The 72,089-nt window shown below is 37.0% G+C and overlaps 1 protein-coding gene and 1 long non-coding RNA gene across 2 annotated transcripts; one reads left to right on the top strand and one right to left on the bottom strand.

Annotated features, from left to right (window-relative positions):
* Positions 1-20,687: 20,687 nt before the first annotated feature.
* On the top strand, positions 20,688-49,486 carry DSG4 (desmoglein 4). The gene is given in 15 exon segments (XM_075993575.1): positions 20,688-20,750; positions 23,059-23,190; positions 24,750-24,905; positions 25,261-25,405; positions 26,154-26,320; positions 26,936-27,070; positions 27,964-28,149; positions 33,314-33,585; positions 34,934-35,073; positions 38,112-38,330; positions 40,389-40,667; positions 43,824-43,963; positions 44,108-44,171; positions 45,646-45,854; positions 48,490-49,486. Coding segments are annotated over 15 exon segments (3,075 nt in total). The 3' UTR covers positions 49,258-49,486.
* Positions 34,417-60,183, bottom strand: LOC142861566 (uncharacterized). Its single transcript, XR_012912792.1, has 3 exons — positions 59,986-60,183; positions 59,374-59,471; positions 34,417-34,469 (listed from the first exon to the last, which is right to left on the bottom strand). It is a non-coding gene; the product is annotated as an uncharacterized LOC142861566 (long non-coding RNA).
* Between the last annotated feature and the right edge of the window lie 11,906 nt (positions 60,184-72,089).

Raw genomic sequence — 72,089 nt, 5'->3', positions numbered from 1 at the left:
ATCTTCAGTGGGGTGGGTGGACGGCCAGACATGTATTCACAGCAACTAGTCTATGTCAAAACTTTGACAAGCCTTGTTTACCTTTGTCCATCCCCTGAGGCCCAGGCTACTGAAAACTCTTTTGCTTGCGTCAGCTCTAGAAACTACTTGTACTGCATTTGAAACATAAATAGTTTGAAACATACATAGTTGAATTTGAAACATACATAGTTGTATGTATTTGAAACATACATACAAAGTTGTATGTATTTGAAACATACAAACATACATACATACATGTAGTTGAAACAAACATAGTTTAGGACCATAAAAAATTTTTAAATTCCTTTTCCCCTAACACCTGCTTTCAAGAAATAGAGCTGCCCTTCGATACTTAAATAATACCCACTAGTAACCCTATACTATGATATTCAATGAAAAACTTTGCCCTAACATCATTTCCATTCTGTCTTTGCCTGTGTAGAGAATTAACATTTCTTTTTGTCAGAAAGAACTTGTATGGGCACGTATTAAATTACCTGCCTCCCTGTGGCATTACTTGGAAAAATCCGAGCATGTTCTACATGGATGTGACCTGGGCAATAAAAATGTCCTGCCATTTTGGACAAATATTATGGAAGCATAAGAATAATAATTAAATATCAAGAGCATCCCTAACATTCAATGTATACTTTCATCTGAGCAAATGAAATGCCACTGGTTTGACATTGAAAATAAATACTTACTAAAAATAAAAAGCTAACTACAAATATTCTGCTTGTAGAACCAACCTCTAAACTCAATAGTTTAGTAAACTCTAAAGTATGGAAAAGTTTTTTAAAGCTAATAACATTCACCCATCAACTATTTTGCCTTAACATAGGTAACTAATACTGAAAAGTAGCTGTGTATTTATATACGTTGACTATGAATCAGGAGATGAAATTCTTGCCCTATCATAGACACTAATAAACTGTACAGCCTCTCTGAACTATCACTATAACATGGGTAAGAGAGAAGGAAGAGGAAAGATTGGATTATACAACCTTTATGTATGGAATCTTCCTTTCTTTTTTTGAGATAGAGTCTCACTCTGTAGCCCGGGCTAGAGTGCCATGGCATCAGCCTAGCTCACAGCAACCTCAAACTCCTAGGGTCAAGTGATCCTTCTGCCTCAGCCTCCAGAGTAGCTGGGGCTATAGGCATGCACCACCATGCCCAGCTAATTTTTTCTGTATATATTTTTTTAGTTGTCCAGCTAATTTCTTTCTATGTTTTTTAGTAGAGATGGGGTCTCACTCTTGCTCAGGCTGATCTTTAACTCCTGAGCTCAATAAATCCTCCTGCTTTGGCCTCCCAGAGTGCTAGGATTACAGGCACCAGCCACTGCACCTGGCCAATCTTTATGGAATCTTTAAGCATTAATATTCTATGCTTTGTTTCTATCATGACTGCTACTCCTCAAGAAAAGCAAAAGTAGCTGTTCTTTGTCCATCTAAACTCACAGCCATGGCCAAGCTTTTTCTCTGGGGATTCTGCTTTAAGATAGCCCTACAAGTCTCACAAGGAGTAATGAGATGAGATGGGGGTTCAAGTGATCTCTTCTTAGTTATTGTGGAATCTTTTAAATCTGCTCATATAATCATCTCTGGATTGAAGTTCTTGATATTCTTGATATCATTGAAACCATGAGTTTTCAAATGAGGAAAGCTAAAGAAATCTATCTAAATGATCTAGTACCTATTTCTATTGCTTGCTGTTTCTTTCCTTTAAAATTCTCCCTATAAATAGCATTCAGGCAGATAGAAAATCTTTTATTTCAGAAGAAATCAGCCACTCACGGTGTAAACAAAAAGTGACAAAATTTTGTAAAATATCTCCATCAGAGACAACAATAGAGAAGAATGTTGCTTTCCCCTTGTGGAAAACCATGTCACATAAGGATCTAGATTTTTTTTCATTAATTCCCTTGGACAAATTAAATTATTCTCATTCAACATTACCTGAAATAATATAAAAATTAATTTCTTTAGCTGGTCAAACAATGTCCAACTTTCCATATGATATATGTTAGTTAATACACTATTATTGGTTGCCTCTGAGCCTCTTTGGGCATAGTGATGGAAATAAAATCATCGTGACAGACACTGACTTCTCCCTGATCCCTTAGTTCTTTCTTAAGCTCTGACTGATCCATTGTTTATAATTATAAACCCACTACAGCATTCCTGTTGGCTTTCCCCATTCTCTACTGTTCTGCAGGGATTCCTACTACAATCAAAGGTCTCCTACATTTATTTTTGATAAATGTAGTACTGGAAGTACTGAAGCTTCTATGTACTCTCCACCACCCTCTCAAATTCCCATAATGATGCAGATACCAACAAGAATTTCACATGCAGGGGCCATGGTAAACGGGCTGGCATATAGAAAGAGGTGTCAGCCATATTTTCTTAAACCTGAAATTCCATTGATTTGAAACACTTTGTATTCTCCTCCTGTGTTTGTATGAATCAGATCTTAAACAGTATCACACATTAAATTTCCATTAAACACAAACTATGTCCACAGACACTTGTGATACGTCTCTAGAAATAGAAATATATACACCCAGTTGTTGGCCAAGGAACATTCTCACTCCTTAATACAAATTCTTGCTGTCCTACTTTATTCCAAAATAAACCAAATGCTTTTGTAAATGGATCAAAATAAGGCCAAAATAAGGTTACAGCCATGAAAAGATCTTGGTAGGCTGGGTTGGAGAGAATCACTTCATACCACCCTGTCTTTTGAAAATGATATCTCACCACTTGTAAATTCCCACATATTGAGCAGTAAGGGGAAATTTCCACTGTGTCCCAAGAGTCCTAAGCTCACTAAGTACTACTGATAGAGAATATATCTCACAAGTAAAACCAATTTAATGCTGTTCAGACCTACATATAAAAGAAAAATTTTCTTTAGTATATATAATTGTCATAATTCAAACCTCTGGACAAAAAAAATTCATGAAAATGAAGACTGATGAAAGCTCAGTTACATATAAAAAAGTTACACGAGAATTTTTTAGTGATTATTTAATCATAATGCTTTTCCTAACTCTTGGTTTAAAGACCTATTTAGCATATAACGAGTAGTGGGTTAATAAATTACCCAGCGAAATGTAGGTTGTATTAGCATTCCAAACAAACTGCCACCAAATGCCATGCCCATCTAAAATACTTGTTCTCCAATTAGAAGACACTGAAATTAATTACTAATTCGTGCCAATTTCAAGTCAATTTCTTTTGTCCCTGGAGAGACATTTGCTGAAATATCTCAGGTAAGGCCTCTCACTGGAAATGCTTTCTTTAAGATTGTTTCTGGGTAAAATCCACAACTTGGAATAGCCTTGGGACTATCTGAAGATGTAATTTTAAAAATGATACCAAACACAGAAACTCAAATCAAAAACACAATACCCTTTACTATAGCCCCAAAGAAAATTAAATATCTAGGAGTATACTTAACAAAAGATACAAAAGATTTATACAAGGAGAACTACCAAACACTAAAAAAAGAAATTTCAGATGATTTAAATAGATGGAAAAATCTACCTTGCTCATGGATTGGTAGAATCAATACCATTAAAATGTCAATATTACCTAAAGTGATCTACAGAATCAATGCAATCCCCATCAAAATACCACCAGCATTCTTTATAGATCTAGAAAAAATAATTCTTCACTTTGTATGAAACCAGAAAAAACCTCATATAGCCAAAGCAATCTTAAGTAAAAAGAACAAACTGGGAGGCATCAGTCTTCCTGACTTCAAGCTGTACTATAAAGCAATAATAGGTGAATCAGCCTGGTAATGGCACAAGAACAGAAGCATAGATATCTGGAATAGATCTGAGATACCACAGACGAAACCATCAGTGTATGGTAACCTAATCTTTGATAAAGCAGACAAAAATATACAATGAGGAAAAGAATCTCTCTTCAATAAATGGTACTGGGAATACTGGTTAGCTACCTGCAGAAGAGTGAATCAGGATCCTTGCCTCTTACCTCTCACAAAAATTCACTCAAGATGGATAACAGACTTAAACCTAAGGCATGAAACCTTAAGAATCCTAGAAGAAGATGTTGGGAAAACCCTATCAGACATTGGTCTAGGCAAAGAATTTTTGAGGAAGACCCCCAAGGCAATCACCACCACATCAAAAATAAACAAATGGGATCTGATCAAATTAAAAAGTTTCTACACAGCCAAGGAAACTATCATTAGAGCTAATAGAAAACCCACAGAGTGGGAGAAAATATTTGCTCTCCACACTTCTGATAAAGATCTAATAACAAGAATCTATCTAGAACTTAAAAGAATTAACAAGAAAAAAAATCAAACAACCCCATCATGAAATGGGCAACAGAAATGAACAGAAATTTTTCAAAAGAAGACAGAATAATGGCCTGAAAACATATAAAAAAATTCTCAACATCTCTAATCATCAGAGAAATGCAAATCAAAACCACAATGAGATACCACCTAACCCCAGTGAGATTGGCCTGTATCAAGAAATCCCAAAACACCAAATACTGGCGAGGATATGGAGAGACAGGCACACTCTTACACTGCTGGTGGGACTGTAAATTAGTGCAACCTTTGTGGAAAAGAATTTGGAGATACCTCAAACAGCTAGAAATAGAAATACCATTCGACCCAGCAATTGCATTGTTGGGCATCTACCCAAAAGAGCATAAGACATTCTATTATAAAGACATCTGCACCCGAATGTTTATGGCAGCACAATTCACTATTGCAAGGATGTGGAAATATCCCAAGTGCCTGTCAATTCATGAGTGGATAATTAAAATTTGGTATATGCTCACAATGGAATATTACTCAATTCTAAGAAATGATAGTGAGCTAGCACTGTTTATGCTATCCTGGATTAAGCTTAAGCCTATTATCCAAAGTGAGGAGACACAAGATCTGGAAAATGGGCTCCACGTCTACTCACCATCAAATTGGTACTGACTGATTAAAACTATGGTGCTCAAATGGTGGTAGTGTTCACCAGGAATTGGGGGGCGGGGGAGACCCACGTCTTAGGGATGTGGCGAGCATTGTGGGGGGAAGGGAATACCTCTAACCCTTCTCAGGGAGAGGCAAAGACATACAATGTAACCAAAATGTCAAAAAAAAAACTTTTATCAGGTGCTGGGCAGGTGGGGGGGGAAGGGAGTATACTTACATAATGGATGCCATACGCACCACCTGGGGGTTGGACACACTTGGAGCTCTGGCACATTGGGGGTGTGGCAGGGGCAATATATGTAACCCCAACAATATTTGTACCCCCATAATATGATGAAATAAAAGGAAAAAAAATGATACCAAATATATGCTTTATCCAGTCACCTTATATATTTTTGAATTAGACAGATATCCCATTTAAGGTTTGGCTTGCCCAGATATCTTCAAATACTGCCTCTTTGTACCAATTTTTTTCCATTGCTTAAATATAATTTCCTTCTCTCTTTCTCATAAATATCTTCAACATATAATTCATTTCTCTTCATTTAAGGATCCTATACCAGCCCTCTAATTGCCTAAACTGTTTCCTGTTGTTTTCAAAAATGCTAAAACTAAGTTTCTCAAGAGACCAAGTGCTATTTAGAATACTTTGCTTGACTAGAGGCCGCCTTGTTTCTGAATTAGTGATGGGATAGTGAAGGCAAAATGCAGACTCCCTTTGAAATTCTCTAACCAACATGTATGATCAATTGGAAAACATTTAACTGTGTGTTCCTTTTATGTTTGTTAATGTTGCTTCCAGTCTGCAATTTTTTCATGGGGAGGCTATACCCTCTTCTAAACCCAAGGAAAGGGGAGAAATGAAAAGAGGAAAGAGGAAAAGAATATATTCAAAAACGTCTAAATGTTGCTCTGGTCTCTTACCCTTAAATGCTCAGGTTTCTAGCTTCCGCTCCTCCTTAATAAACATGCATGTTGATTTAAAAGTTGTTCTTCACCCACGTTATATGTTTTTTTATAACTGGAAATGTCACAAGTAGTGAGAAAACTGTATTGTGGTTACTTTAAGACAATTTCATAAATATCGTGTCCTAGAGGTTCGACTGAATAATAAAGAAAGAAAGTGCCAAAATGTGGAAACAGACATACTAGTACTAGTTAAATTAGAGTTTCTTCTTGGCCTTGAACTTGTTATTTCAGAACATCTTTAAAATTGAGAGTGCAGTACCATAGAACTTCTTAAAGAAGAACCATAGAACTTCTTAAAGAGAAGTTCTTTAAGTGGAACCACATGAATTAAGAGATGAGAGCTTCATTAGTCTTTCTCCCTATTCCATATGTTAGGCCTGGTGCCTTTTAACAATGTCCTCTGCTAAAAGTGTCATTCCTTGAAGCTGATTCTGTGGTGGACATGTGTGTGTGTGCGTGTGTGCTGTCAGTATATGTAATTTTGCTTTTACAATGTTGGCAGTAAGAAGAAGCCTTCTAATTTTATTCAGTATGATGATAGGTCCTAGCGTTTTAATTATTTTTTATGTTGTGAGTAATTTATTATTCATTGGCTATCTTCCCTGTAAATCTCATCCTCACTCTGTGAGATTTTTCTTTGGTGTCCAACAAAGGGTTTCATTGCAATAAGAATCAAGGTGTGTCTAAGTTCTTACCCAGAGCCCAAACAATGCCAGCCTTCCAGACCAGCCCAGGAGTTCGGGGTGGGGAAACAGAGTCATTATAGAATATCTTCATCCTTCTGCCCAGAGAGCACCAGAGTTATCATCCATGCCCTCCTAAAAGGACGTCTTGAAGCACAGCTTGCTGCAGAGCTGAATTCAGGACCTGGAATACCAAGACTAAAATTAAACCTCACTAGGGTTTGTGTGCAAGACAGACCCAAAGGAATGGATTGGCTTCTTTTCCGAAACGTTTGCCTTTTGATCATCCTAATGGTAAGTAGAACTTAAAAGCCTGGGGAGGCAATGCAGCTTTGAGGTCTTGTCTCCTCTGTCAGCTGTCTGGCTTTCTATTTGGGATTTGTTCCATTTTTAAACTCCTTCCTGCAAAGAGAGTCCTAGAAGTTCAGTCTCTGTTGATTTCAAAGGACACTCTATGCCTCGAGGGACCAAATGCCATAGAGAAGCAGGGTGAGAATCTGGATGAATTAGATTTATGTAGCCTCAGAGACATAATCTAATTTAAACTAAATGTTAGGACAATTCTAAAATTTTAAATTGGGAAAAAAAATGTTTTTTCAATTATCTTATACTTAAATCAGACAGATTACTTTGTGAAAATTCCCAGTGCAAATGGGTTCTAAATTTGAAAGAAAGTAAAGTTGATCAAGCCTAGTTCTTTTAAACAGTTATTTCCCTATGAGCTATTTTTAAAGTGGAGGAATATTAATTATGTCAAGATTATCTTGCAACTAATTATGAAATATTTAAGGCATATGAGACTCTTTTTTTGCCATTCAGAAATGGCTAAATAAAAATGAAAAAAGCCAAGCCACCAAGATAAACTTCTTCTGGAAATACTAAAATATTCCTAAAGTCCAGGAAAGAGATATTTAAGTGATCTATTTCTTTAAAGTAAACATGGCATTTTGGATGTTATATTACTTTCCTCCAACCCTTGGGTGCCCAGGGTATAAGTGATTTCCAGACAGGCACCACACATAGCAAGTGCCCTACCCTTGCAAATGATAAGGCAGATTCTAATTCCAGGTCCACGAAGAAACAATGATTTACTTGGCCATTTCACCAAACTATTGCCAACTCAATTAGAAAAGCTTATTTAAAGAATCAATTAAGCTCGTTTGAATTAGATTAGATTTAAATCTACTGATGATCAGATGACAGAACAATTCAATCAAAACAGTTGAGATAAATATAAAGGGAGGGGATTCTTAGAAAATTGTACATTTTTTTCCAAAACAAATTAGGGCAAATACACTATAGTTGGCCACACCTCAGTCTTCAGGGAGTGTGTGCAGTGGTGCTACAACATAAGCTTGAAAAATGATTCCCATTCTATTGTCAGGCAAGTGGCATTAGACAGACTCCTCTGAATATCAATGCTAAGAGACAAAGGGATGGGAGAGATGGGGCCACATTGTTGTCCAGTAAGAACAAGGAGTGCCACTCTTCTGGAGTTCATGTTCCTAAACTTCAGCTGTGTAAGAACCCAACATTGCCAAAGGGTACACAGCCTAAGCTTGGGATGGAACATGAGAACAGTTGCAGAACATTGCATTCTCTGAGCTTAGGAGACTGATCATTAAACAAGATCATTTTTGAAAAATATTTTTAAACCAAAAAGCACCAGGCATAAGTATAATGCCCTGTTACAATGATCATTATTTACTTGCTAAGTAATATAAAAATTACTAAAGGAAAAGGCAAAAATCTGACTTGGTATTTAATAGAAATAGTAAATTATCAATATATACCTTTTGTTACAGTTTTACTGGCTATTTCCATGCTTTGACTCAGATAAACCTTTTGTTTTCTGTATGGAAAACTGCATGTGTCAAGATTTTAGAGGCAACTTCTGAGCACTAAATTCTGCATGGGCATGTTTTATGATAATATTACTTAATTGAAGAGTTAATTTTTCTTCTCCTTGATCTTGAAAGAGTATCATATGTCAGATTCCCAGGATCTGTCTTTGGTAACATTAATTTGTTTTCCTTGGTAAACCTAGTATTTTGATACTTAATTCTTCCCAGGCCTCATTGGTACTGAAGTATTTGTGTTTCACATTTCATGGTAATTGTGATAGACTTAAATTCTTTATGCATTTCTAATAGGTCCCTTAAGATACCAATTAATGTCTAGAACTGGGAAGTAGAGATTTCTAGTATATTTCATGATTAAAGCAAATGCAAAAAAATATTTAAGGAGAATCAATATGATGTTATAGATATTACAGGAAAATAAGCATGCCTACTAGTCTTTAATTTCCTGAACTCTGCCCCTTTTCCATTAACTAAATCAAAGACTCTGGGGCATCATTGCAGCATATGCTAATGAGGGTGTGGCCACCTCTCAGAGACTTACAGGTACTTTATGTCAGCTACATCTCAACCACAAGGAGCACTTTAAACAAAGTTTTGACTGGCTTACCCAATAAAAGTACCCAAAACTCTAGGTTACAATAGGGCATTTATTTTATCAGATGAGTCCTCTGGCATTTTCTAGAGGATCTAAGGGTGTTCTTGATGTTCTTCTGCTATAAAACACACGAGGAGCTCAACACTGAACCAAGACCCATAAGTCCCAGCTCTGAGTCACAGCTCCCCTTCTAAGTGGCAGCAAAAGCACCCAACTTTTCGGGGCTTCATTGTACCCTATGTGAGAATGCATGGTTAGCATCATGTCACTGAGTTTTTTCCGCTGTAGAAATTCTGCAATTCTATAATAACCTCTACTGAATACCTACACAGTAGAAGTTCCCCTCTAGCTCCAGAATATTGTTTTTTTATAAATTTGACTGGAGAATGTGAAGACTTAGGTGATGCTATGGATTGTATAAATTTTACTAGGAAGAAATCACTTAAGGCAGAACAGTTATTAGCTGGAAGAGGCCTATATTTTTTCAAGTTGGTAAGATCATAAAAAACAGTCATTTGTCAGATAAGGATTTTTGTCTCCACATGGTGACCATTTATGCTGCATGTAAGATGTGAACACTTCCATTAAATGATCTGATTCTTGGAAAGTAAAGAATGTAGGTAGGTAAACATATAGATATTACCTCATTGTAAGTTGAAATCAGGCATCAAAATTTAAAAACACATTTAGACCTAACCTCACCACTATCAATTTAGCTCTCCCACACACAAAAATATGTTACTCTGACACGTGGAAAAGAAATTGGGTTTTACTTATTTTGCCAGGCAAATTTCTAGAAGTATAATGATGGGGGGAAAAAACACCTTATCTGATTTGTTTTTTTATTTGTACTAAACAGAATGGCCTAGACATTAAATGATTGGGTTCGGTACTGCTTATTACAGAAACTACTATTGTCCTCATCACACTAAAGCGTCCATAGAAGCAAATTTCATCTCTATTATTATTTTTTCATAAGTGGCTAAGGAATTACTAAATATATTTTAAACCAAGTGAACCAATTTATATTTTGCCTTCAAATTCCTGCAGCATCCATGGTGAGAATGTCACCTTTAAAAAGTTTTATGTCCCAAGAGCTATCTAGTATTATTACCATACCATGAACTATAACTTTAGTTTTCTCAATAATATCTAGGTGTTGTAGGATAAAAATCCTGCCCTAAAAATATTTGATGGCTCTTGAGATTCTTCGATGCTTTCCTTTTGTTTAAAGATACTTCTTTTTTTTTTTAAGAGAATTTCTGAATACTGAGTATGTAGTCTGATGACTCCTGTCTAGTTCTTAATTATCAAGGGAGTTCCTTACAGAGCAATGAAACCGTTGTTTGAGCTGCAATGATGTTTCCTTCCCTTCCCCAAGCGGGGTTGCAGTTGGAATTCCTCACTCATGGAGAGCAGCTCTGATGACAGAGTGTGTGACAAGAGTGCCTGGACTGAAACCTTCAAATGTTACTTGGATGAGAAATGTTTGCCCTTCCTTTCTATGCAGAAAATTACACGGCTTACAAACTAAAATGCCATCATTGATATACCTTCAATTATAAACAAAAATAGTATAATTAGGCTTGAACTTGGCATCTCAACCATGTCCCTAGAAGGATGGCGACTGCATTACTCAATGATTTTTATAAGTATTATTCAGGAAAGAACTGCTTATTAATAAGTTGGTCCTAGATGTACAAATGAATTCAAAACTAACTTCAAGAAGGTAAGTCACAGAGATGAAAATAGCCTTGTTCGGTAGCTACTACTTTAAATACACTCAGAATGAAAATAATATCTATTCTACTGCAACAAGCACCTACTATATAATGACTTAGATTCCACATAGAAAACCATAATATTCTCTCTAGGAGCAAGTATTGAAAGAGAAAACAAGGTCTAGAAAAATCCCTGCAATTTGGTAAAAGTTAGATGACAATAAAATATTGTATGTCCTGATTCCCCCCTGAAATGTAAACATCATAACAGGTCAGAACTTGTCTCACACGCAGAGAACAGTGTCTGTCATTTATTTTGTCAATGAAAATGTTTCAATGAATGAATGGCTTTAGTATCTCACTTATCTTTCTTACCAAGTCACTTCACTATATATTTCCCACCTACACGTTGATAGGCAACTTTAATGTGGTTAGTGGCCTTCCAAGTGACCTTGAGTGTTTTATATTGAGACAATAATGAGCTTGTTCTCTGGAGCTGTCAGTCATTGCATTGCTAGTCCACCTGACCTTCCACTAACAAAATATTTTATAGTTAAATTTACTTCAACATATTACAAAAATCCTGAAATGCAAATAGAAGTATTCCCATTTTATAAAATTTTAAAACATGTTCAGGAGATAAATGAGTCAGCTCACAACTGGGATTGAACCCAGTACTGTAAGACCAAAATTCTTTCAACTCTGCCAAAATTAACTTTTTTCCCCTTTTCAGCCAACCCCCGCTCCTATACATACTTCATTTATTCTATTTCATCCATTTCAATATCGTTTTTCACTCACTTGTTTGCCCCTCTTTTAACATGTAGCTTTCTCAAGGCAGGAACTATGTCTTACTCTTCATTGTGTTCCTTCCATTAATGTGATTTGTTAGAAGGACACTCAAAGATAAAAGGAAGACAGGAAACTCTCTATCAACCAGGCCCACAGAGACTGCAACACATTTAGGATACCACACATCTCACCAGGTTAGTTTTGCTCCTTCAACTGAACTTGCCTCTAACTCCCTTTTCTAGTGATCTACCACTGTGGCGACCGGTTCAGCCCCTTCCATTCTGTGTGTGTGTCTTTTACCCAGGCTCCCAGGCCAAGCCAGGCAAGAGGCTGTTGCCTGGCCCACATGTGCTCTGAAAAGGCAACTTTCATTAGGCAAGGAATTTCTGCAATTACCTGGGAGCCCAGAACTATGTTTCACAGTTTCATTGAGGTTCATACAGTCACCTACATTGTGCTGCTTAAAAGGATGATGTCATTTCATGTTTCTTCCAAAACACCAATGCACAGGCATTTCCTGGAAGGTGAAGGCTCCTGACAGGGCTCAGGATTTCACAGGGCCTGACAGTAACACTTGCCAATTCCTCCATGGAGACCTGCACACAAAGTGAGGGGATTTGGTGGGCCTGGCTACTGGTACCCACGTCAGTAGAGCCAGCTGAGCAGAAAGCAGACATGTACCATTGGAAGCTTCCATCAACCATGGCTTATTTCTGCTAGATATGAACCCTGGGATCTAGCATTGCAACTGCCCTGGCCTAAAAATGTCAGGGACAGCAAAAGGATGAAAAGGAGCTTACACTCAAGGATTCTTAGAGCTACCTTGGGTTGTTGCTTATCCTTCAGTTGAGCTGGTCTCTACAGAGAGAACAAGAACAAGGTAAAATGAACACAAAGCACTTTATCTTTTTAAATTAAGACAAATCCATAGTTGATCTGGCTACTTTCAAGTCTTTAAAAGTGATTTACTAGTACTTTTCTATGTCAAGGGTGCTATGAACGCGCATTCTAATGCACAGAAGAAAACTCTCCTTTCACTCTTCCTTCCTCTTTACAAATGTACAGAGCATTTGCTGTGCCTATCACTTTCACATTTGTGATTCTATTTGGCATTTGAAAAGGCAGAAGCTAGGGTAGTTTTTCAAAGTCACACTACTGGTAAACAACAGAGGCCCAGCGTGGTGGCTCACGCCTGTAATCCTAGCACTCTGGGAGGCCGAGGAGGGTGGATTGCTTGAGGTCAGGAGTTCGAAACCAGCCTGAGCAAGAGCAAGACCCCATCTCTACTATAAAAAGAAAGAAATTAATTGGCTAACTAATATATATAGAAAAACTTAGCTGGGCATGGTGGTGTGTGCCTGTAGTCCCAGCTACTCGGGAGGCTGAGGCAGAAGGATTGCTTGAGTCCAGGAGTTTGAGGTTGCTGTGAGCTAGGCTGACGCCACGGCACTCACTCTAGCCTGGGCAACAAAGCGAGACTCTGTCTCAAAAAAAAAAAAAAAATCAGAGCCAAGGCTCATAGTCAGTTCTTCTGCCTCCAAGTCTAAAGAATTTATTTCTAAACAACATTGTTTTTTATGAAGCCAAATTACAACATAAGGCTACATATCCATTGTAGAATATAAATTGACTTTGAAAATGTACACTGTTTTAAGAAACTTACACCAGTTTCATTGCTACTATAACAATAGTCTTCAAATTCGGGTGCATATTTTGCTGAAATGCATGAGCACTTCAAAGGGTACAAGTGCACAGTTCTAAAGGATTCACTTTTCCAGATCCTCAGCTTCCGTGTATATATGTATATGAGTCAACCTTAGCATACACCTGAGCCTCACTTATCAAGCTGGTTCTCCTCTCCCAAATTCCCCTTAAAAAAAAAGTCCTACCTCTCATCCATAGTAAATATTACTGTGTTACACTACAGTGGATTATAAAACTATCTGGGGCATTAAACTAAGGGATAATTCAAAATAATGATTTCCTTATTGAGAAAAAAAATTGACTCTAAAACTCTTAACAAATCCTTTTGCAAGTCATATGCTTTTTAATTATTTGTTTTCAACAAAATTTTAAAAGGGCTTAATAGAGTTGTCAGCTAAGTCATTAAAAAATCCTTTTTAATGATAAATTACTCTATAGATTTAGGTCCTATGATTCAGAGTAAATATAAAGAATTTAATGACTCTGCTACTTAAAAGAAATCATCCAGTATCATCTGTTAATGTGAATAAATTTTCTCAATACTTAAACTGAAATAAAAACGAAAAAAAAAGATAAAATTGGTGCTGAAACTTGTTTAATTCTAGTAATATGTAATGTTTACTCAAGAGCTATTTTCTAAAATTTCATCCATCTCTTTGCAATGCATTTCCAATAAAGTTTTACTTTCTATATTTAATGTATTGCATCAAAATGTCCATATCTGCACGTTCATTGCTCAATTGTGCTGCCAATTAGAGTTGTAAAGCAAATCAATCCAGAAGAAATTGGTTTTTAACACTTAGAGCCTTACAATTGTAGAAATTCCAATAAAATAGAATTTCTATTGATATGCATATTTTTGTTACAGAGAAGTATGATAGACTGCTCAATAAGCCCTACAATACATTAAAATACATTTAAAACTTAAAAATATATTCCAGTAGGATGGACCTATAAAAGGGATGTTTCATCAATGGAAACAGGATATAGAAATTCAAAGAGAAATAGGAGGAAAATAAATTACAACTGTTAAAGAATATATTCATCTATAGCTTGGTGCAAAAGTAATTGCCATTTTGGACTGTGAATTTTAAATCATTATAACTAGCCTCAAACACATCTTTATTAATCAAAATAGGAACCATTACAATCAACACATTGTTACCAATGAGAAATAAGTTTGTTTATTCCTGTAGCATAAAAATCCATGCTTTGGGATTTGATAAACTCTTGGAAAGCATTTTCTGCATCCTGCTGGTTGTGGAACATTTACCCCTCAAAAACCTATCAAGGGCTGGGCGTGGTGGCTCATGCCTGTAATCCTAGCACTTTGGGAGGCCGAGGTGGGCGGATTGCTCAAGGTCAGGAGTTCGAAACCAGCCTGAGTGAGACCCCGTCTCTACCAAAAATAGAAAGAAATTAATTGACCAACTAAAAATATATATACAAAAAATTAGCTGGGCATGGTGGTGCATGCCTGTAGTCCCAGCTACTCGGGAGGCTGAGGCAGTAGGATCGCTGAGCCCCGGAGATTGAGGTTGCTGTGAGCTAGGCTGATGCCACGGCACTCACTCTCTAGCCTGGGCAACAAAGTGAGACTCTGTCTCAAAAAAAAAAAAAAAAAAACCTATCAAGATGCTTGAAGAAGTGGTAGTAGGTTGGCGAGAAGTCAGGTGAATATGGCAGATGAGGAAAACTTTGTAGCCCAATCCATTCAACTTCTGAAGTGTTGGTTGTGCGATATGTGGTCGGGGATTGCCGTGGAGAAGAATTGGGCCATTTCTGTTGACCAGTGCCAGTCACAGGCATTGCAGTTTTTGGTGCATCTCATCGATTTGCTGAGCATACTTCTCGGATGTAACAGTTTCCCCGGGATTCAGAGAGCTATAGTGGGTCAGACCAGCAGCAGACCACCAAACAGTGACCATGACCTTTCTGTGTGATGCAAGTCTGGCTTTGGGAAATGCTTTGGAGCTTCTTCTGAAACTTGTTTAATTCTAGTAATATGTAATATTTACTAATGAACTAATTTTTTAAAAATTTCATCCATCTCTTTGCAATGCATTTCCAATAAAGTTTTACTTTCTATATTTAATGTATTGCATCAAAATGTCCATATTTGCACGTTCTTTGCTCGATTGTGCTGCCAATTAGAGTTGTAAAGCAAATCAATCCAGAAGAAATTGGTTTTTAACACTTACAGCCTTACGATTATAGAAATTGTAAGGACCGCTCAGCTGTCCAACCACTGAGCTGGTCATTGCCGGTTACCACATAAAATTTTACCGCATAAAATCCACTTTTCATCTCATGTCACAGTCCAATTAAGAAATGGTTCTTTGTTGTGTACAGTGAGAGAAGACACTTCAAAATAACAATTGTTTTTATTTTGGGTCAGCTCATGAGATACCCACTTATAGAGCCAATTTTCTTCAAATGCCAAACAACCGTAGAATGGTCGACATTGAGGTCTTCAGCAACTTCTTGCATAGTTGTAAAAGGATCAGCTTCAATGATTGCTCTCAGCTGGTTGGTGTCAACTTCTGACAGCTGGACGTTGCACTCCTAATCTTCAAGGCTCCTTTGCAAAACTTCTTAAACTCACCAATGTACTATATATGTTTGTTAGCAGTTCCTGGGCCAAATGCGTTCATTGTTGATGTTGCTGAGTTTTCTCTGCTGCTTTACAACCCATTTTGAAGTCGAATAAGAAAATCACTTGAATTTGCTTTTTGTCTAACATTATTTCCATAGTCCAAAATAAATATAAAATAAACAGCAAGTAATAAGTCATTAGCAAAAAAGCAAGAAATGCACATTAAAATGATGTATAACATAACCACATTTAAGAATGTATTCCAGTATCAAAAAGCAAATTTCAACAATGCTAAAACTGCAATTACTTTTGCACCAACCTAATATTTATTTTTCTAATGGATGACATTGGGCATCAAATGACAATGGCATTTAGATTTTGTTGGTTACATTTAAAAGTGATATAACAGTTTTGTTTTAAAATATCAACATTTATAATATTCTTAAATTCCATCTTTTGCAACCTTTCAACTTTATGATAAAAAGATTTAGCTGTCATTATAAAAAGCTTTGAGGAAGGACATTGTTTTTTCAAAATTTTGTTAGGGTTGCATGAGAAAAAAAATTTGAAGACCTCTGCAAGACAGTATTAGGAGTAGTCACAACAAGCATCAATATTTACCCAGCACCAGGGGTTGCAATTTTATGATACCAAAATTCAAGCCAAATCAGAACAATTTGGTAAAATAATCTCAGGTGATTTAAAAGAAGCTTTAGGTGTTGAGTGAATAGAATAATCAGTAAAATGGTGATTTGGGTCCATTCTCTGGTGCTGTTTTAACACTGCATAGATACAACATTAATCTTGCAGGTTTGTTGTAAGCAGGGCAGAAACCAGAGTGAGTATGCATTCTAGTAAAGAGGGAAAATTACCTGCCTGAATTGAGCAGAGCTCCAGCTAAGATGCACTCACTACTTTCTAGTTAAAATTAGATTATTGGGTTGATTAGAACTCTGGGGCTTGGCAGATTGGCTTATCCTCGCTGAAGTGGGTCGGGTAAGCAACATAATGATGCTATAGTTGTCCTCTGTCAGGCCTCAGCTGATGTCAGGAAGAGAGAAAGGAACAAGTGGAAGAGAATATCAAAGAGGAAAAAGAAAGAGAGAAGTACAGCAGGGAGAAAAGACAGACGAGTGTCTATCTAAAGATGAGGAGAGGGAGATTTCTTATTAAAAATGGGTTCATGGCAGACACACCAAAAGCCCTGACTTAAACATTATACAAGGTATCTAGGTAATAAAACCATCTGTACCTCCTTGATATTTTGAAATTAAATATATAAATAAATAATTAGTTGAAATGGGCTCACACGTTGGGCTCACCAAGCTTCTGGAACCCATCAAAGCAGGGCATCCAGCTAACCTCCCACTGAAAGCCAGTGCCTGAGAACCACATGTCAGGGTTTAGTCTGCAGCAATGAATTGCAGAATGTATGGATTCTCAGTTATCCTAATGCCCCAGTGACCTGGACAGGAAGACAGCCATTAAAGTGATACATAAAGCAATCACCCAAATTCTGCCTCCATATGTGAATTGACATGGAATTTTACCACAATAATTGTTGAGTACAAAAAGAAAATTACAGAATTACATGTATGGTTTCTTTTGAGTAAAAAAAAAAAAATTACAATTTGTATATGTGTTTGTGAAAAAAAAAAGTCTGAAAAAAATTGCCAATCTCCAGATAGTCAGATTCTGTGTGATTTTTTAAACTTTGTCTTATACCTTCCAGATTCACCTGCTTTTCTAACAACAACAAAAAAAAAAATCTAACCCCCACAAAGGCAATACTTATTATAAAATGGCACATCGTAAGCAACTGAATAAGACCATTTTCTATTAAATAATCTTCTTTTCCAGATCTAGCTATTTCAATGATGTCTAATAAAATTACATGTGAGAGAGAAAGTGAGTTAAAAGAAGATATTCTTCCCCACTGCCAAATTTCTCTGTTGTTCCCCCTTCTGGACTCATCTGTCATTCCAAACCCCCCTTCCATAAACTCCAGCCCTTCTTACACCCCTCACACCTGAGGAATCTGCCCTGCCCCATTCACCTGTCCCAGCCTCTCTCTAGCCTCTCAGTTCATTGGCGCTCCCTAGTTTTACTCTCCTCCTTGACTAGCCAAAGTTCACAATAGTATCTTAAGAGATCTGTAAGTCTCCACTCTGCTTGATGACAGTCCCCAACCCTGGAACAGACAGTTCTCATGTTCCTCCTCCTCCCACTCCCAGGTGGACAGGTTCTAATAGAGAAGGCACAAACCAGATGGACTGCACATCCTAGGCTTACTTCCTCACCTCAATTGGTCCACAGACTCTTCATCAATGATGGAATAATAGTTTGTTTTCTCTGTTTCTAATTTTCTGATCTCTGGTATTTCATAATGCAACAATGCTAGCCGGGCCCGCCTCTCTTGGGATTCATGGCACTGGCTTCCTGTCACCTTCCCTACCAGGGACCTTAGAGACCTTTGCCGTCTCCTCTAGCCCTTCCTGTTCCTGCTCACCCCAACTCCCAAAGCTATGTAATAGCCATGTGCATGATTTTCCTCCAATTGCACCTCAAAATGGTTTTCTCTCTTCACTGTATTCTTCTCACCTTCCATTCCAGAAAAAGACATATTCTTTCTCATTACCAGGTCTAACTCTTTTACCTGCACTTCTGACCAGCCATTCCTAGTCTCTCTTAATCACAACTGTAACGACTGCTTGGTTTCTTCCTCCTTCTCCCCTTGCCTTTTTCCTTCTCCCTCTATCACTCCTTCTTCATAAACCCCTTTTCCTCTCCCTGTAGATTGTATATTTGGTCATGGTTTCCCAACCTCAAAAAATATACCTTGATCTAATTAACCCCTCAACTCCCATTATACCTCTCACAATTTCTTTTATCTTCTAACTTGTTGAAAGTGTAATCTACGATTGCTATTTCCACTTCTCAATAACTCCTTCCTCGACTCCTGCAATCTGACTCACAACACCTGCAATAGTTAGCGATGACTGCCTGATTTAAGATCCCACAACTTTCTCAGTTCCCATCCCCCTTGACCTTGCTACAACAACAACAAAAAACCATCAAAAATTCCCTCTTTAGGCCGGGCGTGGTGGCTCACGCCTGTAATCCTAGCACTCTGGGAGGCCGAGGTGGGCGGATTGCTCGAGGTCAGGAGTTCGAAACCAGCCTGAGCAAGAGCGAGACCCCATCTCTACTATAAATAGAAAGAAATTAATTGGTCAACTAATATATATATATACAAAAAAAAAAAAAATTAGCCGGGCATGGTGGCGCATGCCTGTAGTCCCAGCTACTTGGGAAGCTGAGGCAGCAGGATTGCTTGAGCCCAGGAGATTGAGGTTGCTGTGAGCTAGGCTGACGCCATGGCACTCACTCTAGCCAGGGCAACAAAGCGAGACTCTGTCTCCAAAAAAAAAAAAAAAAAAATTCCCTCTTTGTCTAACTTTTTATCTGCATGCTCCACTCATTCTATCTCCTTTCTAGATCCTTCTTCTCTACCTCCTTATCAATTCCCTTCTGCTTTCTAAACTTCACTTCCTTACCACCCCCCGCCACACTTCTTCTCACACTGACAGGATCTGCTCTGCACCCACAGCCCTGGGCCCTTGACCTCTGTTCTCTTAGTCCATTAGAGCCCTCTGCTCTTATACTTCTTCCTTCTGTCCCCTGCACAAACATAAGCATTGCCCACAGGATTCTGTTCTCTGCTTACTTCATTTGTCTTCTTAAACTGTTCCATTTAGTATCCTCATTTCCTTCAACTTTAAATAATACTAATGTTTGGAAAAACTCCACTTTTTCAGATTTTATATCTACCTCAAATATTAGATGTACATTGAAAACAAATAAAACAAACCTAAGTCATCCTGTCCCTGCAGTGATCCTTGCCTGCTGAATTTTCTGTTCCTATTAACAGCACTTCCATTCCCCTAGAAGCCAAGCTTAAGTCACCAGAACCATCTGGCAATTGCTACCCCCGCATCCACAGGCTGTAAGCCTGGCCCCATCAGTCCTCTGGGAATATCGCCACTCTCTCTTTTTTTCTAGAGCCACATCAGCACCTAGGATCACAATCATTCTGTCTTACCCAAGCAATGCTAATTCCTAAACGTCTGGACTTCCAGGGTTTTCTTTGATAATCTTCCCTTCATATCAATAATTTGTTTTAAAGACAATATTTTTGTTACTCTCAGTCTCTATTTGATGAAGTGCAAGCTTCTCTGCCTGGTCTATAAAGCACTTCATGATCTGCTTCCAAACTGACATTCCGAACCTTGTCTCCCATGGCTCCTCACTGTTCCCTCCACCTCCCAGCTAATAATATTATATACCATTTCTGTAACACCCTCTGAAACATAGAGCTTTAACGCTTGTGTTCTTGTTTTAATCTGGCTGAAATATTCCTCCCCATCAATTCAAAACAGATTCACCCTACAGAGCCCATTCAAATCCCCACTCTCCTGGGAAGGCTTCCTGAAATCCACCTGGATAACTTGCATCTTCTGCTTTACCCTCCACTGAGCCCATTGGTGCCTCTGCTGTGGCCGATATCCTAATCAGCCATAGAATTATGTATTCATCTTCCCTAAAAGTTTAAAAGTCTTCAGAGAGCAAAAAAAAATCTGTATTATTCATTTGTATTAGCCATGTTTGTTCCATATTATTAACAAAATATATATTTAAGAAATGAATTAGTGAAAGAATATTGTCAATGTTTTTATGAATTGTGTCCTTTAAATATACAAATTTATGCTAATATTGTACCTTCTTTAACAGGTGGTGCTGGAAGTAAACAGTGAATTTATTGTTGAGGTAATGTATAATAAAAGCATTTTCTTAATTCATATTTCTCAAGCTTATACTTGAGCTTATACTAGTAGCTTATTTATGTTTTCTCAAGCTTATACTAGTAGCTTATTTATGTTTTCTAATCTATAGCAAAGCAAAAGAAGCAAAGTAACACTTTAGAATGGGAAGAGGATTTGCAGATACTTACATGAGCAAAAAGACAATTGATGGTTGGTCAATGAAGGAAAGATACAAAAATTTAAAATTATGTAATCACAACTAAATAAAACAGAGAATCTGGTGCCATTTTTTAGAGTGGAACTCAGGAAATAAAGCTACTGTCTTCTCTTCTATGCTAGCAGGGCTTTATTTTAGTATAGTAGGTAAACTTTCATTATGACCATCTCAAATCATTGGAAAAAATAAAATTACTTTTCTAATCTCTTTTGGCAAAATAGGGAATATAAGCCAGGTGCAGTGGTTTATGCCTGGAATCCTAGCACCTGGGGAGGCTGAGGCAGCAGGATTGCTTGAGACCAGGAGTTTGAGATCAGCCTGAGCAACAGAGACAACCTGTCTCTACAAAAATAGAAAAATTAACCAACTGTGGTGGCTCATGTCTGTAGTCCCAGCTACTCAGGAGGCTGAGACAGGAGGATTGCTTGAGCCCAGGAGTTTGAGATTGCTGTGAGCTATGATGATGCCACTGCACTCTAGCCCAGGCAACAGAGCAAGGATCTAACTCAAAATAAAAAAAAAATAGGGAATATGTGGTACATTTCAGAAAGTTGTATTAAAATGAAGGGAAACAATGTAAATGCACTGGTTTTTGAAAGGATATGTTACAGTCAATGGAACATCTCCTCCCCTGAAGTGGTAATTAAATGAAACTTAGCTTAAGTAAACATATAATCACCTATGTTTCAATAGGCACATTAGGATTTACAAAAATAAATATATGTATGTATATATGAACATATTTGTACATGTAGTAACATGTCTAAACTCTTTGATAATATGAAATTCTTAAGCATTATTAACAGTGGCAATATAGACTACAAAAGGAAAAACATAGCAAAACAGAGATACACATGTACAACATTGAGAAGCCATATAGATGTTCATGGGATTATTGTAAGAACCATCAATTTAGTTAATAAGGGCAGGACGCCTGTAATCTTAGCACTCTGGGAGGCCGAGGTGGGCAGATTGCTCAAGGTCAGGAGTTCGAAACCAGCCTGAGCAAGAGCGAGACCCCGTCTCTACTATAAATAGAAATAAATTAATTGCCCAACTAATATATAGAGAAAAGATCAGCTGGGCATGGTGGCGTATGCCTGTAGTCCCAGTTACTCAGGAGGCTGAGGCAGGAGGATCACTTGAGCCCAGGAGTTTGAGGTTGCTGTGAGCTAGGCTGACGCCACGGCACTCACTCTAGCCTGGACAACAAAGCGAGACTCTGTCTCAAAAAAAAAAAATTAGTTAATAATATTTTTCTAATCCTGCAATAATATATTTGGATGCTTAGCCATAGTGGTATCCTCATCAATCAACAGAAAAAAACAATCTCTTCTCTCTTTTGGGTGAGCCCAACTCACCAGCACAACTTCCATTTTGTATGGGATGTGTTCACACAAAACAGAGGAGATCTTTAAACTCTTCAGACTCTAAAGTCTGGTCAGTGAAGAGGAAGGTAGGCATAGCCCCTATCAGAAAAGAAAAACTACACCATTTATGCAGGATAGCACATTGTGAGTTCCACATGTAGCTAATTAAATTCGTTTCATTAGAATCAAATAGTTGAAAGTAAGATGATTATAAAAGAAATAGCAGTTGAGGTGACCAAACTGTATCTATCCAGAGTTGTGAATTAGTGAAAACTTTCTTTGTCCTCCAGATTCAATATCATTGTTCCTTACAATGTTAAGTAAGTGCCGGGCGCAGTGGCTCACGCCTGTAATCCTAGCACTCTGGGAGGCCGAGGCGCAAGGATTGCTCGAGGTCAGGAGTTCGAAACCAGCCTGAGCAAGAGCAAGACCCCGTCTCTACTATAAATAGAAAGAAATTAATTGGCCAACTAATATATATAGAAAATTAGCCGGGCATGGTGGCGCATGCCTGTAGTCCCAGTTACTCGGGAGGCTGAGGCAGGAGGATCGCTTGAGCCCAGGAGTTTGAGGTTGCTGTGAGCTAGGCTGACGCCACGGCACTCACTCTAGCCTGGGCAACAAAGCGAGACTCTGTCTCAAAAAAAAAAAAAATGTTAAGTAAGTGTGTTTACTTAGTAAAATTGTCCTAACAGTGTAAGAAACATGAACCATTTTGGCTCCAGGTGAAAGAACTAGACATTGAAAATGGCACCACAACATGGCAAACCGTCAGAAGACAGAAGCGGGAATGGATCAAGTTCGCCGCAGCCTGTCGAGAAGGAGAAGACAACTCCAAGAGGAATCCGATTGCCAGAGTAAGTGATCAAACAGACTGATAACAAATGCATTTGCAGGGCAGGAAAGCGCTCAGATATTTCCAGGATTTGCAGGCTTCGCTGCTCCACAATGATTTATGAAGATGCCATGTGGTCATTTGCTCATGTTGCCAAGACTCTGACATGGTGCAGGCAGTGAGTGAGTGACAAGTCATCAAAGAAGAAAGAAACGATTGGCTCTCCAGCACAATTAGGCTTCATTTGCCCCTTTGCGTTCTGCTCATTATTGACCGTATGTGCTATGGAAAATTTATTCACACGGTGATAGTCCAAAGACTAGCCATCCAGAATGTCAAGCAATTACTGCACTTGATTAATTCACTCCAAGAAAAGTAAGGACTGTGCAAAGTTCCCACTACACCTCTACATCTAGCAACTAGGAGAGTCTTAAAAGGCCTTCACAGATAATGGCAACCAATTAGGAAAGAGAGTTAAAGAAAGGATGTGTATTACATTTATCCATGAAGGATGGGATCTATATTAACAGCTTCACCAGCTCCTCCTGGGCATCTTGGCCTTGGGCCATTATTGTAATCAATAGTAGAATGATCTACTGAATTCTTTCCTTACAGCTTCACATTGAAAATACAGTAAGAATCAGCAATGATGTTACAGAGATAACCTCAGCTCAAGAAAAGAGATTTATTCTCTCAGAAGTTTTCAAATTGGAGGGAAGCTTTTAAATTATTACTCCCATTCAACTCAGTGATAGCTTTATGGTGTCATACTCATATTGCATATTCTTTTCTTTTTCTTTGCATTTGGGAGGTTCTTGGGTTTTCTTCTGTATAAAAAAGATCTTTGGATTAGTGTTGATCTAACCAAAGTTGTATTTCCAGCTGTCTTAATTTGATTGTGAATGTTTAGGTGATGAATCTTAATATTTTACTGAATGTTCTCAACTTTAGTAGAAGGTTTCAAAATTTAAACTATCTTGGTTTAAATTTATCAGCAATAGATATACAACTACTAAAACAAAATCTATATGGCAGAATATTTATCATAAAATCTATTTGGCAGAAAGGGGGTGTAGTAGGTTTAAATTTATAAAATTATTACCAATATCTCTAAACATTGTGTTTCTCCTCTGATTTTCTCAATTTATTTACCACTTTGACCAAATCTCAGACCCAAGTCTACGTAGTATACTTATTAATGTGACACAAATTTTTAAAAAAAAAAATAGTAAAGATGTGTTATTTTTTCTTTCAGGCTCTTTATATGCAAAAATATCAGAGAACTGAACAACGTATTGTTAATAATAACAAATCTAGCATCAAGTATGTTTGTGCCATATATAACGATACCTCATACAATCCTTACAATAAACCTATGAGATAGGTGGTGTTATCTCCACTATAAGCTGATCTAGGCAGAGTTAAGTGAATTTTGCAAGTTCATACAGAACTAAGACATGATGCCAGGTTTCAACCTCAAGCCCATCTGGCTATAAAACTCATTTCCTTATCATTCCACTACACTCTGAAGTTTATTATCTGCTCTAAATTAGATCACAATCCTAGCCATTTTTCTCGTAGATTCGATCAGACTGTGAGTCGAACCAGAAGATTACATACCGAATCTCTGGGATAGGGATCGATCGACCACCGTATGGAGTTTTCACCATTAATCCTCGCACTGGGGAAATTAACATCACTTCAGTGGTAGACAGAGAGGTAACTCCACTTTTCCTGGTAAGTCACAGCAGCATATTTTAATTTATTCATTTTAGTCTTCTTCCCTTTTTAAAAAATATTTTCTCAGGACTATGGCTTGCTTTTGATAAAACATAATAGAATGAAACCAAATAAAGGGTTTGAAGAGATGGAAAGAGTGTGAAAATATGTTTATAGTGCAGGAGTCTCTGGTGTGTTGCATGTGCATATAATCAAGTGTCTTGATAGTATTTGAATTATTAGACTATAATGTAGTTTGAATTCACTGGAAAAAATTGTTTCTTTGCATATTGCTGATGTATTTTCAAGCATGTTACTTAAATTCTTTTGGTGGAGAGTTGTTTTTTTCTTTTTTTTCTCCAACTTTCCACAGATCTATTGTCGGGCTCTGAATTCAAGGGGTGAAGATTTAGAAAGGCCTCTTGAACTGAGAGTCAAAGTCATGGACATAAATGATAATGCTCCGGTCTTTACACAAAGTGTGTACACAGCCAGCATTGAAGAAAACAGCGAAGCAAGTAAGTAGAATGATTCTGCATCATATATCTATTTCTCATGGTCAAAAGCTTTGGAAGATTGAAATATAGGCAATTTAAAGACTAGAAAAAGTCACACTTGTGTTTTGAATAAATGCCACAAATTCCAGCTTGAACCTAAGCTAGAAAAAAAATCATGTCTCAAATGCTAAATATCTTCTTATTTGTGGAAGATTCTTGTACATATGTGTGATTTAGCAAGAGCTCCCTCAGAGATTGTGACTGGGCTGATGATTAACATAATCCAAGTGAGTAAACTGAGGAAGAAACCATGAATGTTTAAAAAAAAAAAAAAAGGCTCTGTCCTGGTCTATTCCTCAAAATTCTTGGCTGAATCACACCAGGTAGATGAATGCATGTGCAATTGTAACCATCAGATCTAACACTAAGGGTAATCATTTTTCACACACTATACAAGTTACATTATAGTCTCTCATTTTTTTCATTTCTTTCTATCTTGCTAAATTCCATTTCTGACTCTACTAATTTAACATTTAATCATTTAAGGAGTGCAAGTACATTATAAACAGTAAAGGGTTTTATAGAAGCAAACCATCATTATTTTGTAATCACTGGCATAGCTGAAAGTTATGGTCCTATATTCTCACAAAAAATTCAAACAGAGAGAATTCAGGAGCAGGCTGACCACTCTTTCTTCTTGTATTTAATGATTGGCTGAACTAATTCTAATAAAGTCCCAACCATTCTCCACCTCCTTCTTCATTTCTAGATTCCCTGGTAGTAAAGTTAAGTGCCTCAGATGCAGACGAAGAAAATCATCTGAATTCTAAAATCGCCTACAAGATCATCTCTCAGGAGCCTGCAGGTGTACCAATGTTCATTCTTAACAGATACACGGGAGAAATTCGCACGATGTCCAGTTACCTTGACAGAGAGGTAAAGCCTTCTGTGAACGAATGATAAGAAATAAAGAATTCTATTTTGAAAAGACAAAGGTGAAATAATCCTTGTATGTCCCTACTCCAATATAAAGGAGGAAAGAAAATCCATTTGTGGGCCGGGCTTGATGGCTCACACCTGTAATCCTAGCACTCTGGGAGGCCGAGGCGCAAGGATTGCTCAAGGTCAGGAGTTCAAAACCAGCCTGAGCAAGAGTGAGACCCCCGTCTCTACTATAAATAGAAAGAAATTAGTTGGCCAACTAATATATAGAGAAAAAATTAGCCGGGCATGGTGGCACATGCCTGTAGTCCCAGCTACTAGGGAGGCTGAGGCAGGAGGATCACTTGAGCCCAGGAGTTTGAGGTTGCTGTGAGCTAGGCCGATGCCATGGCACTCACTCTAGCCTGGGCAACAAAGTGAGACTCTGTCTCAAAAAAAAAACAACAACAGCAAAAAAGAAAATCCATTTTTGAATAAAAACTAAAAGCTTAATTATATAGATTTAATTTGATGTGTATATAAAAGAAATGAGAAATAATGGCATTACATGTGTTAGATTGTATTCAAGACAAGACCTAAGTCCTATAATTTTTTTCCATCTCAATTAAGCAACACGGTATGTACAACTTAATCGTGAGGGGCTCAGATCGGGATGGAGCTGCAGATGGACTGTCTTCCGAGTGTGACTGCAGAATCAAGGTTTTAGACGTCAACGATAATTTCCCCACCTTAGAGAAAACTTCAGTAAGTTGTTCTTCTTATAACCCTTTTTCCGTAAATGTCAATAATTGATTTGCTTTCATGCTAATTCATAAGCCTGGTTCTGTTACACGTAGGGATGTACTGAACTTTGTTGTATAAACCTTGGGTTTTCTTATTATAATAATATACCTTCTAATGTATTAGTCTGTTTATCTCCACTCACTACTCCAAACAGGCCTTCTCTGTGAAAGCTGCAAACTCTCCACTCCGTATACTCTACTCACGGAAATGCGGAAATTCATTGATATAACTCTGGGAATAATGTAGCAACATTGATGTATTTTTAGATAACTCATGATTTGCTGAATTATATTAGAGCCCCAAACATTCTCAACTTGCATTTTCATCTTTAGGCATAAACAAGCATAAAATCCAAACTGGTAGAACCAAATCTGGCCCATGGCCTATTTTGGTTAAAAATATGTATTTTTGGACTATAGCTGTGCTCATTCCTTTACATGTTGTTTATGGGGGCTTTAATGCTTCATTCTACAACAGTAGTTGCAACACAGACTCTCTGGCCCATGAAGACTAACATATTTATTACCTGGCCCTTTATAGAAAAAAATCAGATGCTTTGTTTAAAAGAAAAGAATAAAGTAAAGGGAATTAAAAATAATTGTAAAAAAATAAAACAAAGTTCCAATTTGACCTTGATTTCATATACAGCACATGAAAATCAGTTATATTGTTTTATAATCATTTTATTCTTATATTTCTGATTCAATATATGGTATCTAATAATGGTACAATAATCATTGACATAGTCTGTTGTTAATATTTTAAATGATAATTTTAAATGATAATTAAGTATTAGTAAATATATTTCTTCTTTTAAAATGTGTTGATTATAAAATTGATCTATGTCATTGCAGTATTCAGCAAGTATTGAAGAGAATTGTTTAAATTCAGAACTGATACGATTACAAGCAATTGATCTTGATGAAGAAGGCACCGATAACTGGTTGGCAAAATATTTAATTCTCTCTGGCAATGAGGGGAATTGGTTCGATATTCAAACAGACCCAAAAACTAATGAAGGCATTTTGAAAGTTGTCAAGGTACAGTATTGGATCTGTAATATTTTCTTCCAAAAAAGTTTTAAATGACTCTTAGAGGTAGAATCTGCCTTCAAAAAAGCACTGCTTAACCTTATAGCAACAAGTGTCCTAAGTAAACTACTGCATCAGCCTGAGCCTTCCAGCCCAGCAATACAGTATTTATTACCAAGAAAAACAAAAAGGTTATTTTGTTCTCACAGTGCCTGATATCTAGCTGAGAAGATAAAGTCACCACTCCCAAATTAGATAATGTATGAGAGTTAATAGTATAATAAATAATGGCACAGATGTCAGGATATAAACCATTATTAATTGCCAAGAGGGTGAAATATGAAATAATAAGATAAGAGAAGGTGAGATCCTTCTAAGCTAGATTTGTCTGAAAAGGTTTCATGCTGGGAAATAAGATTTAAGCAAGACCTTAGATTGCTACGGAGGGTAATAAAATGAGAAAACACACATAGGTAAGAAAATATGAAGCATGTTCAAGACATGGTGAGTAATTCTGTGGGATTGTAGCAGAGTATTCAAGAAAGGAAGCAAAGAGAAGCCAGAACAGAGAGATAGAATTGGAGTCAGTGCTGAGAACCTTGAATACTAAACTATGGGGTTTGATATTTTTCCTATAGATTAATTTTTCTTAAACTACTTGCTTTGACTTCATGGACAATAATAAAATCTAAAAATTTACAATTAGAAACAAAACCACAAACCAATAAGATTCAAATTAAAATTAATATAATGAAGGAAATTATTTTTTTCTCAAAGGAAGCTGCTACTAACAACATAAACACTTAGAGCTAAGAAAATATATACTTAGACACACATATATATTTAGTTTGGCACACATGTGATCATGATTATTCAATTCTGTTACTACTTTTCTTGATTGAAGTTATTGTGACATTTTTTCAGATAAGGAAGCCGTTTAGCCTTCACCTGATGCAAACATAACATTTATTTTTTAGTCTTTCTCTTTTCCCAAGTGTTTGGAGCAATTTTCAAAGTATGGCTACTTTACCATCAAAACACAATCATGCACACTGAAATTAGGGGGCATATTTACTTATGAGCTGGTCAACCAAATTATGAAAAATATCTATATATAGTTTTTAGGATTTTTCATTCAAATGAAAATACAAAATTTCAAAATTGCTTAAGAGAACACAAAGACTCAAACAATATACTATGGACTTCCTGTTTGAGAAACATGGCTTTGGGCCACAGGTCAGCAAGCTATGATCCACAGGTCAAATCTGAACTTTTATATCCCTTGTTTTATAAATAAGTTTTATTGGAACATAGTCACATTCATTTATGTATTTTCTGTGGCTGTTTCCACACTCCAGTGGCTGAGCTGAATACTTGAGATAGAAACTACATATAACTCCCAAAGCCTAAAATACTATCCAGCCCTTAACCAAAAAAACAGTTTTCAGTCCCTATTTATAGACCAAAGAACAAGAGGTTGTCTACCACTATACCAAAGTCTGACTATTTAGTCAAGTTTTCCTCCCGGGATCAGAATTTATTCAACCTTGTGTCCTGGTTTAAAAATCAAGATCTAGATATGACATGCAATTCTAACCTATCTTCTTACCATCTATCTTAATCACTGACTTTACATATTATCTTACAACATATAACTTTGCTTTGTCTTTGATCTGTCGACCTACTAATATAATAAAAACTTTACACATAAACAACCTGGCCCAAACATCTTTCTACTCCTAACACCTGGTCTAGTTTCCAGAAGATAGTAGAGACTTCCAAAACTTCAAGGATAGTGTTGATGCATTTACCTAAAACTAATGATGTAGATTTCACCCAAATGGGAATCACTGCACTTGACTGCATAATTCATAATTTCTACATAAAATTATAAAAATCAAAAAGAAAACATTTTAACAATGTAGGTAATACACTGTCTACAACTTACATAATGTATCTTCTGTGATCACTAAAAGTTTTTTAAGGCATATGTACTTAATTGCCAAAAAAACTATTGAAATATCAATTTCATAAAAAATTGGTCAAGGTAGTGTTAGATGTTGTACAAACTTTCTACCTATTTTTCCTGAATGAGGACTTCCCAAATCTCTTAAAGATGACAAGAAAAACATATGTTTAAAAACACCAAAATAATAGGGAAAGGCTAATTAAAATGAAATTAGAAACCTTAATATGTGTGTTAGTACATAGCTAAAAGATCTATTTTAGAGAACATTTGGGTAATATTCCCAGGTTTGGCATTTTCAATAGCCAGTGGTCAGCCACTCATCCCAAACGTGTCTGGATAAGGTCGCTAATGTTCTCTTGAACCCTGTTCATTTTCATTCAAACCACCACTTAACATGGTGGAAACTGGCCTTTTGGTAATGGGCCTTTGACTAAGCTTTATTTAAACCTTTTCTTAATCTGAGGACATTACAGATCATTCAACTCAACAAAAATGTATTGAGATTTGCTATACGCTAGAGATATGAAGGTGAATGAGACAGGGTCCCTGTTCTCAAGGAACTTACAGTTTAAAAAGAGAAAATCTCTGAAAAGGTTGAAAATCTCCCTGTTGATAACAACCCCTCATTAATATTTTTTGATACATGTGTATGGAAATACAAGTAGTATAAATATATATGTGTGTATATATACATATTCACTTCAACAATGAGGAAAAAACAAAATACTACCCAACTGGAATTCTAACAAAGAAATATTGGTTCTCTATTGTAATAATAATTCTCTATTTTAATAATAATTCTAATTAAGCAATTACTAAACACCAACTGTGGCATTATATTGTATTTATAGAGGTTTCACACATATTATCTCATTTAATCCTCACAACTCTGGGGGAAAATAGAGTGATTCCATTTGTATATAAAGTGAAACAAAATCAAAGAGGAAAACTGACTTGTCTCAAGTTTACCCAGGTGCCAAATGACAAAGACAAGATCCAACCAGATCTCTCAGATCCCAAAGTCATATTTAGCCACCACTGTTCCTCACCATGTCATCAGGGGCCAGTAAAACAGGTTTTAGGAAAGAACTAGCATCCTGAGATTTTCCCTTCAGTCTGTTCACCACTATAAACTCCTTCCCGGCTGTGTGTGCCCTGCTGGTCTCTTCTAGACACCTTGGTACCAGAAAATACGCCTTCCTGGAGAGAAGAACTGTCTTGCAGATATCTGACCATTCGCTCAGTCCCCTGCCGTAGAAAATCTATCACATACTCCTTTTGGATGGAGACTTCTAATCACCCCACTCTTTCGTACTTAGTTCTAAAATGAACCAGTGTCCTCCTAGAATTAGTAGTGTCATATTAAATTAGACCAAAAAACTGGATGTGGGGCTCCAACAGCTTAGCTTCTATACTAAAATTTACTAAAGCAAAGAATGTGCCAGAAGCCAAATCCATTTCTAGAGTGGTTGTCTTCATCCAGAGCCCTACTAGAACTGTAGATCCCCTCAGGCCGGGCCCCGCCCACACTAGCACTTCTGCATATCCTTGCTAAGTGGTTATTCTTCCTTCAGGCCTGAAACTGCAGAGAGCCCGTTTTTCCAGCCTCTCCCTTCCCTCCAAGAGACTCCAGGGTAAACAGTTGCTTTTATTGCTCTTTACAAACCCCTGACCTCTGGACATGATCAGAAAATCCTTGATAAAGGGCCCCACTTGCAAAGAATGAATGAACAACTTTCTGCCTTTCCTCTATTTGTTTTTTGTAATCTTCCTTCATAAACATGGACCTGGACCAATTTCCTGCCCCTGGATTCTGGGAAGATCCTTAATTGGTACAACTTTAGACACATATTAATATACTTTTGACACACTCTGTTCAGGAGGAAGAGAGCTATTCGGACAAACAAAAGTGCTTTTGTGTGTATATGTAAGAAAACCCCAAGATATTTCTCTATCAGAATAGAGGTCCCCAGATTTTTCGTTTATTTGAAGAGAGCGTGGACTTTTAGAAAATACAAATTGAGGTGTAGGAAAGGGATCCCTTCTGCTTGAAAATTCATTTTTGAGCATATAATTCATATCCTGTGCTAGGAGTCATGTGGACTGGTCCATTGTGTGCTGTCAGTGGGCTAGGGAGTCTATGGGCATCTGTGAACAGATGTACAAAAGCGATCGAAGTCCCAAATCTCAGTTGAAGCATGCTGAGCCATCTCCAAATAAGAACTCAAGGGAATGCCCACAAATATTTGTCTTACCAGCTCTTCTGAAAAACTTAACTCTAAAACCTAGGAAAAGATTCAAAATGTCATGGGATTTGTCTGGGAAGCAGAGATTTATCTCCAAGTCTTGCTAATGCCAAGTCTTGCTGATTTCTTGACTTCTGCTGTTGGTACCTGTGTATACAAGTGGTGCTTACCGTAGCTTCCAGAACACTGCTAAACACACATTGCCCAGTGTCTTCTTCTTTATAACTTGTGACTTTATTCCTTTGTGACTTTTCATGTCACCATATCAATCATTCTGGATGAAGCGATTCTATTTATTTTTTATCCTGGACACCCATTTCAAAGGTGACTTTTCTCTGGGCATGGCATTTACTTATTTGAACATGCCCTGTAAGGGAGTCTTCTTGTCCACCAGACCCAGCACAAATAAATTACACTTTAGGGCTGACTGTAATAATCATAAATTCTTTAGAAGTTGTTTACACCATTTAAAAAAAAATAATTACATGTTTAAAGACATCATGTATATTGACTCCTTTATTCTGCTAATTATACTTTCAAGGGATTCTCAAATATGAGTTCTGTATAGGAAATCTGGATCCAATTTAGTTACTCATTCAATAGCTGTGAACATTTTATTTCTTAAATTTATTTTTGGTTTTTCAATAGCACCTCATTTGGAAAGAAATATCATAAAAATTGTAGCACTTTTTTATAAGAAGTTCAAAGCTCCAAAATTTGATTCCAATTTAAAATCACAGGCTTAAATGCCCCCCATACCTGATTATGCCAAGAGTTAGAGAGAATACCATATCTAAAATACCTAATGCAGTAATAAGTAAAATGTTTTCAATTCAAAATCTAAATCACATAGCTCCTGGACTTTCTTCTAGTGTGTCGTTTGCTTTCCATAGCTTCTTATTCTATCAAAAGAGAGTCCTTTACTGTTTCAGAGATTTTTACTTTCTATCATTTTCAGATGCTGGATTATGAACAAGTGCCTAATGTTCATCTTAGCATCGGAGTTAAAAACGAAGCTGATTTTCACCACTCAGTTGCTTCTCAATTCCAAATGCGCTCAACTCCTGTAAGAATTCAGGTTGTGAATGTGAAAGAAGGACCTACATTTCATCCAAGTTCATTGACTTTTAGTGTGCCAGAAGGAATAAAAGGAGATTCCTTACTGAATTATGTGCTTGGCACATACACAGCCATCGACTTGGACACAGGCAATCCTGCAAAAAACGTCAGGTACTGCAAATACATTGTTCAAATTAGTGTGGCATGGTTCTATGTAGAATTGATTCATGTGGCATGTGCTGGAATATGTGAAAACTCTTATCTTTTAGAGTTTTGCTTTTCTTGTTTGTTTTGTTTGTTTCATTAATAGACTATTGTGGCATTTGAAATCTTCTTAGAATTTTAATAGTGTTTTGGAGGCTGTAGGGCTCTAACTAGTTATGAAAGTAATTGTGTCCAGGGAGCAATTGTAAGATCAAAGAGCCACCTAATTTACTCCCTGAGTCTCTTTGATCTTTTGTGGCCAGTTTGTTCTACCCTGGACACGGGCTAATTAAGCCATATTATAGACAATAAGATACTATAAAAGTTGAGTCACTGCTTGTTTTTTTTTTTTTAAGCTTGTGTTATCAATGACATTGAGACTAATTTCAATCCTCTGTTTAACCTAAGAGGAAAAAACAATGGAAGAAGCTAAAAACAAAGGTGTTTCAGAAGTTCGATAAGCATAAACACAAAATAGGAAAAACAGAAAGGTAGGCATTAGGCACTAGGTACATAGATTATAGACGAATTAGAACTGCATATGATAGTCTGAAAATAAATACAGTGAAATATATAGGTCTTCTCTATGTACTTCCCTTCTCTCTTTCCTTTTCTTCCTATATTTTTGGAGTGAACAAAGTCTATTGAATTATAAATTACTGTGATGTTAACAATTTTAAGTATTAAATCAGCTAATACATTGTTAGACTCAACAAAAATTACAAAATCTGTTCCCCTCCCCCATGGGGTGGAGAAAAAACAATGTCAGATAAGTGAATTGAAAACTTGAAATTGTACCTGATAGAGACCAGATCTTCTTGCAGTTAGGTGAAGCACTTTAAATTCATTATCTAGAAGAGAACACAGTTAGACAAGCTGAACAGAGGATACCACAAGCCCACAAACAGGCCACCAATGAGGTGCTTTGAAGCCAATATGCCTGAAAATCTAAAATAAACATTTCTAAGTATGTGAAAAAGAATAAAAAATATTTATTGGTGAAGATGAATAATGGATATTCTATATTGCTAATGATTTAATAAATAGACCTGAAATTAACTCATGCATTTTATTAACAATTATGCTAAGAACTAGAAGAGTAAGAATGATAAAATTTTAAAATTCTATTGTGAACCTGCACATTAATACATTTACTATTGGTTTTTATTGATATAGATATATTTTATAAACCAAGACAATTATCACTATAAAGCACACAAACACAATATATGTTTACCACATTGTAGCTCTTATGTGATTTAAAAGTACTAACTTTCATAAAAGCATAATGATGAACTTATTTATTTAAAAACAGGTATATCATAGGGCATGATGCAGGCAGCTGGTTAAAAGTCGATTCAAGAACTGCCAAGATACAATTTTCTAGGGAATTTGATCAGAAATCAAAATATATTAGCAATGGGATATACACAGCAGAGATCCTGGCTATAGATGGTAAGAACATTTATTTTCGATATTTTAAGAAATTAGTACTATTATATTAAATATTATAAATATTATTCTAATGTTGATATTTGAGTGACTCAAAATTTATCTTTTAATGGTGTATGAAAAGTTCTAAACACCTTAGATCAAGAACTGAATTCCATTATGCTTATAACCATAATTTACACTTAAGCCATCATTTATTTCACCTATTTCCAAAAAAGAATTGTATGGCTTACAGCATAAAAGCTAAAATATGTATAAATAAAATTAAGTTTCTGTTTATAACCTAATTTCTTGAGTATGGCTAATCCCACCTGTTGAGTATGTTAGGAATGTTTACTTAAAGTACAGACTACAAGCTGAGCACAAAGTTCATTTGGGAATCACCTCAGATGAGTAGGGGGAGGTAGTGTCCCCAAGAATATTGTTATTTTAGAGCCACTAAACTAAACTGCAGTGAGTGTTGCTGTGTGAGTGTTGCCCTGATTAGATACATCGTCCATAGTAGTTGTTATGGACCAAGAAAGCACAAGGTTATTGCAAATACAAGGTCTACATGAAAAGTCATTAAGTGCAGACGCACTGAATTAGCTTGTAATGGAGCCTTCTCACGTGGGAAAATCTATTAAGCATTCCTCTTGGTGAGTAGCAACGGGAGTTTGTTTATCCATCAATAGTTAATGATTCTATGGAGCAGTGCCTAGGAAACCAGCTGCTACAGAACAAAACAAGAGAGAAAGGTCAGGAACCAGGAAGGAAGAGGAAATATAAGTATCCCAGTTACACACCTGATATAAGATATATACTGTAGGTTTGCATTAAATTTATATCAGTATCTAACATTCACAGTAGCCAAACAGAAAGAAATATAAGTGAGCAGCATAAGATTCAAAAAGAAACCATGATAAAGCCAAAGCAATTACAGTCCATACGCCCTGGTCTTCATCCTGTGGCTGTCACTTTTAACATCTGGGGCAGTTATATAAATGACATTGTCTTAATTATGGTCAGTATTCCAGAAGGTCTGTTCCTAAAATGGATTCTAACCATGTTGATCATACCCTATGTTTTCGTATTGGTCATATGTGAAAATCTTTAAAAATCGGAATAAAAAATTAGTCATTTCAAGTGACTAAAGAAAGTACTATCAAAATGTACCAAGAGAAAACTAAAAACGAAGTCCATTGTTTATTACCTAAGCAGAGTGTCTGCACTGGCACAGAGCTATCCAGATTGTTTGGAATAAGTCTGACCCAGGATACACAACCATTGGGTTCACAGACAGCAAACTTTATAGGCTGTACACAATAGATTGGGCTGTGGTTGCCTCATCACAAGGCAATAGGAAAGCTATAGAGGATCAGAGAATGACAAATAAAACAATCTATGGAGTAATCTGATGTTTCTCTAATGACAAAGTGAAATAGACTCTTAAAGTCCAATGCCAAAGGCTGGGCGCGGTGGCTCACGCCTGTAATCCTAGCACTTTGGGAGGCCGAGGCGGGCGGATTGCTCAAGGTCAGGAGTTCCAAACCAGCCTGAGCGAGACCCTGTCTCTACCAAAAATAGAAAGAAATTAATTGACCAACTAAAAATATATATACAAAAAATTAGCCGGGCATGGTGGCGCATGCCTGTAGTCCCAGCTACTCGGGAGGCTGAGGCAGTAGGATCGCTGAGCCCAGGAGATTGAGGTTGCTGTGAGCTAGGCTGACGCCATGGCACTCACTCTAGCCTGGGCAACAAAGTGAGACTCTGTCTCAAAAAAAAAAAAAAAAAAAAAAAGTCCAATGCCAAATAAAGTATAAGAATATACTGAACAAAGTCACGTAGGATATATATAAGCTCTTGATTTATTATCATTTGATTAACTCAATGGCTTTACCACTTAGGCACACAAAAAGCACCTTTAAAAGAAGTTTATTAATTTCTCAGAAAATGACCTAGTAAAGTACCCTAGAGGTGGTAAGTTTATAAATGAGAAAACTAAGATTCTTTGCAAGTTAAAAAAAAAAAAATCTTTACTTATTGTAATGGAACATAGAGTAGAAAAGTAGATTAGAAGCCCAAACTTTTAAATAGTAGTCCTCTGCCCTTTCTAATAAATTGTATTAACCAAAAATTTGTTTCAAATGGATTAGGGGGAAAAATCTAATAGGTTTATATTTGTTTTCAGCAACACCATTCAGAGAGACATACCATCTAATGGATGGAATTAAAATCAATAGTGAAAACATAAAGAAAAAATAGAATTATTTAATTTCACTTGTGGTTATTTCCACAAACACAGAGCTCAATGGGCATCCTGAATGGAGGGTTGTGAGCTGGTCTGGGGGATCTAATTTATGAGGACAGGATGAGAAGAGAAGGTAGCCAACCTTCTGAGGAAGGTTTTTTGCATCTTAGGATGCATCTTAGGATGTATAGAAATTAGCAGAATGAAATGAGGTTGAAAAACCTTTTAGTAAGAGTGAACAGAATGCACAAGAGTCTCTAGTTAGGCCGGGTGTGGTACCTCACGCCTGTAATCCTAGCACTCTGGGAGGCCGAGGCGGCGGATTGCTCGAGATCGGGAGTTTGAAACCAACCTGAGCAAGAGCGAGACCCCGTCTCTACTAAAAATAGAAATAAATTAATTGACCAACTAAAAATATATATACAAAAAATTAGCCTGCCATGGTGGCACATGCCTGTAGTCCCAGCTACTACGGAGGCTGAGGCAGGAGGATCGCTTGAGCCCAGGAGTTTGAGGTTGCTGTGAGCCAGGCTGACGCCACGGCACTCACTCTAGCCTGGGCAACAAAGTGCGACTCTGTCTCAAAAAAAAAAAAGAAATTTGCTCAAAGGTTTCAAAAGAAGCCATATGCCTGGAAGATAGCACGCAAAGGCAAGAGTGACTTTGGGTCGTTGAGGCAGGCAGGAACCTTTCCTGCATCGCAAGTCATTCAAACGATTCCTTTGTGCGGTGCATCATCATGAAATATGAGAAAGAATGTTCTCCTAACATCATTTACCCCAACACCTATGACACTTTGCTCTTGCAGATGGCTCTGGAAAAACGGCGACAGGAACCATATGTATTGAGGTTCCTGATCCCAACGATTACTGTCCAGACATTGTTCCTGACAGAAGAACCATCTGCACTGACTTTCCGTCAGTCCTCATCTCTGTTAACGAACACGCTTACGGGTCTCCCTTTACCTTCTGTGTCGTTGATCAGCCTCCAGGAACAGCTGACATGTGGGACATCAGATCAGTAAATGGTAAGGGAATGTAAACTTAGCTCATTCAGTCCAAAAGCAAGACAATTATCAAATAGTTAGTCAAGTCATTGAGGAATGCCTTCTATATCTGTTTCCATAATTCTTGCCATATTAACATTAAATGGGGAAAAAAATCCTCTCATGTACACACACAGGATAGTTGGAAAATTTTGAACTGAAATAAAAGTCAAAATGTTTCCTCAATACTGTAATTACAAATAGTAGAATATAAATACCCAGTTTAGCCATCATTTTATATAAGTGAGTCACTGAACCAATATTTGATCAGTTTTAAGTAAAAAGAACCCTTGACTAACTCAAGAATTAGGGATGTTACAATTCTCTATTCTGAATAATTTCAGGCAAGTCATATAAATGTCTCGGAAACTCCAGTATCCCATAGATACATTTACACATTTTCTACTCACTTAGGAGCACATAAGATCAATGAAATTGTTTTTAACAAGAGCTATAAGTTCTGACTTATTTGTAAAGGTAAAAAATTATATCCAAATTGCCCCACATTAGTGAAATGGTTAAGCAAACAATGGCACATATTATCAAGGTATGATAATACACAGCTACTAAAATTAGAATCATGCAAAGTATTTAGATACAAAGGCATGCGTAAACCAAAGAATGCAAAGTGAAAAATAGATCCCAAGTTAGTATGTGTATGGGTTCTGATTGTAGCTACATGACAATGAATGTCTAACATTGATAAAAACTGAGAGTAAATTTCAGATAATATTTTATCTCCTCTGGGTTCTTCTTCCTAAAATGTTAAATGTATAACAGAAAACAAATTGCTATGAGAGGACCTCATTTGGGCTAAGATACCTCCCTAATCTCATATTCATTTGGGGCAGTAGAGAAGACGCTATGGGGGGCAGGGAGTATGGGTCAGACAGCCAAGCCTAAGGTGAGAGGAAATGGCCTTTCTGAGGCCACCAACCTCCCCCATTCACAGACCAGAGAAACTCTGAAATGATGGAGGAGGAAAAATGCCACCAATAAAGACTTAGTCAAAGGAGGAAATTAGGCAACTTGTTTCTACCACCAAACCTTTTAGTTCTTTTCAACAAAAACACTTTAATATTTGAAAAATCTAAGCACATTAAAGCAATTCCATTCACATCAAGACAGCTCTGAATTCACCTTCCCCTATGAAACATAATATCCCATTCTTAATAACTGTTAACCACTTTTTTCCTCATTCAGATCCTAGGCATTATAATTCAAAATATAAGAAAAATGTTCTACATGAGATATATTATAAATATTATAGATTTGCTAGTAAAAAAAATATAACTACACTAGAGATAATATTCCTAGAGGCCTGTTTCAATGGTGGCACGGTAGAATAGAATTCACCTAATGTGCTGTGACATTGTCTGACCCAATTCATACTTTGTGCACAAGTTAGATTTTGGTAGACACAGCTGGCTTCTCACGTAACTAACTGAAGTTAATAAACCATAATAATAAAAAATTTATGTGTTACTATTTTTGGTTAAGGTATGGAAACCATATTCATCATCTTTAAATCCCCCTTGATCGATAAATAAATTCCAACCAATGTTTTAGGCAATATTTTTTGTAAAAAACCATAGGCAGTGGTAGCACAAAGAAATAGGAGAATAATAGTTATTGGAATAATTTTAAATGAAAGGGCAAGAATTTTGAATAAGATATAAGTAAGAGTCTTAAAGAGGGTATTTTGTAAGCTGCAATCCTAAATAGAAGAATTCCAATGTTTTCTTTCAAATCAATATTATGCATTCATTGGGTGAATATTTGTTGAGTGAATATTATATGCCAAGTACTGTTGCTCTGAAAATAAGCAACAAGGTCCCTGCCTGCTTTGTAGAAGTAACAACCCAGCAGGAAGCAATATTTATTGAACAATTAACTATAAATGTAAAAAAAAAAAAGATACAAGGTGCTCTATGACTAAAAGAGCATGAAAAAAATCAAGTTCTAAGTCAGTTTTGAGCATTAGGAAGGGTTACCCCCAAGGAATTTTAGGTTATTTCTGTTTCCTCTCTTTCTTTTCAGCTACCTCTGCAATCCTTATGACGGAGCAGGCTTTATCTCAGCAACTTTACCAAATCCCCATCGTAGTGAAGGACAGCTATAACAGAGTGTGTGACTCGTCACAGATCGTGCAGTTATATGCCTGTGATTGTGACACCGACCACGTGTGCTTGGACTCTAGTCTCACCGGAATCCATACAGGGGACATAACTGTCACCGAAGACCAAACCGAGGTTTCAAATGTTGGTCTTGGACCAGCAGCAATCGGCATGATGTCTATGGGCGGCCTAATGCTGCTTAGTAAGTACTGAATTAAATTATTCTTTTCAGGACTTCTTCAAAATAGGACTGTAGCCGGGCCCACTGGAATGGCTAAGTGCATTGAGCCCTTTCTTTCTGGTATCTATAGCACCCTTTGAGTGGCCTTGGAAATACACGATGGGACTGATAAGGGTATGTACTTAATCCATAATGATAACTAAGAAGGTCTAGGGTTAGTGAGGGTCCTACAGATGGGAAACACATGTGAATCACTAAGTATAACATAGAACAGCACAGGCCGGGCACGGTGGCTCACGCCTGTAATCCTACCACTCTGGGAGACCGAGGCGGGCAGATTGCTCGAGGTCAGGAGTTCAAAACCAGCCTGAGCGAGACCCCGTCTCTACTAAAAATAGAAAGAAATTAATCGGACAACTAAAAATATATATTCAAAAAGTTAGCCGGGCATGGTGGTGCATGCCTGTAGTCCCAGCTACTCAGGAGGCTGAGGCAGGAGGATTGCTTGAGCCCAGGAGTTTGAGGTTGCTGTGAGCTAGGCTGACGCCACGGCACTCACTCTAGCCTAGGCAACAAAGTGAGACTCTGACTCAAAAAAATAAAAATAAATAGCATAGAACAGCACAAAATGAATGCTATAATGGAAATTTTATCGAAGTGCTCCAAGTGTAGAGAGGCATAAGTAATTATGTCAAAGTGGGAAAGTTAGGAAAATCTTTGCAGAGGTAATGGATTTGGAGGTGAGTCCTGAAAGCTGAGGATTTTTTAGAAAGAGGATGGAGTGTGGGGATATTGTAAAAGCCACCTAGGACAAAGGAGAGTAACAAACAAACAGGGGAGAGGGATGGAAAGGCACAGCATACTCAGGAAGTGTAGAAGCTAAAAGGTAGGCTGAAGGCCAGCGTGGAGGAATGTTCATGATATACTGAATGTCCACAGGCATGGAAGGGTCAATGAGGACTTGTGAGCTCAGGTGACCTGCTCACTCTAACATAGTAGGAAGCAAGAAGAAGAACCTGGAAGAGGGGATTAGCCTCTGGCTCTAGACCAGTGTATGAACTGAAGCCATGGTCACAAGAATGGCAAGGTCCCCAAGCAAAAATTTCAAAAAAGGGTCCTCCTCTCTCTACACTATTTTCTTTAAACATACAGATCCTCAAAGGGGAGATACTTCATGCAGGTTCTCTTGCAATACTTAGGTTTCATAGAGATCAAAAACTGGATTCTAAACTTGAAGAAGATTAAACTCATCAAACTATATTATTAACATGATTTAATGGTTGAGCACAAATTAAAACATTATCATTTTAAGACGTAAAAAAAACTGATTTGGGGGTAGGCTTTCTTGCTTAAAATAATGTTAGCTTTCAAGGATACACACAGATCATGAGTGATTCTCAAAATGATATTAGAGATATTTTCCCAGAATATGATTCTAGAGCAATGGAGTGAATGTGTCAGCTAATATTTAAGTCAGTGATTCTCGGCCCCAGCCGTACATAAGAATTATTTGGAAGTCTTTAAAAATTATTCATGCCTGGGTCCTACTCAAAATGAGACCCAAGTATATGCATTTTTAAGCCTTCTGGTGAGGCTAATGTGCCTTTTATTTTTAAAAACCCAGTATCAGCTGCATTTCCACCAGACTAGCTCTAAGAATTTCATGACCTTTCCCGACCCAGCCAAAGAAAGCATGAGAGTTGTTAAACTGATTGTGGAATAGGCAAGGAATATCCCTTAGGACACTTGTTTTTTTAATGGAGAAGCCCATATATTTCAGGGGAGAAGGCTGTGATGGTGGGAGCAGAGGTCTTAGCCCAAACCTTTTATTCCCAAAGGAACTTCAAATTAAGACTTCTGCTATTAGCTCCAAATGAGATTATGCATATAGTACTTGTGTTTGTCATATGCTAAAACCATTTGATTTAGTCTAAGCACTTCTAAAGAGCAAGGTATGAGAACATAACATTTTTTAAAAAATTAAAATTAAAAAAAAAATTTATTTATTAGATACAGCTTCTATTAGATAGAGCTCAAGCCCACAATGGTACATGAGCCAGCACACATCTAAATTCACGGAAACATAATACAGGTTGAACGGTGGCCTGGAGGCTCCCAGTTCTAGTCTGAGTCCTTTTCCAGAAGGCTCTCTGGAAATGTATAACTTGACCTTTCATTGTTCATGGTACAGATGGTAAAATTGCCAAATGAACTGTTCTAATGAAATTCCAGCTAGTCTAGGAGCTTTGATATTCTCTTCTGCAACCACTGATATTCCCACTCATTTGTATGGAGAATTAGAAAAGTATAAAAAGCAACTACATTGGACCCAAAATTAAGGAATGTCTATATTTATGGATTATAATGTAGAATTGAAGCAACCATTAGGATAGAAAATTTTATGTTTGCAGAAACATTTGGTAGCTTTAATTTTCCATTATATTTTGTGGGCAAAGTCTTAAAATAATAAATGTAAATATCTCAATTAAGTTTAGTGAGTAATATTTGACTATTTTAAGTGTAAATGTAATATTGAAGAAGAGTCCTCTAGATCCCATAGCTGTATACTATATCCAATCCTCTTTGTAACATATGCCATATATATATATATGAGTTTCTATATGAATATGCACATACACATCCATACTTATCCACAGAGATGTTCTATGTGTACACAGATGCATGTACCCTCGCATGTACACATACCCATGGAATTAGTCACATTTATGCATGGGTATGCATACACATACATAAGTTTACGAATACATATACACAGATGGTTAAGATATATAAACATACACACATATAAATATGCACTCATGTACATGAAAGTAAGAAAACTGGGTTTGAATCCTGGATCTCTCACCAGTCACCTCAAGAGTCTTGGACTAGAGGAAAGCCTGGCCCCCACTTTCCTAATCTGTCAATCTAGAACGTGGATTACACGATCTCAATCTCCTTCCATTCCAGCTCTAAAGTTCTTATGTGATTTGGTGGTTTTGTGTTTACAAATTTGGATATTTTTTACTCAATCCTCTAAAGGAAAAAATTTTATTTTCTTATATGTGTATTTTTGAAGTCCTAAATATAACACCACTCAAAAAAAAAAAAATGATGGGTGCAATGACTTCCTAAATCAAGCAATTCGTGTTAACTCTTTACAACCGTCTCTGGCAGTGTCACCGCTCTTGCTGCTCATGTGTTGCTGCAAGCGGAAACAGCCACAAGGCCTGGGGACGAGTTTTGCTCCTGTGCCCGAGGGGGGAGAAGGAGTGATGCAGACCTGGAGAATAGAAGGGGCCCATCCCGAGGACAGGGTGAGTGGACCGTCGCTTTCCGGAAAAGAGTGGGGTTTCAATGGAAATTGAACATGTCTTGACAATTACATGCTGCACCAAAATAAAAAGATGTCAATTTTTAAATGTTTAACACAGAGAATTTAACTTTTTCTTTCTTTTCAGGATGTGTCGAATATCTGTGCACCCGTGACAGCCTCAAACACCCAGGATCGTATGGATACCTCTGGTCAGTGGACACCAAAATCTGTTTTTCTTTTTAAAATTTGCAGAATTATTCAACCAAACCAACCTCATGTAAAATGCACCTCATAGAAAAATATTTGTCAATCTCTTCGACTGATTGTCTATTCAGAGGGCAGGTGGCATGTTTGAAGTAGCCACTTTATTTTTCTAGCTGAAACTACAGGCAGTAATATGATGCAGCAACTGGAAGGCTTCGGTTTGAGCCCCAGCTCTGTCACTTTCTACAGGTTGAGTGTCTCTTATCTGAAATACTTGGGACCAGAGTGTTTCCAATTTGGGATTTTTTTCCAGATTTTGGATATTTGCATTATGGGTTCAAAATTTGAAATCTGAAATGCTCCAATGAACATTTCCTTTGAGCGTCATATCAGTGTTCAAAATGGGCCAGATTTGGGAATATTTTGGATGTTGGATTTTCGGATTTGGGATGCTCAACCTATAGTAGTAAGTCCTTGGGCAAGACACTGAACCTCACCGGGCCTCAGTTTACCTTTGAAATTGATAGTGCCTACTTTAAAGAGTTGCTTTGAGGAGTAAATGAGTATCCATACATGTATATATACACACACATATATGTACATATATTACATATAATGTATATATCCATATGTATGTATATGATATAAAAACATGTGTGTGTGTATATATATACACACATATATCACAAAATATATATTAGAATAGTGCCTGGCACAGAGTACATGCTACTGTAGTGATTATTTATGATACAAGCTGTTAAAAAAAAAAGAACAGAAGAAAAAGCAGCAAATGCATTCTAATAATATATTGAAGAGTTTTTCTTAAATTCACACAAACTTTTCCATCATCAGTGTCTTACACTCGCCTACCTTACCAATCCCACTCACATCTAAGAATACTGAACAATACCCAGCCATTGGGCAACTCTTGACCCAAGTAGAGAAGTTGCCCAACTCTGGAACGGACATGAAATGTCTCCATGACAATTTCTTAGTCCAGGCCATGCAAAGAACTTTGGTGACTGAACATTCCTATGAGAGCCGGCTCTCCATCCAGTGCCAGCATGAAGGAGGACTGTGAGTTTTAGTTTCTGCGAACACACCCCTGGCCTTGCTTCAAAGGGTTCCCAAGTGGGTCTCCTCTTAGATAGGCTTGGGGTGGCTTGCCCCAGGCAGTGACCGCAGGAACTGGAGCCCCTGCTCCTCTTGGCAATTTCTACACTAGGGTGAAGTTTGTGTACATGTGAGAAGGCCACGTCTGACAGCTGACTCCCTCTGTATCATTGACTTAATTTTGTTTTATCATCAAGCCTGGAGATTAGGGGTATAGTTCATATCGCTCCTCACCTAGCTTTCCAGAACCCACTCCTTGTTGTGCGGTGGTGGCGGTGGTACCAGCAGATAGCACGGGCAATGTTTTAGATGCATGCGGAGTGCAGACCATTCCAGCCCCAGTATGGGAACACCCTCTCTTTTCAGAAATCTACAACAACACCTACGCGGGCGGAGGCACGGTGGAAGGGGGTGTGTCAGGAGTGGAACTCAACACAGCTCTCGGGACAGCCACCGGCCTCGTGGCCGGAGGCGCCACAGGAGCCGTGAGGAAGAGGAGCTCCACCATGGGAACCCTGCGGGAGTATGCGGACACCGGGGTCAACATGGCTTTCCTAGACAGCTACTTCTCGGAGGTAAATCCTCACAGTCACACTCAACGTGGTCTTGAGACTGAGTAATAATGATCGTGATAATGGCAGTCTGCCCTTCTGAAATATATTCTGAATATATTATTCTGAATATAGTATTCAGAATAATATATTATAATAATATATTATTCTGAATAATATATTCAGAATAATAATTCATATTATTTTGAACCCTATCCCAATCCTAATAAAAATAGTTCACTTCTATTGGGCAGGTGGGAAGGGGGAGGGGGCGGGTATATACATACATAATGAGTGAGATGTGCACCATCTGGGGGATGGTCATGATGGAGACTCAGACTTTTGGGGGGGGGGAATGGGCATTTATTGAAACCTTAAAATCTGTACCCCCATAATATGCCGAAATAAAAAAAAAGAGTATTTTCCATTTAAAAAAAAAAAATAGTTCACTTCTCCTTAAAACACAGAAAGCCAATTTGCAGCAGTATTTCATATTCACTTGTCAAACATATCTTTTTTTATTTTTGAGACAGAGTTTCACTTTGTTGCCCAGGCTAGAGTGAGTGCCGTGGCATCAGCCTAGCTCACAGCAACCTCAAACTCCTGGGCTCAATCGATCCTACTGCCTCAGCCTCCCGAGTAGCTGGGACTACAGGCATGCGCCACCATGCCCGGCTAGTTTTTTCTATATATATTAGTTGGCCAATTAATTTCTTTCTATTTATAGTAGAGATGGGGGTCTCACTCTTGCTCAGGCTGGTTTCGAACTCCTGACCTCGAGCAATCCGCCCGCCTCGGCCTCCCAGAGTGCTAGGATTACAGGCGTGAGCCACCGCGCCCGGCCCGATTGTCAGACATATCTTAACCCTGTGAAAAAGGCTAACATTTCTCATTATTCTCCCTCCCCTTGTCCATTTTTCCATCTTCTATTTCTTTCTGATGTCTTACCTTGTTTCTCATAGCAACAGTAAAGCGAGAGAATGCTCATGGAGAAAAAAAGTGTGCATTATTACCTCTATTTTTGATGTCCCTCATGTTCTCCAAGTGCCTCCAATGAAAAGGACAAATATAAATAAATTAAAAGATAGAGTTGGGAACAAAGGGACTTAAAACTCAGGAACACAGCATCACCACAACTTGTGATGGATCAAGACGTAGAAGTGAGGTCTCCTATTCTCAGTCCAGTGCTCCACTAAGTATCCCTCACTAAGAAAAGGGACCCAGCGGTCACACTCCTGGGTATATATCCAAAAGAAAGGACATCAGTATATTAAAGAGATATCTGCACTCCCATGTTTATCGTATTCACAACAGCCAAGATATGGAACCGACCCAAGTGTCCACCAATGTGGACATGGATAAAGAAAACATTGCATATATACGTAATGGAATATTATTAGGCCATAAAAAGGAATGAAATCCTGTCATTTACAATAACATGGATGGAACTGAAGAACATTATGTTAAGTGGAATAAGCCAGGCAATGAAAGACAGATATTGCATGCTCTCACTCATGTGTGAGAGTAAAAAAAAATTGGACTCATGGAGATAGAAAGTAGAATGATGGTTACCAGATGCTAGGAAGATAGGGGGAAGGGAAGATAAAGCGAGGATGGTTAATGGGTACAAAAATACAGTTCGGGTGAATAAGATCTAGTATTCAATAGCACAGTAGGGTGACTGTAGTTAACAATAATTTATTATATAATTTAAAATAATTAAAAGAGTAGAATTGGGATGTTCCTAACACAAATGATAAAAGCTTGAGGTGATGGATACCTCATTGATCATTACAGATTGTAAGTTTATATCAAAATATCACATGCACCCCATAAATATGTACAACTATTATGTACCCATTTTTTTAAATCAAGAAAGTAAAGGGATCATGGGTATAGGAGTATTCCAAAGAATAAAACCCCATAGGGATTGGGTTGGCCTAATAGGTTAGCATGAAGAGTAAACAAATCCTCTTGTGAATTCCTATTTAGTAAGTTTTCTTTGCTTAAATAGCAATCCATTTTGTCTCATATTTCAATGAGCCTATTTTATTCCCCATATGGTAATACGTGAATTTCACTACTGTTCTTTTAGTGAGGCCGGGTGCAGTGGCTCACGCCTGTAATCCTAACACTGGGAGGCCGAGGCGGGCAGATTGCTCAAGGTCAGGAATTTGAAACCAGCCTGAGCAAGAGCGAGACTCCATCTCTATTATAAAAATAAAAAGAAATTAATTGGCCAACTAATATATATAGAAAAAATTAGCCGAGCATGGTGGCGCATGCCTGTAGTCCCAGCTACTTGGGAGGCTGAGGCAGAAGGATGGCTTGAGCCCAGGAGTTTGAGGTTGCTGTGAGCTAGGCTGACGCCATGGCACGCACTCTAGCCTGGGCAACAAAGTGAGACTTTGTCTCCAAAAAAAAAAAAAGTTGAAGATGTGTTGCTGCAATTGTAAACTACATCTTAAAATTGGAGGTAACAAACACTATCACAGAATATGCATGAATAGTATCAATTATTTAAATGAGTGATTGATATCACTAATCAGTCCATTCTATAAAATCTTAAATAAGAAGTCTTTAAAGCATTGCTATTATTCTTCCTTGATTATTTGAAGGGAAAAGAAACTTATCATTCCCCTTTTTCTTCTAATTTTAGAAAGCATATGCTTATGCAGATGAAGATGAAGGCCGACCAGCCAACGACTGCTTGCTCATTTACGACCACGAGGGAGCAGGGTCTCCTGTGGGCTCTATTGGTTGTTGCAGTTGGATTGTGGATGACTTAGATGAAAGCTGCATGGAAACTTTAGATCCGAAGTTTAGGACTCTGGCTGAAATCTGCTTAGACACAGAAATCGAACCATTTCCTTCCCACCAGGCCTGTATCCCTATCAGCACCGACCTCCCTTTGCTGGGACCTAATTACTTTGTCAGTGAATCTTCAGGCATGACTCCCTCAGAAGCTGAATTCCAAGCAGAAATGGCAACACCTGAACCCATGATTCATGGGGATATTATAGTGACTGAGACTTACACTACTGCTGATCCATGTGTGCAACCCACTACAATTGTTTTTGATCCTCAGCTTCCACCCAATATTATAGTAACCGAAACAGTGATGGCACCTGTCTATGACATTCAAGGGAATATTTGTGTACCTGCTGAGTTAGCCAACACACACAATGTAATCTATGCTGAGAGAATACTGGCTAGTCCTGGTGTGCCTGACATGAGCAATAGTAGCATGACTGAGGGTTGTATAGGGCCTGTGATGAGTGGCGGTATTTTGGTAGGGCCAGAAATTCAAGTGTCACGAGTGGCGAGTCCAGATGTCCCCACAGGCCAAACCATGGGCTCTGTATCCCCAATGACATCTCGACACAGGATAACACGATACAGTAACATACATTACTCCCAACAGTAAGTGCTTTATACATATTCTATATGGAGATCTTGCATCTTGTAATCACCAATATATGCACCAAAGATACGTAATGTACTATATCATTTTAACAGTCGACAAATATTCTAAGTTTGATGCCACTCTTTGATTACATCTTTTTGAGGATACATATGGCTAAGGACTTTAGATAAGCCTTTTTAATTCTTCCTAACTTTAAATAATGTGCCCAAAAACTTGGAGAAAACATATTGCATCCTTTGATACTGTCTTCTAAGACATAACTCATTGCAAATCCCACAGGTCTTGAGGCCTGTAGAACCAATCTTTTACACCAAAATGCCCTTGTTCTTGGAAGTTACAAAAGAAGTCTCCTCTGTATCTGCTAGCCACATTTCTCTTTAGAGGAATATTTGTATTAAATTTTTTTACTTGAGAAAGTGAATGAGATGTACATTTTTGAAAGGACAGTGAGACGGAATATGGAGTGTCTGTCAATAGATAACTGAAATCATTTGTCTCTTAAAATGATTTCTTAAGATATGGAATATTAAGCAACAGGGCATGCTTAATATAATAAGAGAAGCATTTGCCAATTGAATGCATCACGAGAAATTGTTCATCAAAAGGAAATATATAGATAGATAAATCTTGATTGCACTTTATTGATTTATATCTTTAGCTATAAATTATGAATAGCAAAAAAAAAAAAAAATTTAGGACAACCCTACAGTAGAAATAGTTCTTAGGGGAGGAGTTTTCCCCCTTGCAGGGAATTATTTTCCTACTCTTGCTAATTATGTCAGAAAAAAATATGAAATATGATTTAATCGATTTCCTTCATTCAAATCATAGAGCTTTCATATAGCAACCAGATATTCTCCAAAAGCATGTCCATAAATATGTAAATATTCAACGATATTTACTTACAAGCCAGTAGGTGTTGAGTGCTAGTCTTGGCTCTATGAATATGAAAGTAAAAAAGAGACATGATTTCTGCCTTCATAGAGCTTTTAATTCATTTCTAAACTCAAAACAAAACTCTGAGATACAGCTCTAAGTTCCTACCAAGAATAATTAAAAAATACTTAAGTCCATTACCAAGTTGCGTTTCTCTTTCCAACACTACTATTTATGTTGAATGAATAAAATGGAAACACATAGACTGCTTGCTTTTAGTAGGCACAAAGCTGGCTTGAGAAAAAGAAATTCTAGCAAGGTAATTTTATTTAATTCTGTAAAATATGTATAGTATAGAATAGTAACTCTATCATGTGACTAATGAGATAGTGTAAATGGAATAAACTTATTTTCAGGGCTTATTTCTTGTGAAAGAAAATAATTATAGTGCTCCTAGCTTATTTTTTGTTCCTTTCTGAATAAAACTATTGTAGAATTTGAAGCATCTCACACAATTTCTTGCCCAATACTCTCATTTTATAAACAAGGAATCTAGAAATAGAGAGGTTAAATGATCACAATCAGCTAGTTGGGGTACAAAACCTTGAACTCATTGCTCGGATACCCTGGTCAGTATGCTTTTCAAAACTGTAACTTTATCAGATATGAAAAGGATGTAATTTTGCCTATTGCAAGGTCTTTGCTATTTCCTAATTGGAAGAAAAAGTGTCTCTCAAAAAAATAGCTTTTATGAATTTTAAGTGCAGAATGTCTAAAACTTAGTAATGCTAGAAGGTTATTTACATATTTTCAAATATTTTCCAAATTACCTATACTGGCAAGTGTTATAGTCATTCCTTGTTTTGATTGTTCACATCAAAGCTTCTGCTAAGTTTTACTACTCTATAATTGATGGAGTCCATGGGGTCGCTAAGGAGCATTGGTTCCTAAGTCATTTAACACTCAAGCAACAACCGGCCACATAGCATCTGGTAGTCACTCAATTCTGTGGCATATCCTGACATTGACATTTCTCTCTCAAAGCTTGGATTCTATCAGACCAATAATTCTAAGAATTATGAAACAATTGATGAATAATCAAATGTAAAGTGTTAGTGGAGTTAAAACTGAAAGTACTGAGATTTAAGAAATGAAGAATAAAACAATACTAAGCATTTAACTAACAGATTAAAATTTTAAAAGGAGGTGAAACCATTTGTGAGAAGGGTAAGAAAATATTCCTGTGAACTTTTTCTTCTATCTCTTTATCAATACACCAAGACTTAAAGGTGCTTCCAAAAGAGGAGATCTACCTCTAAGAGATGCCTCCCTTCATACTATCTGTGCAAACAAGATCAGAACGATTTCATTTTCTCTTAGCATTATCAGGGAAGAGGAACTCTTCTGCCATGCCGGGATAGCCAGTGTCATTCATATGTGACTCACATTCTGAAAGTGGCTGATCTTTAAACATGATCTCAAACATAAACGAGATTCTCCTTCACTGTTTAAGAGTTAGGGTATCGATTTGCCTAAGAAGTAGATGATATAGTGTTTATGCTAAGGTTTGAACAAATGAACCCCAAAGCCTGGAAAATGAGATTTAATAAATAAATATAATAGCATCTAGTTTGAGTCATATTCCTACCCTGGGGAATTACTTGAGGGTGTTACCTTATTAAGTGAATAAATGGGTTCTCTTGGAAAAGTCTTACCAGGTAAAGGGAAAAGAAAACAATTAAGAACACAGAGTATGAACTTGTTCAAGAAAAAAAAGTTATTTTTGAAAAAATTTCCTCTATTGGACTAGATATTTCTGATAGCAATGTATTACTAAATGTAATAATGTTTTGTATATTTCTTCAATTAAAAATATATGATAAGAAAAAAAGTTTTATCTTCTCTTTGGTACATGTAGTATTCCACACATAAACACAGACACTCATTCAACAAATCTTTTTCCATCATGTTTCTAGATGATTCTCATCTTTATCATTATGTGCACAATACAGGGGCATGAACTCATTTGTAAATTGAAATTCAGAATAATTTATGTGTTTACTAATGGTAGAATTTATCAATAGAGTCCCTATTTTATTAGTAAATATTCATTATAAAATATCAAATCAATTGAATAAACTCCAGAAATTGTTCTAGAGTGACATTATAATTAGAGAATTAGATACTGACTCTTCCCACTGGATTTATTTTTATTTACTTATTTATTTATTTTTGAGACAGAGTCTCACTCTGTTGCCTGGGCTAGAGTGCCGTGGCATCAGCCTAGCTCACAGCAACCTCAAACTCCTGGGTTCGAGCCATCCTCCTGCCATAGCCTCCCAAGTAGCTGGGACTACAGGCCACCACACCTGGCTAATTTTTTCTATTTTTAGTTGCCCGGCTAATTTTTTTTTTTTTCTATTTTTAGTAGAGATAGGGTCTCACTCTTACTCAGGCTGGTCTTGAACTCCTGACCTCAAGCAATCCTCCCACTCCGGCCTCCCACAGTGCTAGTATTACAGGCAATGAGCCACCGCACCCAACCTTCCTGCTGGATTTAAATTCAACAAAATTATTGCTAATGTTTCTATACCAGACGTACCAATTTCTGTAGAAACAATGAAAGAATAATTAATTTCGATCTGGGGAATTGAGGAAGGCTTCTTGAGATGGTAAAGTCTGGGCTGGGCTAACTAGAATTTTGTTTGACAGGAATTACAAAAGTATAAATGCCAAAACACAGGATATATCCAGTGACTATTAAGTAGTCAAATTAAAGACTATTAAGTAGTCAAATTATTAAAATATAATAAAAAAAATGCAAAATAGGAATTATAAAATTACCATATAGCCAGCCATTATTAAAGGATGGTTACTATACCAATTACCCAAAATATCCTATTGAATTCTCAAAACAACACTATGAGACATAATTTATGTGCATGTTGTAGATGAAAAGACTAAATCTAAGGAAAATCATCATTTTTATGTCAGAGCTTAAGTGAACACCAGAGTTAAAATTCAACCCCAGGACTGCCTAACTCCAAAGACCTTATTCTCACTCACCAAATTCTATTGATTTCACTCTGGAAGGATGTGTTGAGAGGCAGACAATAGAGGTCTTGGATCACAGTAGGAGGTTGGACCTAACTTGGTGGAAAATTGAGAACCAGTGAAAATATTTTTTGCTGTGCAACGGCCAGTCCAATGTTTTGAGATGACATTGGGACAGCCCTTGGGAATCCTCATGGGAGTTGGTGTGCTGTTGAGACACCCCCGTGGCCCAATCCTTGAGGCAGAGAGCCTAGTATTTGTTTCCATAAGGATCTTCTGATAAGCCAACTTTCCAAGCCTAGGAGAACCTTTATCACCACCGAGGTGAGCAGGGCCATGATAGGCTATCTAAAGTAACTCTGATTAATCATTCTATATGTTAGTCAAAGTATTTGCACATTGAATGTCCTCGCCTTTTTTGTTTAATCACTTTAAGCAAGGTATATGGACTATTTGTAGTTCCTAGAGCAGGACATGCTTTCTCACACCTCTGTCACTCTGCCCCGCCTAGTACCTTAATCCAGAAACTTCTCCACTCCCCTCATCTGTTTAGCTTTTTCTTACTCACCTCCAACACTGCCACTTTTCAGAAGCATTTCCTTTTTTCTTTCTTTTTTTTTTTTTTTTTTGGTCTTTTTATTTTATTTTTTTTCTTGAGACAGAGTCTCACTCTGTTGTCCAGGCTAGAGTGCCATGGCGTCAGCCTAGCTCACAGCAACCTCAGACTCCTGGGCTCAAGCAATCCTTCTGCCTCAGCCTCCCGAGTAGCTGGGACTACAGGCATGTGCCACCATGCCCGGCTAATTTTTTCTATATATTTTTAGTTGGCCAATTAATTTCTTTCTATTTTTAATAGAGACGGGGTCTCGCTCTTGCTCAGGCTGGTCTCAAACTCCCGACCTTTAGCAATCTGCCCGCTTCAGCCTCCCAGAGTGCTAGGATTACAGGTGTGAGCCACCACACCCCGCTGAGAAGCATTTCTTGATATTGGCCCAACCCGCTTGCTTAGCTAGAGCTCCTTACTGTTAATTCAGTAAATAGCACACACCCTTCCTTGTGCCTGCTAGCCTGGGAGCCCCATGAGAACGAGGACAATGCATTTCTCATTCCTGTATCTCCAGGATTAGTAGAATGTCTAGTACATAGCATGCACTCATTAATTTTAGAAGCGAAAAATACAGTCAAATTCTCTCAAGCGCCTAAAAGCAAATGTCTGCAGTTCAACGGTGTTGCCTCCAGATAGCAGCCTTTTGAATGATCTTCATAAGGCTTGTGTAAATGTCACCCTTAAACAGAAGGATGCAAGCACATAACTCATGACGACAGTTGCATTTCGGGAGAAATTGATCTTTCCCAAAGAGAGTACTAAAATAAAGTTATGGAAAATAATTTTGCATGCTTTTTGAAAGAAAAATTACGGTATAGATGAATAAAATAAATTCTGAAAACATCACCAAAATTCTGCATAATATAAATTTGTTTTTAACCATTCCCTTATTTCCAGAAAATTAGGTTGATTCCATTTTTGCTATTATAAACAGTGCTGCAATGAATATTTACATATATAATATAGGTATACTACATATATAGAATGTATATATAATATAGGTATTTATTACCATGTATAATATAGGTATAATATACATATAGAATACATATACACACAGAGAAGTTGAAATATTTCTATAGGATAGATTCTTAAAAGGGGCTGCCATATCAGAGGATATGTGCAAATAATTTTTCATAGAGTTTTCACAAATTTTCCTCTCAAAAAGAATGTGCATTGACACTTCTACCAACTATTCTTGCTTAACCACGGACTTAATAATGATTGATATTATCAATTTTTTAATGTTTAATAGTCTAGTAAGGATTATGACTACTCAATATTACCCATCACCATACAGAATCTGGCATTCAGTAAATATCAGCTGACTCAATGAAAGAATAAATCGTTACATGAATATTATAAGTTACCATATATGCTTAAATACATCTCTTCTATTATATTGATAGATTATTTGATATGATGATAATTCTGACTATTATTACAGCCATACTGTATTGTTTTTCAATATGTTTTGATATCTGGTAGATACAGTCCCTAGTCATTACATTTTTTAAAAATTATATTGGCATTTCTGATATAATCAAGTTGAAAAAATTAACTTGAAAGATGATTAGAAGTAATTAAAATTAAGTTGAATTTATAGATTAATAACCTTGAGACCTTCAAAACTCCAGCATTAATCTGTATTTTTGTCTTTCCCAGTGTGGTATTTCACACAAGATAAATACGTTAGAAGAATGTTAAAACTTCCGGAAATTTGCAGATCAATAAAATAGGTTGCTGATAATCAGATTGCCTTGCATTATAGCTGTTGGTTGGTTGATAGTTTTCATTTTCTTTCACAGTAATTTCTTATGTATAAATTCAGTAACAAAAAAATCATACAGCAGGAAGCAAAATAGAGGTTCCAACATTAAGAACAGGATAAAAGTTATTTACTTTTAATAATAATATAGTTCTCAGGGCAATCATGAAAGCCAAAAAGAAAAAAATGAACCCTAAACATTAGACTTACATGGAAAAATCCCATTTCCAAAACACCTGCTTATTGTCACTAACCATGGTATAATCATTTATTTTTTGTGCGTGAGTGTGAAAATGTTAAAATCATAAAATTATTGTTATGATATTTTTAACTTAGACTAAATATTAGATACAGGTAATGAAAATTAATTTGCTGAGACACCTTTAAATCCTATTTTAGCCTACTTGAAATATCAGTAGACTGAAGCGACTGAGTTTATATTGAGGATGAATTCCTGGTAGCGATTTTGCCAGTACTTTGTGTACAGATTAAGAAAGCATCAAAGGCAATAGAACTATCCAAATAATTATACAAATATTTTCTGTTTTACAGATAGCAATGGCTATTGTCTGGTTATGGAAGTGTTGGCAGGCAGGCAGTAAGTGCTAGCACTAAGTGTTTGTTCATTAGCTCTTATACAGGCTAAAATGTACATAAGAAAGGTAGTGTAGGGGCGTCAATATATAATGTAGGAAAGTGAATTGAATGCAAGTGGAATAAATGAAATTGAAGACTGCCTGTATTTATTGTTGTTGGAGTAAAGGATCAACCCTAAGCATTAAAAAACATTTTCTTTTTTGGTTTTTTTGAGACAGAGTCTCATTCTGTTGCCCAGGTTAGAGTGCTATGATGTCAGCCTAGCTCGCAGCTTAAACTTCTGGGCTCAAGCAATCCTCCTGCCTCAGTCTCCCCCAGTAGCTGGCACTGTGGGCATGCGCCACCACACCCAGCTAATTTTTTTTTTTTTTATTTTGAGTTGTCTGGCTAATTTCTTTCTATTTTCAGTAGAGACAGAGTCTTGCTCTCACTCAGGCTGGTCTCAAACTCCTGAGCTCAAGTGATCCTCCACTTTGGCCTCCCAGAGTGCTAAGATTACAGGCATGAGCCACCACGCCCAGCCAAAAAAAGATTTTCTTAAAAAGAGGATGATACTTTGGTTAAAAACCCACAAAGCTAAGTTTCTCTGTGATTAGTGAGATGACTGAGATAAAGGTAATAGAGGTTGAATGCACATTTAATAGCGAGGCAATGACGTTTAGCATGTGTGGTGAGTGAGAGTGAGGTGTTGGTACAAAAGGCACAGTGCATGCACGTGATCAGAATAAATATTGATTGACTAGGAAGTTTTCATAATGCATTTAACAGGGAGGCACTGACTGGGTGAGGACTTTGGCATCAGTGAGGCATGAGCCACCAGGTGTAGGGAATGTGAAACTAGATATGGATTTTAAAAAGAAAAAATTAAAAAAGCAAATATTTATTATTATGCATCTAGCATTAGGTTAATTGTCAAAATTTTTCTTATTCAATGTACCTTCTGATCTTCCTCTTATAGATGAAGGTAATTGAGAAAAAGAAAAACTATTTGGAAATCACTGTGACACAGTTCCAATGCTCATTCATTCATTCATTCATTCGTTTTTTTCAAGCATTTTCACCCTTTGCCTGTGAACTAGGGACGAGAGGTAGAAAGGTGTAGTAGGGTCCTTACCAAAAGGACCTCACAGTCAGATGCAGGAAGAATCAAAGAGTTGAAATAACAGAATGGCAAGCATTATACAGGTGTTGTGAATGAGAGAGCTATGGGAGAAGAGAAAGGGCACCCAGCCTTGTGGAGTTGGAAAAGGCTTCTCATAAGAAATGACCTTTGAGCCAAGTCTGGAAGGAACAACAGGAAATACAGCCAGATGAAATGACAAGGGCATTCCAGGCCAGTAGAACAGAGTGGGAGTGAAAAGGAGAAAACAGGGAAGTGGAGAAGGAGATTGGCTCCTATGAACGCTGGAAGCAGTTGGTAAGACCAAAGAATAAAAAAGATGGTTATAGACAAGGAATCAGAGCCTGGATATGTATGACATGCTGAGAAAATTCCATTTAAATCTGGCAGTTAGAGAGAACCATTGAAATATTCAAAGGAAAACAGTGAATCTGAAATCAGGGAACATGAAGTTTGCCCTGGTTTGCATACAAGGAGGGGGATGAAGCTGTTGATAAGGAGACCAGCAAGGAAGGTGTTTCAATGAACCAAGGCAGAAGGGGAATAATTTGAGTTCCATCTACACATCTTAATTCTTGGGATAACTGAATAATTAACTTCCCATATCACAAAAGCATACCATAATTGTGCATGTCACATTATCAGCATATAATGGTAAGCAGTTATGCCAACTATATCCCAAAGGTGGCGCTGTAACCCAAAAACACCGAGCCCAGGAACTGCCCTGGAAACCGTAGGGGGCTTCTTGTAGCACTACGTGCTGAAGGAGCAGAATGTGGAGACTCATTCTCAACCCTCCACCTCAAGAATAATATGCGTTCTACATTTTTACCGAGTAGAAATGAAATCGAAGGAAAAACTGTTAAGATTTCAAGCTATTTTGTTTGCTATTAGTGCAGCATTGATTATTTTCCTAGTATGAAATGATTGTGTGCTCATTATGGAAAATTTAGAAAATATCAAGAGAAAAAAAGAAAATGGAAATAATGTCCCATTACACAAAGATAATGATTGCTAACACTAAGATAGTGTTCCTCAGTTAACACTCACACAGCTCTGCCTTCAACTGATAGGTAATGCCTAAGAAACCCGAATTTGTTACTGTTAATTTTGTCTTTCTCTAATACCCTTATTCATTGCATATATTTTTTAAGTGGAGATTATTATATATAAAAGTATGCGCCTACTTTTACATTTGAAATTCTTTGGAAAAGCATTCAAAGAGATATTTTATTCCACCAATGAACACTGAGGTTTTCCCCACCCTTTTTATATTGTAAATAATCATGCGATTAATATCTTTGTTGCACAGAGCTTTACGTGCACTTTACATTATTTCCATTGGAATTGAAGTTTTGGGGTCAAAGACTATGCATGTATTTAAAAATCTGCATATTATAACACATTATTAATAAGATACTCCTTGACATTAGTGAAAACACCCTATATACCAAAGTACAATAATACAGCTTAAAGTTTTTTTTTAATCTCTGGAGTTCTAGTTTTTCTTCCAGTTCTGAGTCTGTGAATCCAATAGATATATCATTTCATTAGGAAACTTATATTTGTTGATAAGGATGCCATATAGAGGAATATTTACATATTCCTGTTATCAAGGCTTAGGTTGTCCCAGGTTGTTTTTGATAGCCATAAAACTTAGTTTTTGAACCAAAGACATACAAAGCTCTGCTATCTATAGTGTGCCCAGTCCCTATACATGTATAGTCTAATCCTAGAACCAATGTTATAGTATATAATTTTCTAAGAAAATATCAAAGTACATCTAATAAATTGAGCCCTAATTAAAAAAAAAAAAAACCTCTCCAAAGAAAGGTATAAGAAACTCTGAACCACAATAGAACTAGGTAGACATCCATTAAGAAAGATCCCTAGATTCAAATACATGCTTTAGAGAGAAAAAATAATATTCCCAACAAAGGTAGGACATGATCTGACATGATAATGGTAGATCTCATCCTGAGGTGGCATTACTTATCTACATTCTTAATTTCAAAAAGTTGGAGATTTTTATATTATCCAGAATACATCACACAATGACTAATCTTTCACAATTTGTGGGTTTCATGTACCTACCTGTTCTCTGTTATTTTTCATTTCGATAATTTCCATTTCCACTCCTCTCCTGGCCTCCCTTAATTTAGGGAATTTATAAATTCTCCGTCTCACCGGCACTGCAATGTTGGCAAAAAGGAAGGTACTGTGACGAGTGACATTGAAAAACTAGTATAAAATGTTTTGTTTTATCCCTTAGACAAGATGAAACACCTGGACACACGAAGGAACATTCAGCTCCTACAGTCATCACATCCATAACAGTTACAAACTGGGGTGCAAACTCCCCCAAACAAATATCACAAGCCAGTAAGATTCGCTCACTTTTTCTGATGGCTGTTATCTACTCATGTAGCAACATAATCTTCACAGCATTGTTAGAATCATTTTTTACCAAACACTCAAGATACCGCCACCAACCACTGAAATCTAATGGTCCTTGAGCACCAACTCACACAGCAAACATTACAAAAAGTTACCTGAAACCTTAACCCTTTTTCATCCACCCCAATTTCATAAAATTTATTAGAAAAAAAAAAAAGCTAATTATCTAAAATAAAAAGTAAAGGAAAACTCTTTGTCATATTCTGGTAACCTGAGCTAGTTTAATATAGGGAGTTGGTGTCTTCCTACCTCAATTTTCAGAGTTTCTGGTGGGAGGCTCAGGAGGCTCGTTTTCAGAAGGGAGAAAGAGAGCAGGAGAATCCGAAAGAGGGAGCAATTCTCTGGCAGGAACGGGACATCTACCCTTTATTAATTCTGGCCTCTCCCAGTTTCTTTCAAGACCACAGTTCCTTTCTGCCCTGAACCACAGGCTACCTCCAAAAACAAAGTCCAACAGGTCAACATGGCACCAGACTTCCCAGAATCCTTGCTCCACACGCTTCCTTCCCCTAGAGGGCAAAAGTATGGGAAAGAAAGAAACAATCACAGAAAATCTCACTGGCTTAGGAGGAATTATATTAATAGTTTCCATGGAATAAAAAAAAAAGGAGTCCTTTCTCTGAAGCTAAGGGTGTGTTTAGTTCACTGCATGTTTTGGCAAAGTACTCATCAAGAGCCCTCAGCTAAGACCTCTGTTAAGCATGTAGCTTAACAAGAAAAAGTCTGAGAAATGAAATCTGATGTTGAAACCACTAGGCTCCATGACAGGCAGACAGATTAGCAGTGCATAGTTGAAAGAGAAAATATCATCAATTTGCCAACTAGAAAATCTGGTCAAAGTCAAGGAAATGCTTTCTAATGAGTTTTGAAATTTGAAACAATTGGTGATTCTTAGGGTTGGGTATATAGTTGATAGTAACCATACCTCCTGGATTCCAGGAAAGATTCATAATTATTATCACAGGTAGTTGAGTTTTGGAAAATACAATCATCATAATGAGCATTCATCAAGTATTTGTCAATTTCACATGACCAATCAGTCATGTACAATCCTTCACAGTATGAATTAAATTAGTTCCTTTCTTTCCCTGCCTGTGGGCACACCCTGACCCAAGATTGCATAATAATCTCATTTATCTTTGTATCTCTAGGTCCAGACTATACCTGGCACATATCAGGTACTTAGTGAATGCCTATGAAATGAATATTTGTTGATTTAATGCACCTTCTTCAATCACTTCTTAACATAGTTAATCAAAATTATCTATTATATTTATGTAGATTATGGAAAAACCTATCTTTACAAAGAGAAATCATAAAGAGACATCATTAACCTGTCAGGGGGGAAAAAGTTGATGGTTCAAATTCTACCTACCAAGGCTTGCAGTTTTACATGACTGGAGTGAGAATTCTAATCATATTTGGGTCTCAATCTTGGATTAGTCACTTAAAATCTGTTCTCCTTTCTTTGTTTATTTATAAAGTTAGATAATTGATTACATCAGTGTTTTTCAAACTGTTGATCGCACCCCCAAATAATGGGTCGTGAAGTCAATTTAGTATGCCTATCTAGACATTTTTTAATGAAATTAAATAGAATATAAAAGAAAAGAAAACATCAGCATACAGCATACAAAGTAAAATTATTGTCTTACAAAACTTTTGTTTCGTTTCTACGTGTGTATGTGTGTGTGTGTGTGTATGTGTGGTGGCTGGTGACATAAACTGTGTTTTTGACCATGAATTATAGTTAAAAGAAATTTGAAAAACACCAGACTAGTTCATCTTAAGTTTCCTCAGGCTCTCAAATGCTAGGATTATCTGAGTAAGGCGAGAGAGCTATAGGAAGGGTTTTAATACTAGAAACGGGGAAGCTAGAACAATAGACACAGGGCAGTACTCCCCAGAGCAGACCAAATGCCGTGCAGATGAGAGATATGTCAGTGTACTTGATATTATTCATATCACATGAAGCTAAGCACTGGATAGGTCCCTTATACAGAATACCTCTTCATGAAAAGCACTGGGAAAATAAGGAAGTCATAAAATCCCTGGAGTACTAGAGAAGAATTTGTAAAAATGAGTACTCAGTGATCCTCGCAGACCATAGGCATATTGTAATTGTGACTGTGGAGAGACAGTTCATTTACAAAGAGAAAAGGCAATGGGTTGTAAGGTGCATATTTCTTCATTCATTTAAATTAAACCCAGCAAACCCCACTTTTGACTCTATTTGCTTTGATCTTCAACTTTTGGAACATGAAACAGACCACATTTTGTGGCACTTTGTCATCATCCCTGAGGAGCCATGCAATGGTGGGCTACATTCAGAAAAGGAGTTTCTTAGACAATGTAGTCTCTGCATGTGAAATTGCCCAGTTCTCACCTCTTCCTCTTTAACAAGATGATCTCTATCGGACATGCATCTTTCCTAACATGAGAGTGACTTGAGGCATTCCAGGCATTTTGTTCCTAAAGAAACCAGTTCCAAGGATCCTCTTTGTGAGTAAAACCCCAGGTATGTACTCCCTGGGATGTTTTATAGTCAATTGAGAAAGGTGGGGATGGAGCCTCTTAGAGACCAATTGTCCCCTGAGGGAAAACTTTTCTGAAAGAATAGCCAGAATTCCTTAGGATTTTGTGATACCCCCATCACTTTCCCTGAGCTGCCCTTCTACATGGGCTGAGACAGGGGGGAACCCTTTATTAGGATCAAGCTCGGGGCATCTTCTCCCACACTCACACCCCAACACAGTAACTTGCTTTCTTCAAGCCCTTACATCGTGGGTTTTCATTAAATCTAAATGAATACCAAGCAATTTAATGAGTCGATCTCCCCACAGTGAAAAACCATAGGAAGAGAAGGATAGGCAGAGAGGGGGAAACCGAAGCAGCAGGAAGGAAAAGAGCGAGTAACAGAGAGTAAGAAGCTTGGTGAGAGTGGGCAGGACCCAGAGAGACAGGAAGAAGGTCACACCCAGAAAGCTGAGGCGCCCAGCCCTGGGGACGCCTGCCTCACCCGCCAGCCCTCCACCCAGCCACACCCGCCCAAAGCCACGCAGAGCACCGGGATTGTTCTTGCTCTAGGACAGTCATTTCCTGGTTTGGAATTGGGTGAACTCAAAGGCTGCCTCTTCTGATTCCTGAAGTATTGTTCCTAATTTGTACTCCATGCCTGTTTTTTTTGCTTTTTGCTTTTTTTTTTTTCCTTCTTTTTTCCTCAAGCTAGTCCTAAACTCCCAACTCTTTACTGTGTCTCCTTTCATATTTAACTTAAATCTCTAAATGGTCACTTAACAGAAACGTTTTCATTCACTGAAATATGCTCGCATCCTACAGTCTGACCTGGTATCTCTGACCCTGATCTTGGATTTCCTCAAGGGACTCTCACACCTGTTCTTTTAGGGAACTCTCAGAGGAATGGTTCCTAGCCCACATTTTGCATAGGCGTTCAATGCACTGAGTTCATTTCAATTCAACAAATATTTATGAAGTGTCTGCCATGAGCAGGCTAGACACTGGGCTCACAAAGAGAACCCCATCTTTGGGGATATTACAGACTAATAGGGCAGATCAACTCTTAAGGAAATATTTCAATATAAACTTTAAGAAAGCTGGGGGGGGGATGCAGTGGCTCATGCCTGCAATCCTAGCACTCTGGGAGGCCAAGGCGGGAGGATTGCTTAAGATCAGGAGTTCAAGACCAGCCTGAGCAAGAGCTAGACCCCGTCTCTACTATATATAGAAAGACATTAGCCAAAACAACTAAAAATAGAAATAAATTACTTGGACAGCTAAAAAATATATATAGAGAGAAAAAAAATTAGCCGGGCATGGTGGCACATGCCTGTAGTCCCAGCTACTTGGGAGGCTGAAGCAGGAGGATGGCTTGAGCCCAGGAGTTTGAGGTTGCTACGAGCTAGGCTGGTGCCATGGCACTCTAGCAACAGACTGAGACTCTGTCTCAAAAAAAGAAAGAAAACTAGCTCTCCCCAGGTGCTAGGGACATGCAGACACAGAACACAGGCTGGTCTGGGAGATCACAGATGGTTACCCAGAGGAGAGTAATCCTGAGCTTAGTGTTCAGGAAGCAGCTAGGGAAGAGGTGGGAAGTGCTGTTGGAGCAGTCTGCAATCTGGCATGGCACAAGCATGAGGAGCACAAAGTCCATGCCAAGGGAGGGCAGGGAAAGAGACTAAAAATGTTCATTGGACCAAATCATGGAAAACCATGTGTCCACTCTAAAGAGCTAGAAGTTTATCTTACAGGAGTTGGGCAGACATTGAAGAGATTTAAGTAAGGAAAACACATGTTTAGATTTATATTTCAGAAGCATCTCTTCAGTGCCTCTATGGTGCTGAATTTGTCAAAAATAAGGTTAGATGAGAGGAGGAAACTGGGCTGACTCGGCTTTCAGTTTTGCGCTTGTCAACCCATCTGGACCTGTGACATTCCATGACCTATTGGTCACCACTGGAGGCAGCTTCACAGACAAGCTGCTTTGTATTTTGACCTTGGAGGATACTACCAATGAGCTAGTTTGATATCCAGTGTATTTTTGCAACTTTAGGCAGCAACAGTTAAAATATTTTAGAACTTGTCTCACTGGTTAAATACACCATCACTTCAGATCACTAGAATCTTCCTTGAAGTCTACATTCCCATTTTTACCTGAACTAATCAGCAGCATTAAGACAAAAAAAAAGCAAGTGGATCAACCATATGTTACTATTATGTCTTCTGTTGAGAAGCATTATGAGGTACAGGAATGCATTCTGGACAAAATATTTAATTTAAATCTCACAAACCTTTAGATATAATAAAGCAACTACAAGGGATTGGAAATAAAAGTATAGAAGGACAAATTAAACAATACCACAAGGCCAAGACCAATACAAAAGTGGGACATTTTGTAGGATAACTGGTTCAGTCATCTCAACAAGTTGATGTCATTAAAAATGATATATAAATAAAGGACACTATAAGAGCAAAATAAATTTAAGGTGAAATTGTGTTCCTGAATCAGATTCTGATTTGGACAAATTAGCTGTAAAAGCCATTTTTTGGCTTATTTGAGGAAATTTGAATATGGACTGAGTATTAGAGAAGATGAGTATTTACTGACATGAAAAGGTAGAAATCATTCATAGAAAAATGCATGTGAAAAAATAGTATGTACACTAGCATCTTATTTTAGTTTAAAAAACAAATATATGTGATAGAAAATGAACAAAGAATACCAAGCAGGAAAGAAAATATTTATTATAAAGCACTTTCTATGTGCTTAAATGTGATGCTAAGTATTTTCTTCACATCACTTATTTAATTATTTAATTCTCCTAAACACTTCTTGTAAAAAAAGATGCAATTAGTCCCATTTTACAGACAAGACATGTATTTTAAGACACTAATTGAAATAATCTCTGGGTGGTCAGGTTTGTTGACTTTATTTTCTTTTTTACTTATATTTTCTAACTCTCTTCACTGCATGTTTACTGATTTTGTAATAACAAAAAGTTGCTTTAGCTTTTGTTAATTAAAAAGACAATTCTAAACACATGAGTTAAAGAAGTCTCAAGAGAATTTAAAAATACTTTGAACTAATTGAAAATGAAAACACAACTTATCAAAATTTGTGAAACTCAGAAAAGCAGTGCTAAGAGGGAAATTTATACCATTGAACGTATATACTAATAAAGAAGAAATATCAAAAATTAATAATAATCTGAATATAGGCTTATTTGGATTGCCTATTTCTTCTAGTGTGAGTTCTGGCAAATTGTGCCTAAGTTTCCACCTTAGAAAACTACAAGAAAAGAGCAAATTAAATCCAAAGTAAGCAGAAGAAAAGAAATAATAAAACTTAGAGCAGAAATCAATGAAATTGTGAACAGGAAATCAATAGAGAAAAAATCAATGAAACCAAAATCTGATTCTTTGAAAAGATCAGTAAAATTGATAAACCTTCAGCCAAACTAAGAAAGAAAACAAAGAGAGAAGACATAGATTACTAATATCAGAAATGAAAGAGGTAACATAACTACAGATCCAATGGACATTAAAAGGATAATCAAGGATGCTATGAACAACTCTATACCCACAAATTAGATAACTTAGATGAAATGAACCAATTCTTTGAAAGATACAGTCTGCCAAAATTCACACTAAAAGAAATAGGCAATCTCAATAGGCCTAGATCTATTAAAGAAATTAATAACCTTCCAAAACAAAGGCCCAGATGGGTTTACAGGTGAATTTTACCAAACATTTAAGGAAGAAATTACACCAATTATCTACAATCTCTACCAGAAGATGGAAACAGAGAATACTTCCTAACTCATTATATGAAGCCAGCATTATGCTAACACCAAATCCAGACAAAGATATTACACACAAAAAAAATGAAAACTACAGACCAATACATTTCATAAACATAGATGCAAAAATCTTCAACAAAATATTAGCAAATTGAATCCAACAGTGTATAAAAAGAGCTACACACCAAAACCAAGTGAAATTTATCCAGGAGTGCAAGGCTGGTTCAACATTCCAAATTCCTTTAATATAATTCATCATATCAACAGGCTAAAAAAGAAAAATCACAAAATAATATCAACAGGTGTAGAAAACACATTTGAAAAAATCCAACACCTACTCAAGATAAAAACCTCTCAGTAAACTAGTAGAGGAGAATTTTCTCAACTTGGTAAAGAACATCTGCAAAAAACCTACAGCTAACATTATACTTAGTGATAAGAAACTCTCAAGCTTTTCCCATTAAGATCAAGAACGAGGCAAAGAGGTTTCCCCCTTACCACTCCTTTTCAACACCATACTGGAATTCCTAGCTAATTCAATAAATAAAACAAGAAAGGTGGGGGAAGTATATAGATTGGGAAGGAAGAAATAAAACTGTCTTTGTTTGCAGATGACATGATTGTCTATGTAGAAAACCTGAAAGAATCAACCAAAAAACCTGGAACTAATACGTAATTACAGCAAGGTTGGAGGATACAATGTTAATAAGCAAAAGTCAATCATTTTTCTGAATACCACGAAAGAACAAGAAATGTAAAGTGCAATATCATTTACATTAGCATCCCCCCAAATTAAGTACTTATATATAAATCAAATAACATACGTACAAGATTTATAAGAAGAAAACTACAAAACTTTGAAGGAAATCAAATAATTAAATAAATGAAAAGACATTCCATGTCATGGATAGAAAAAGTCAATATTGTCAAGATGTCATTTCTTTCCAACATGATCTATAGACTCAATGCAATCCCAATCAAAATCCCAGGAAGTTGTGTGGTTGATTTTGACAATATGATTGTAAAGTTTATGTGGTGAGGCAAAAGACCCAAAAGAGCCAACACAATATTAAAAGAGAACAAAGTTGGGGGATAGGCACTACCTGAATTCAAGACTTACTATAAACCTTCAGGAGTCAAGACAGTGTGATATTGACAAAAGAACAGACAAATAGATTAAGGAGAAGAATAGAGAGCCCAGAAATAGACCCACAAAAATATGGTCAACTGATCTTTGACAAAGGAACAAAGACAATACCATGGAGAAATGACAGTTTTTTCAACAAATGGTGTTGAAACAACTGGACATCCAGATGTAAAAAAGTGAATCTAGACACAAACCTCACACCCTTCACAAAAATTATCTCAAATGGATCGTAGACTTAAATGTAAAATACAAAACTATAAAACTGCTAGAAGATAAACTAGAAGAAAATTTAGATAACCATGGGTATGGCAATGACTTTTCAAAACACAAAAAGCATGACCTATGAGAGAAATAATTAGCAAGCTGTACTTCATGAAAATTACAAACTTCTTCAGCTCTACAAAAGACAGTGTTAAGAGAATGAGAAGACAAGCCACAGTCTGGAAGAAACTATTTGTAAAAGACAAATCTGACAAAGGACTGTTATTCAAAATATACAAAGAACACTTAAAATTCAGCAATAAGAAACAAACAATCTGATAAAAAAAAAAATGGGCCAAAGACCTTAGTAGACACCTTGCCAAAGAATATGCAAATGAGCATATGAAAATATGCTTCACATGACATGTCATCAAGGAATGCGAATTAAAACAACAATGAGATACTACTACACATCAATTAAAATAACCAAAACGCTGACAACAAAAACTGCTAGCAAGAATGTGGAGCAACAGGAACATTTATTCATTTTGTATGGGAATGTGAAATGGTGCATCCACTTTGGGAAACAGTTGGCAGTTTCTTACAAAATTAACCATACTCTTACATATGATCCAACAATCACAATCCTTGGTATAGCCCCAAAGGAATTAAAAATTTATGTCCACACAAAAACCTGCATACAGATGTTTATAACAGCTTAATTCATAATTGCCCAAACTTGGAAGCAACCAAGATGTCTTTCAGTAAGTGAATGACAAACTGTGATAGATCCAGACAATGGAATATTATTCAGTGCTCAGAAGAAATGAGCTATCCAGCCATAAAAAGACATGGAGGAATCATAAATGCCCATTACTAAGTGACATAAGCCAATCTGAAAAGACTGCATTCTGTATGATTCCAAGTATATGACATTATGGAAAAGACAAAACAATGGAGACAGTACAGATCAGTTGCTGCTAGGGGCTGGTGAGGGTGAAAGATAAATCAACATGTAGGATCTTTAGGGCAGTGAAAATATTCTATGTGATGCTATAATGGTGGTGCATGTCATCATACATTTGTCCAAACCCACCAAATGTACAACTCCAAGTTTGAACCCTAATGTAAACTATCGACTATGTTGATTATGATATGTCAATGTAGGTTCATCAACTGTAACGAATGTACCACTGTGTAATTCACCTATTATTTATTTTTAATAAACCCTTCCAAAGAAGGACTTAAAAAATTAAGAAGAAAGTGAGCACAAATAGGCAAGTGTGGTATTTTCAACTTCTGCGAACCCACATTCCCTTTTCATAAACATAGCTATTTGAAATTCCAATAAATACCATGAATGACTTTTAAAAACCAAAGTAATGGTACACACGGTTGCTTTGTTTCCAGTCTACAAATAAAGGCGCTTGCAGACTAAAAACCCCCTCCCTGCCAAATCAGGAAACACTTCCTCATGTGGTTATGCCCTTCCTCTTAGAGTTACTGGTGTTGAGGAAAGAGCATAAACTTGCAAGCCAGACAGATCTGGCTCAAATAACCCAGTATAGTAATTTTGAATAAATTCCTATATTCATCATTTCTGAGTCTTGGTTGTGTTGTCTATAAAATGAGGTTAATAAACATCTTCTTTGCAGGATGTTTTGGAAAATTAAATAAATAAATAATGTAAAAAAAATACTTAACACCGAAATCAAGTACATAAAGGGTACTCAGTAAATATCAGCCTCCTCTCCTGCCTAAAATGAAAGTGTGTTTAGGTGTTGAATGATCTTTAGGCTACAGCCTCAAGGGGGATATGGGGACCCCCCCAGCAGGCCCTCTGTTCTACTCTGGCCCCTAGCTTTTATTTGACTTTTCTGCTGTATCTGGAATCCAGCTAAGAGTCACAGCTGAGTCTTCTTTATTGCTATACCCTCATCCAATAATTCATCCATCCACTTATTTACTCAACACATAGCCATTGAGAGCCAAGTATTGGACCAGGTGAAAAGTGGCAAACGAGAGAAGTGGCCTCTGCCCTCTCAGAGCTTATAGTCTAGTTTTTCCAAAGGAGATCTACTCTCTTGGGCTGTATGCTGTTTCCTGCATTGCTTCCGTTAATTCAGGATTGCCTCGAGTTATGATGCAGCCATCCACCTGAAGCCACTGCCTGTCCTTGTTAGCGTCTCGGATTAGACTCATTGGATAGCAACGCTGGCCAAGAGCATTGCCTTGGACTTGGCTGATGCGGACAGCTGGCTCCCAAACTCACCTCCTGGAAGCCACCACCCGCTATGGGCCAGACTCTCCACTGGAACAGCTGGGATCATTTTTGAAACTTTTCATGCTCTTAGAAATTGCTGGTGAATCCCAGTGCACCTAATTATGTCACTTTTTTACTAACACGCATTTGCCAGGGCAGCAATTCTCTCCTCTTATCTTGAGCAATAAGAATGTTATTTTCAAAATAGTGAAAGATGCTCTTTGGGGCTCTCATTTCAAACTGCTAGTGAAAATAACATCTTTCCTTATTTTTGTCCCAATTCTCTCAAGTGCACAACTCTACCCATCATAACAAGAAATAAATGACCACAATTGATCACTCTGCCAATACGTTCAGCTGCACATGCATAGCTGATTCATGTGTTTTCAGACCACAATGTTCTCATCTAGAGAAAACACATGATTCAAATTCAATAGCTCAGTATTTTTATTACCATTTTTATTTTAAAGCCATAAAATAGTAGTCATACATACCTTTTTGTGCTTTTGGCCAAGTTCATCTTTTTCTAAATGGTTTTAAACACCAAATAGTAAAATCCTTTTTATTTTTATAGTTAATACTTTGAAAGGAAAAATATTAAACACATAATTAATCAAATATTTTTAATTTTAATGTTTTATAGATATTTATTTTATTTATAAAATATATATTATAAAAAATATATTATTTTATTTGACATACACAAATAAGTGATGTCAGGATATGTACTGTTAAGATTTTTCAGTGAAATCTTTTTATATTTCCTTTTTAGCTTAATTAGCTCCCCACTCTCCTGAACACATAATAATAGTGTTCTTTTGCATGAAACTCCATTCAAAGAGCCTTTGTTTATCCTTCATATTTTTCTCTATTTTCAGATAATCATTTACAGCTGTGTATAATATACATATATACACATGTGCACACAAGTAACAATATTACATACACTATTCTACATCTTGCTCTTTTCACCAAGAGTACCCCCTACATACACTTCTAAGTCACCTGCTATATTGCCAATTAATTCTTTTTATCATCTGCAGAATATTCTATTTTGTGTGTTCTATTTATTTATTTATCTATTCCTAGATAATAACATATTTGTTAGATATTAGTTACCCAACTTTTTTCACCCCTCCTATTGGAAGCAATTGAGAAATAAGGTACAGGAACCAGTCAAAAAACTATAAGCTTTATTATTTGTAACATAATAGATGTGGATAAGATAGGTGGTCATGATGACATCCTAATGCTCATCTCAGATTTGAACTTACTCACCCAGTTACAGACAACCCCACCATTGCCACCAAAGGAGGGAGTATGCCTCTGTGAGCTTCTAGGTAGAAATAGGCACAAGAGGTGTCTTGTCAACAGGCTGGCTCCAACAGAGACAAAAACCGTTGGAAAACCAACAGATGCAAATTCATGGGTGCAAGGGTACAGTGGGCTGAACCTAGCAAGTTTAATTCCTTCACCCAGGTTCACCAATCGGATGATCTCTTCCTGCATCCCTAAACAAGAGCAAAGGAAGGATGGGGAGCAGTTGCCTTCCTGTAGCCAAAGCCCCCGCATAGAAACGTGAGCTCAGAAACAATAGTTATATCTAACAGCTGCTCTTTAAATAATAGTATCATTACAGTAAATTTTGATATCTGTTAAGGCAGGATCCTTCAACATTCTTCTTAATTATTCTTTTATTAGCTTTTAGGGACAGTTTTTCTTCCATATAGACTTTTAGATATTTTTAATCCTCTCCTACCTCTATCCCCCACTTAGATTATGGGTCAAGTCTTAGAATAGCTTTAAGCTTTTTTTATTTTTTTTGAGGAATTGGTATTTTATAATAGAATTTTTTTCATCTGGGAACATAATAATGTCTTTCTATTTTCTTTGATCTTATTTTACGCAGACATTAATATTCTTCTGTGCATTCTTAAGGCAGTTACTTCCAAATATTTTACAATTTTTAATTGAGATTGGGAATGAATTCTTTTTATCAGATCACTTTGTAGCTCCTTAAGACTGGGATAAATAAAAGTTACTGATTTTTACATTCACTCTATTAAAATCTACCTTAAAATTCTAAGAAAAGTGCTATATGCAAATGTATGATAATAAATTAGAAAACACTGGAAGAGATAAATAATTTCCTACCAAAATATAAATTATCAAAATGTAGCCCCCCAAAAAGAAGGAAACCTTAATAGATCAAGTGAATGTTGGGGAGCTTCAGTTTAGTAAAAATAGCTGGAGATCAAATTTCATGAGGTCAAAGCACTTCCTACACATGAAGTCTGACCAACCCAATTCTGCATAAATTGCATCACTTCAAAGTCCAAAGTAATAAAAAGGTGTTTTGAGAATCTGTCAATCCTGACTTCACACTGGAGAATTAAGATTAACGTTAAGTCACCATGTTGCACAG

The sequence above is a fragment of the Microcebus murinus genome, chromosome 17 (genome assembly GCF_040939455.1).
Source record: "Microcebus murinus isolate Inina chromosome 17, M.murinus_Inina_mat1.0, whole genome shotgun sequence".
Taxonomy (NCBI): Eukaryota; Metazoa; Chordata; class Mammalia; order Primates; family Cheirogaleidae; genus Microcebus; species Microcebus murinus.
Note: the sequence above shows the minus strand (reverse complement) of the source record. Positions and strands in the feature narration are given on the sequence as shown.